The following is a 72,089-nucleotide window of genomic DNA, read 5'->3' as shown; positions in this document are numbered from 1 at the left end:
CAAAAACGAGTATCGCAATGCGATGTGTAGCTCCCGCCGCATCGCGCAGGCATTCTGCTAGTATTATTGTAATTATATTAGTATTAGATATATCCAAACATACACAAATTAATGCATACTAGTGGAAACTCCTTTGTGTGATAGAGCGTGAAACATGTATGTATCATAAAAAAATAAAAGTTGTCTTCCGAAAGGATAATTTTGTATTTTCATAAAAAGTCACAAAAAAAATTAGATGGTATTATTGAGGTGCATCTAATTGTAAGGAAAATGAAAGATTAAGGATTGAAATCAAAATTTTTAAGGATCATGCTAATTACACACGGCCAAAATAATTTTCACACCCATAAGCGCCACGCTATAGCCAAAGCGGGGCGCTTAGGGCGACAAAAGTTGATACGAGGTTTCGACTGACTGACAGACTGACAGGCATAAAGGTGATACGAGGTTTCAGTCGGCCCGTGAACCCTAAGCGCCGCGCTTTGGCCATAGCGCGGCGCTTCGACCCCAAATGCTGCCTTTAAATCACTGGCCAGTCTCGAGATCCATAACTCGGATTGTTTTTTGTCGATCTTCTTTGCTCTATTAGTTACATTTTTTGAAAAAACGATGTTGTGGTTCAGTAACTATCTTTTCGGTCAATATTCTGACGAGTCAGTTGTTCCTGATTCTTACGAGGGGACCGCTATTTCTGACTCATTTGAGAAACCGGTGTCGTCCAACTTGAGGGAGACAGAGGTTGTATCTGGCATTCGTTATCGTGATAACACGGTGTAGCTGGATTTGAATACCCCTGTGGAGGACCCTTACGCACAACAAGGTTATTCGAATTTCAGTTATGATGGCGACTATAGCTTTGTACAGCAGGAGTGTTATCCAAACGACAGTTACGGTTGTCAACAAGGTTATTCGAATTTCGGTTACGGTGGCGAGCAAAGCTTTGTACAGCAGGAGTGTTATCCAAACCAGAGTTACGGTTGTGAACAGAGCTTTGAACATCAAGTCTATTCGAACCTCGGTGACGATGGTGAGCCGGAGGATGTGTCTGTTGACGAGGAAGGTTGTTACCCGGTTACATTTTCGTTTGATACAACGCAGACCTTTTCATCACGTAAAGAGTTGGTGCGTTGGGTACAAGACACGGCAAAAGACAATGGTTACCTCATTGTGACAAAGAGGTCGAATAAAAGAGGAGAGAATTACAAGATTTGGTTTCAATGTACTTTTAGTGGGGAGCATAAGAGTGTAGCTACACAGAGGAAAACGGGTAGCAAGAAAATAGGCTGCCCGTTCGAGATGATCGGGTTTTCGGAATCATCCGGAAGTGTTTGGAGGATCGAGGTGACGAAGGCGAAGCATAACCACACTCCTATTGAAAACTTCGAGGGTCACGCGTATGCGAGAAGGCTTTCTTCGGAGGACAAAAAACTGGTTAAGGAGTTGGCAGAGCAAGATATTCGCAACCAAAGTATCTGGCGAACGCTGACAAAAAACAATCCGGCTAGAAAGCTTATTCCGAAAGATATACACAACGCTGTTCAGAAGATCAACGCCGAAAAAAATGTCGGTAAGTCTCCGATGCAAAAACTTGAAAACATTCTTATCGAAAAAAATTACACTTATTACATGCGCACGAATGAGATATCGAACGAAGTTGAAGACGTCTTCTTTGTTCACGAAAAATCATTCACTATGTGGTGTGCCTTCCCGCATGTGCTAATGATTGACGCCACATACAAAACGAACATGTACAACTTGCCATTTGTTCAGGTCGTAGGCATGACGTCGACAAACAAATCGTTTACGGCTGCTTGTGCGGTAATTTCCGCTGAGAAGTCAGAGAACTACCTATGGGTGTTGCAGAGGATCAAGTCTATGCTGGCAGGATGTATGGAACCGCGCGTGATTTTAACAGACAGGGATTTTGCGCTAATGAACGCGTGTGAACAAGTTTTTCCAAAAGCGCATAAGTATCTTTGTCGGTTCCATATTCAACAAAATATTAATAAGAACAGCAAGAAGAAATTCTCTGACAAGGAGTGGAAAGAATTCGTACGTACATTTTGGACATTGTGCGAGTCTACGACCGAGGAAATATACAGGTATAACTTGGAAAACCTTGAAGCACAGCTGAAAGAAGCTGACCGTGAACGTGAGTATTTCTTACATATTTATGTTCAAATTTTATATAATAACAAAAACTGACTATTTACGTTTTTTAATTTTAGAGGTTTTTGATTATTTGAAGAAATCCTGGTTGGATCCGTACCGTGAAAAGTTTGTATCTTGCTGGATTAACCAAACTATCAACTTTCACCAGACTACGACCAACAGGGTTGAGAGCATGCATGCAACATTAAAAAGTCACTTTCCAAGTCATCGCAACACACTGGATAAACTTGTACTGTATGTTGATCATGTTGTTGATAAACAATACGCCGAGATTAGAAGTAGCTTTGAAACAAGCCTCCGAAAAGTGATGACGCACCACAAGAATCAGCCCATGCTTGCATATATTCTCAGAAAGGTTTCAATATATGCGATTGAGCTTTTGAGTATGGAACTAAAACGTAAGGAAGACGGGTTGAGAGCCTACGGTGCAAGCTGTGGTTGCCAACTTTTTACCAGCTGTGGTTTGCCATGTGCCTGTCGTTTGGAAAAGTTGGAAAATAAAGGTAATTATTATTTTTGACCTTTCTCGTTATGATTTTGCCACCTAATTTGTTTTCATCCACAGGTCAGCAAATCCGGATCACACACATAGACGTGTTTTGGAAGAAGCTTGACTTCAAGCCAGCAAGGAATAACATAGAGGATATCGATGTAGACGCGGAATTTGAAAAATTGAAAAAACAGATCGATCCAACACCCCCTCAAGTGAAAAGGAGCTTCTTTGAAAAGTTTCAGCAAATCCTCAATCCAGGGAACAGTAACAAAAAACCTCCTGCTGTTCTGAAGAAAACTCGTGGTCGACTGTCACACCCCCAAAATCCACACGCGGAGTACCACCGCTAGGAGGCGTGACATGACCAGGATCAAGCCACCAATCATATTGAACAATATAAATAATTAAAGAAATTCATAAACTCAATTCAATACAATTGATGTTCCAACAAAACATAGTTTAAGTAGCGGAAGCAAGTAAGTAACCCACCATAGTTAATAGTTTTAAATGTCATAACAGTTCAACGTAGTAATCACGATCCTTGTCCACAACGACCGCGCCTCCAGTGCAAGCTCCATAAGTACCTAAGGTCCTGCAAGGCATGCAGCAACGAGTCAACAACTAGTTGAGCGAGTTCACAGTTAACAGTTCAGTAATAGTATAGTGTGAGTAGTAGTATGTTCGTTCGTTATGTCATGTATCGTATTAGTTTCCATCGCGGCCTCCCAGGCAGGTATGCGAAGATATTAGGGGATGTTCATCCCGAGTATTCTAGACTAGGTTTATCTGTATCGCGGCCTACCAGGCAGGTGTGCGAAGATTAGTAAATTTCAGTTCGCGGCCTTCCAAAGGCAGGTGTGCGAAGTCAGTCATAATATCGCGGCCAACCCTTGGCAGGTGTGCGAAGATCAGTTCAATAAGTGTTACTAGTCTAGTCGTAGTTCTATTAGCGGAGTATGTACAATAGTTCATCAAATCCCATTCCCACCCGGGAACCCCATGCCTTGGCTGTGTGAACTCACCTTGGTTTGCTCGGTATGCTAGGTTATGCACTCACAAGTAATCAGTCAAGTCCTATTGTATGCACGTGTAATAAATCAGTTTTTCGTTCGTAACAAATCTTGCACACAAATCTAATGTCACATTGTGTTTGGCAATTATTCATCATGCGGCATTTAAGTAGTCAGTCAAATCCATATAGTTTCATACTTGATAGGATAAACAGGCAGTTAACATGCTCTACCAGGTTAACACATTAAACAGGGTTACAGGCATATCTTAACAGATGAAATCATAAGTTAACATACAATGCATGGCCTCATATTAATCTTACGCAAAATAGACAGGGCCTTGCCCTTCTTAAAACTCAGGCAAGTGTGGGGGGCTTCCCCTGTTTACAAGTCGGACAATGTATCTCCTCACAAAGCTCGGATAACAGTTATGATAACAAAACTCGGTCAAGGGTCTTGCTACAAGAAAAAGTCGGATATGCCTACCTATACATAAAAGTCGGACATCGCAAAGCATGCAAAAGAACTCGGACTCCTTAGTGCATTCATTACAAAATTCGGACAAAGTGTGAGGGGTTTTTAAGGCCATGAAACTCGGACTACATGTTTCATATGTGAAAGCTCGGACTAAAGGTGTGGGGAGTTAAAACTCGGACCAAAGAGGTCCCCCCTCTAAAAGTCGGACAAGGGTTGTCCTTTACAAACCTCGGACTCCCTTCATGAGTTAACCAAAATTCGGACTCCACACCATTTTAAAAACTTCGGACAACATCAACAAGCAAAACTCGGACCACTAATCACCCTTTAAAACTCGGACATAGCATAATTAATACAAAACTCGGACCTCACATATGCCAAGGAAACTCGGACCAAGGGTGTGTGGATTAAAAGTCGGATCCTTAATCATCAAGCAAAAGTCTGACAACATAAACAAGTAAAGAACTCGGACATTTAACATCATTACTAAAACTCAGACAACTAAATCAATCATACGAGTATTTCAAGTTCACAATTACGTTTCTTCTACAACAGTTACGTTTCAACGCTCATTCCAAACCCTAGTTCATGATTTACACAATGCAAGATCAAAATCAATCAACTGGTACTTAACAATCAACAATCATCCCAAGAACCATCTATCAAGCATGTAACTAATCATCATCATCACAATATTTCTGAATTAAATTAAAATCACAGAATATTATATGAAAACTAGGGTTTACACATACTACAAGAATCAAGAATAGATGACAATCAAACAATCAATAAACAATGATTAAGCAATTACCTTGATTGATTCTAAATGGATTGAAGGATTAAACTTGATGCAAAAGACTTCTGAAACCAAGAGTGATGAGAAGATGGTTGTAGAGAGGATTAGAGGAGGTGAAAGTACGTGTTTTGATTCTTTGTGAATGATTAGTGAATGATTAGGGAAGGGAATTAGGGTTATGAGTTGTTAAGGTTTCACTATTAACCCTAAACACCCTTAAGTATTATTTATTACAGTTTCAACACCACATTCCATTATTTGTCAAATCTTTCACAAGTAGCACATAACCATGCACAACCACAAAACACTTTATTGTATCAAAACGTATACAGTTTCATAGCAAACCAATTGTGCAAGTAAACAACTAAACAATAACTGAACGTGCAATAAATGCGAAATAGGAAATCTTGGAAATTCGAGTTGTCACATTATCCCCAACTTGAAAGAAATTTCGTCCCGAAATTTAGCATGCGGTTACTGAGGAAGCTAGGTAAGTTGTATCGTTCACTGGTTTTCCTGGGGTGTCACATCATCCCCCCGTTGATCTGGAATTTCATCCCGAAATTCCGTGGTAGTAGCTTCAGCCTCAGCAGTGGTTGTATTGGTTCCGAATAACTGGGGATACTTTTCTGTCATCTGGTCTTCGCGTTCCCAGGTGTACTCTGGGCCACGACGGGAGTTCCAACGAACTCGAACAAGAGGGATTCTCTTGTTTTTGAGGACCTTAACATCCCGGTCCGTGATTTCAACTGGCTCCTCGACGAACTACAACCGCTCGTCGATAGTGAGTTCCTTAAAAGGAACTATGAGGGTCTCATCTGACAGGCACTTCTTCAGATTCAACACGTGAAATACATTGTGAACTGCACCGAGTTCAGCTGGTAGGTTTAGCTTGTAGGCCACTTTGCCTATTTTCTCAATGATCTCGAACGGCCCAACATACCGTGGATTGAGCTTGCCTCGTTTACCAAATCGAACCACACCCTTCCAGGGTGAGACTTTGAGTAATACCCGGTCCCCGACCTGAAATTCTAATGGCTTCCTACGCTTATCTGTGTAGTCTTTCTGACGGTCGCGTGCTGCCGCCATGCGTTGTCGTATTTGTGCTATTCGTTCAGTAGCGTCAACTACCATTTCTGGATCCATGATCTGACTATCCCCCACCTCTGCCCAACAGAGAGGTGACCGGCATTTACGTCCGTACAATGCCTCGAATGGAGCGGCTTGTATGCTGGTGTGATAACTGTTGTTGTATGAGAACTCCACCAGAGGGAGATGCTTTTCCCAGCTATTGCCGAAATCAATGACACATGTCCGAAGCATGTCTTCTAGAGTTTGAATCGTGCGCTCAGACTGCCCATCCGTCTGAGGGTGATAAGCTGTGCTCATGTCTAATCGAGAGCCAAAAGCTTTGTGCATTGCTTGCCACAGTTCTGAAGTGAATCGTGCATCCCGATCCGAAATAATGGAGGTGGGCACTCCGTGCCTCGAAACAACTTCTTTCAAGTAGACGTCTGCTAAGGTAGAGAACTTATTTGTTTCCTTAATAGCCAGGAAATGAGCAGACTTTGTGAGTCGATCTACGATCACCCAGATGGTATCATTCCCACGCTGGGATCTAGGCAGGCCAGTAACAAAGTCCATGGAAATTTCTTCCCATTTCCACTGTGGTATCCTGGGTTGTTGCAGTAGGCCCGCTGGTTTCTGATACTCCACTTTGACCTTCGCACATGTCAAACACTTGCCGACGTAAGTAGCGATGTGGGCTTTCATGCTAGGCCACCAGTATGTAGTTCTGATGTCGTGGTACATTTTATCCGACCCTGGATGTACCGAGTAGCGAGACTTGTGAGCTTCGTCCATTACCAGCTCTCGTAAACCGCCATAAAGTGGGACCCAAATACGCCCCGTTACATAGTAGGCGCCGTCTTCCTTTTGTTCCATTCGTTCCCTTGAGCCGCGTAGGGCTTCAGCCTTAACGTTTTCTGGTTTTAATGCTTCCATCTGAGCAGTTCGGATCTGTGCGGGAAGACTGGACTGAATAGTGAGCTGCAAGGCTCGTACGCGTCTAGGTAGAGTGTCTTTCCGACTGAGAGCGTCAGCCACAACATTTGCCTTGCCTGGATGGTACTTAATAGCGCATTCATAATCGTTAAGCAGTTCGACCCATCGTCGTTGACGCATGTTCAATTCCTTCTGCTTGAAGATATGCTCGAGACTCCTGTGATCGGTGTAAATTGTGCACTTGGTACCGTACAGGTAGTGTCGCCATATCTTAAGCGCGAATACAACAGTTCCCAGCTCTAAATCGTGCGTCGTGTAGTTCCGTTCATGAACCTTGAGTTGACGAGAGGCGTAGGCAATAACTTTATCCTGCTGCATCAATACACAACCAAGCCCCTGTATCGATGCGTCACAATAGACGACGAAATCATCTGTGCCCTCTGGCAATGAGAGAATAGGTGCGCTGCATAGTCTATCCTTCAGATACTGAAAAGCCGTTTCTTGTGTATTACCCCAACGATAGGTAACACCTTTCTGTGTCAACATTGTGAGCGGCTGAGCGATCTTCGAAAAGTCTTTGATGAATCGTCTGTAATACCCCGCCAAACCCAAGAATTGGCGTATCTCTGTTGGTGTACGCGGTGCAGGCCAGTTCCTGATCGAATCTAACTTGGATGGATCGACATGAATCCCATCCCTGTTCACCACATGGCCTAAGAAGTGGACTTCACGAAGCCAGAAGTCGCATTTAGAAAACTTTGCGTACAATTGCTCCTTACGAAGAAGTTCCAAGATAAGACGTAAGTGCTGCTCGTGTTCCTCCTGACTCTTGGAGTAGATCAGAATGTCGTCGATGAAGACAATGACGAACTTGTCAAGATAGGGTTTGCACACCCTGTTCATAAGATCCATGAAGACTGCAGGCGCGTTCGTAAGCCCGAATGGCATAACAAGAAACTCGTAGTGCCCGTAGCGAGTTCTGAATGCTGTCTTGGAGACGTCCTCATCCCGGACTCTCAGCTGATGATACCCTGACCTTAAATCAATCTTGGAATAGTAACTCGACCCTTGCAACTGGTCGAATAAGTCGTCAATACGTGGAAGAGGATAACGGTTCTTCACTGTGACCTTGTTCAGTTTGCGGTAATCGATGCACATCCTGAAAGTGCCATCCTTCTTTTTCACAAAAAGTACTGGAGCTCCCCAAGTCGAAGAGCTTGGACGAATAAAGCCCTTATCCAAGAGCTCTTGTAGTTGCTTAGACAGTTCTTCCAGTTCCGTTGGAGTTAAACGATACGGTGCGCGAGCTATAGGCGCTGCTCCTGGGGCTAGCTCGATCTGAAATTCAACTTGACGATGAGGCGGTAAACCAGGTAAATCTTCAGGAAACACCTGAGGAAAGTCGCGTACAACTGGATGGTCTTCCAACTTCTTTTCTTTCGTTGATGCGTCAGTAATGAGAGCCAAAATTGCGGTGTGACCCTTCCGCAAACATTTCTGAGCCTTCAAGAAAGAGGTGATGCCAACCACAGCACCACTCTTGTCGCCTTGAACTTCGAGAGGTCCTTGGCCAGAACGATTTGCAGGCCGTGGGCTCCTGAATCCTTAGCTCCATGGCCCATCTTGAGACACCTCTGGCAACGTCCCTCGTTGCACTAACCATCGTGGTATCTGTTGCATTTGTTACACATTGGGTGAATTTCCCCGATATCCACCCTGCCCCTGACCACCAGAAGTTGGCTGACTCGGGCTCTGGTGATCACTATTCTTGCGCTGCTGCTGTGCTTAAGACTGAACGGTAGCGGAACCCTTGCTGGAATACCCATCCCATTTCCGCTTGTTGTCACTAGGAGTAGCGGGAGTAGCAGAAGTGGTAGCGGTAGTAATAGCGCTGATACAACTAGGCAGTCTGTTCTGTTCCACTGCCTGATCCGTGAGGCGATGAGCAAGACGCTGAATGTCTTGGATATTGTCGAGGTTAGCCGAGGTAGCATGGCTCTGAATCGCTGAGGCTAGACCCTTGAGGTACAATTCGATACGCTTGCTTGGAGGGTCCACCATGGTTGGACACAAGATGGCCAGTTCGTTCGACCGTTTCGTATAAGCTTCAATTTCTGACCCCGTCATTTTCAAATGGTAAAGCTCCACTTCCAACTTGTGGATGTCATCACGCGTGCAGTATTCCCTTTTAATGCGTTCTTTGAATTCGTTCCAGGGGGTGGCGTTAGCAGCTGCCAACCCTAGTATCTGTACTTGCGCGTTCCACCAGGTTAGCGCGATTCCTTCCAAAGTACCAGTGGCGTACTTGACCCTGCGAGCCTCAGGGCATTCACACATCTCGAATACTGACTCGAGCTTCCCAAACCAATGGAGTAGTCCCACTGCTCCTTCTGTGCCACTGAATGTGCTTGGACGATAGTCCATGAAGTTCTTGAATGTGCAGACAGGTTGCTGTGCGTTCTGACCCGTTGCGCGAGAAGGATAGGTCAAGGTTAAGCGCGAGAGTTGGGTCACGAGAGTAGGATCTAACATCTTAGGATAGGTTTGGAATAGCAGGTTATACCTCCTGCTTGTGCGGCTGCAAGCGCCGCAGCAACTTGTTCGTTAATGAGAGCCGTCAACTGGGCTTGAGTCATGTTAACACGTCCAGACATGATCTTCACAGTAAAGGTAGCGTAAGTGAGAATGGTTCGCGAGTAGTGCGATGACAGAAGAGTGTAAGCACACAAGTGTTCTCAAGCAATAGCAAGTAGTGAGCAATGTAATCTAAGCATACTACGAGCAAAGTTCTATGCAATTCTAGCATGTAGGCAATAAACATAACCCTTATTACCTAGGATGTTGAGTCTTGCATGTGGAGCGAAGCGTCGTTGTGGATCGTTGAGAGCACTGTTCTGGTTATAGTCTGGTTTTAATAAAAGCGTTTTCCCATATTAAAACCGAGTTCTCTATAACCAATGGCTCTGATACCAATCTGTCACACCCCCCAAAATCCACACGCGGAGTACCACCGCTAGGAGGCGTGACATGACCAGGATCAAGCCACCAATCATATTGAACAATATAAATAATTAAAGAAATTCATAAACTCAATTCAATACAATTGATGTTCCAACAAAACATAGTTTAAGTAGCGGAAGCAAGTAAGTAACCCACCATAGTTAATAGTTTTAAATGTCATAACAGTTCAACGTAGTAATCACGATCCTTGTCCACAACGACCGCGCCTCCAGTGCAAGCTCCATAAGTACCTAAGGTCCTGCAAGGCATGCAGCAACGAGTCAACAACTAGTTGAGCGAGTTCACAGTTAACAGTTCAGTAATAGTATAGTGTGAGTAGTAGTATGTTCGTTCGTTATGTCATGTATCGTATTAGTTTCCATCGCGGCCTCCCAGGCAGGTATGCGAAGATATTAGGGGATGTTCATCCCGAGTATTCTAGACTAGGTTTATCTGTATCGCGGCCTACCAGGCAGGTGTGCGAAGATTAGTAAATTTCAGTTCGCGGCCTTCCAAAGGCAGGTGTGCGAAGTCAGTCATAATATCGCGGCCAACCCTTGGCAGGTGTGCGAAGATCAGTTCAATAAGTGTTACTAGTCTAGTCGTAGTTCTATCAGCGGAGTATGTACAATAGTTCATCAAATCCCATTCCCACCCGGGAACCCCATGCCTTGGCTGTGTGAACTCACCTTGGTTTGCTCGGTATGCTAGGTTATGCACTCACAAGTAATCAGTCAAGTCCTATTGTATGCACGTGTAATAAATCAGTTTTTCGTTCGTAACAAATCTTGCACACAAATCTAATGTCACATTGTGTTTGGCAATTATTCATCATGCGGCATTTAAGTAGTCAGTCAAATCCATATAGTTTCATACTTGACAGGATAAACAGGCAGTTAACATGCTCTACCAGGTTAACACATTAAACAGGGTTACAGGCATATCTTAACAGATGAAATCATAAGCTAACATACAATGCATGGCCTCATATTAATCTTACGCAAAATAGACAGGGCCTTGCCCTTCTTAAAACTCAGACAAGTGTGGGGGGCTTCCCCTGTTTACAAGTCGGACAATGTATCTCCTCACAAAGCTCGGATAACAGTTATGATAACAAAACTCGGTCAAGGGTCTTGCTACAAGAAAATGTCGGATATGCCTACCTATACATAAAAGTCGGACATCGCAAAGCATGCAAAAGAACTCAGACTCCTTAGTGCATTCATTACAAAATTCGGACAAAGTGTGAGGGGTTTTTAAGGCCATGAAACTCGGACTACATGTTTCATATGTGAAAGCTCGGACTAAAGGTGTGGGGAGTTAAAACTCGGACCAAAGAGGTCCCCCCTCTAAAAGTCGGACAAGGGTTGAGCTTTACAAACCTCGGACTCCCTTCATGAGTTAACCAAAATTCGGACTCCACACCATTTTAAAAACTTCGGACAACATCAACAAGCAAAACTCGGACCACTAATCACCCTTTAAAACTCGGACATAGCATAATTAATACAAAACTCGGACCTCACATATGCCAAGGAAACTCGGACCAAGGGTGTGTGGATTAAAAGTCGGATCCTTAATCATCAAGCAAAAGTCTGACAACATAAACAAGTAAAGAACTCGGACATTTAACATCATTACTAAAACTCAGACAACTAAATCAATCATACGAGTATTTCAAGTTCACAGTTACGTTTCTTCTACAACAGTTACGTTTCAACGCTCATTCCAAACCCTAGTTCATGATTTACACAATGCAAGATCAAAATCAATCAACTGGTACTTAACAATCAACAATCATCCCAAGAACCATCTATCAAGCATGTAACTAATCATCATCATCATCACAATATTTCTGAATCAAATTAAAATCACAGAATATTATATGAAAACTAGGGTTTACACATACTACAAGAATCAAGAATAGATGACAATCAAACAATCAATAAACAATGATTAAGCAATTACCTTGATTGATTCTAAATGGATTGAAGGATTAAACTTGATGCAAAAGACTTCTGAAACCAAGAGTGATGAGAAGATGGTTGTAGAGAGGATTAGAGGAGGTGAAAGTACGTGTTTTGATTCTTTGTGAATGATTAGTGAATGATTAGGGAAGGGAATTAGGGTTATGAGTTGTTAAGGTTTCACTATTAACCCTAAACACCCTTAAGTATTATTTATTACAGTTTCAACACCACATTCCATTATTTGTCAAATCTTTCACAAGTAGCACATAACCATGCACAACCACAAAACACTTTATTGTATCAAAACGTATACAGTTTCATAGCAAACCAATTGTGCAAGTAAACAACTAAACAATAACTGAACGTGCAATAAATGCGAAATAGGAAATCTTGGAAATTCGAGTTGTCACATCGACCAACATTGAAAACGCAGGAAGAAAGAAAGGTTGAAACCGCTAGACAAAGCTCTTACATTCCGTCAGAAGAAACTTGGGTCGATGCCTTAGACGATCTTCCCCGTCACAGCTCGTACATATCAGCCGAAGATTCTAGAAGAGAAAAGAATACCAAACCGCTCAACCTACACCCTGATTTCCCGAATATCAAGCTCGGTCCTAAGACGAATATAGCGATCCGCAACTACGCATCTCAGATTCCCAAAGTGATCCATCCATACATCGTTAGAATAAAGGACGTGAAACCAGATGGTCATTGTGGATTTAGATCGGTGGCTGTTGGGTTAGGAGTGAAACAAAATTCATATTTGAAGATCCGGGAACAACTTCTAAAGGAGTTACGTATGAACGAATCGCTTTGGAGGCAGGTTTTCGATCCGGAAAACATAGGACATTATGATGCGCTGGTTAAACGGATCGATTTCAAGGGGGTGGGATGAGCAGGTATCGAAAATTACATGTCGATGCCTGAGACGGGGTTTCTTATTGCCCAACGATACGGTGTGATTGTTCACACCTTCGACATTCGTGGGAGCGATACAATTTTCCCTCTGCTGGGCGGCCCAAACGAAGCTGAGGAACCTCACCTGGTAGTTGCGGTTGTGTTCGTCGACAATGGGCATTTCATACATGTAGAGCTTGGAGGTTGTTATCCAATGCCTCCCCAAACCTACTCTGGACAGCGAACAGAACAGAGCGCGCAGCAACCTGGCATACATTATACAGGGATCAGATCAACACGTACGAAATGCTTACGTATCGTGCCCCTGACCTTAATGCAACCCCATATGTTCACGATGTATCTTAAATGTGTTTAATAATAATCACGTTTGTGTTTGTTCAATATACGCGTTACATCACGTTAAAAACCGAATGTCACCGACACGACCCAATCAGATTCAATACGCACTTGTACGACCCGAAATGACAATATACATCATAATACTGCAATTAATGAAAAAATACGTCATGTTCATGTACGGTAGGCGGCTGATACACATAACACTTCTCACAGGAGTACTTGTGATTTCAAACCTAAATGATACGAGATAACGGAATAAGACATCACACGTAACCGATTTGATCCGGAACTTGCCGTATAGTCCATATATATTAAAAAATGATGTATAATGGAAAAAACGGAAAATTTAGACTATTTATCAACGCGTTTGTGAATTAAAAACAATTTTAAAAAATTTAAAAAATGCCCAAAACGCCCCGCTATGCTCATAACGCGGCGTTTTGGACCCAAAGCGCCGCGCTATGGCCATAGCGGGGCGCTTTGGTCCCTCGTTATACACTGAAGCGGGGCATCATCCCCCCCACTTCACCCAAACAACAAAAACACACACAAAGGTGCGATCCTCACACACTCGAGCCGGATTCGAAGATATTTCGAGCTTTCAACCGCTAACAGGTGCGATCTAAACCCCTTAATCTTTGCTTTCACAAAAGTTGATTGGTTCATGTTGATTGTTGTTGATCTTGGCCTGAATCACCTGCTGTTTGGGTTCTGTTCTTCAGAACGAAGAACCAAAGCGCCGCGCCGAGGCCAAAGCGGGGCGCTTTGGTTCATGTTTATTATTTTTTTTTTGTTAATTGTTTATTAATATTTGTTTGATAATTATTATTTGTTTAATATTAATTGTTTATTGATATTTGTTTAATTATTATTATTTGTTTAATTATTATTAGTTTATTAATATTTGTTTCATTATTATTTGTTTAATTATTATTTGTTTATTAATATTTGTTTAATTATTATTTGTTTATTAATATTTGTTTAATTATTATTTGTTTAATATTATTTGTTTAATTATTATTTGTTTAATTATTATTATTTGTTTAATTATTATTTGTTTATTAATATTTGTTTAATTATTATTTGTTTAATTATTATTTGTTTAATATTATTTGTTTAATTATTATTTGTTTATTAATATTTGTTTAATTATTATTTATTTAATATTATTTGTTTATTAATATTTGTTTAATTATTATTTGTTTATTAATATTTGTTTAATTATTATTTGTTTAATTATTTGTTTAATTGATCAACGTGCAGGGATGGATTTATCCGATGAGGAGATTGAGCATATGGAGGATGAGGGAGTGGTGGGGGACGAGGAGGAGCCGGCATGTCCGTATCTTCAGTTTCCGATGGGGTCACGGGCGAGGGGGAGATGCGCTAGGTTGCGCACCATACCGATTGGGGAGCACGTAGGCATAGACTGGGAGCTGCTATCTACCCTGGGAGAGGTCGAGCGGGCGCGTCAGATAGTTGGGCTAGATACTCCTTGGTCGCGCCTATTTGAGTTAGCGATGTAGGACTCGTACCCTGAGCTTACGGTCGAGTTTTGCTCTACGTTTACATACGCGCCGCATCCGGCGGATTACGTGGAGGACCCTTATTTTCCAGTCCACGAGGTTACATTCCGTCTGGCCGGTCAGCAGTTTGAGATGAGTGTGCGGGTTTCTTCACACTGGCTCATTTATCACCGCCATTGCACGATCGCTAGGGATCGTGCCCGAGCAGGATCCGCTGCTGTCCGATCCGGTCCCGTCATCCAGGTTGGGCCGCGCGTCAGTAGCCGCTATGCAGATCACCCGTACCTTTGATGTCGGTCTGAGGTTCAGGGGTGCTGACGGGCTGATTTGGCAGCCAGAGGTGTTGCCGGAGGTCATCCCGGTTGTTATTGAGGTGAAGCCTGGAGTGTTAGCCCCTCCTGATGTTCAACGGGCCGCTCGGCGGGCTCAGCTACAGGCTCTGGGCATCGATGAGCCTGAGGCTCAGCCTGTGGCTCAGCCTGAGGCTGAGCCTCAGGCTCAGGAGGATCCGGCGCAGGAGGAGCGGGTCGAGGAGGTCCCGGTACCACCAGTTCAGCCAGCTCCTGAGCCGCCACAGTACCCGCAGCACGTTTACGCTGACCTGCCTCCGGTAGCGCGTGAGGTGGCTCGGGACTTCGACCGACGCCTCAGACATCAGGGCGCACGCATTGACTGGATCGTCCAGACGCTCGTTGATCTACGAGAGCTCGCTGGGTTGCCTCCACTTCCCCTCCCACCGTCCCCACCGCACGAGGATTAATACATTACTTTGTTTGTTTAGTGTTTTGTTATGTATTATGTACTTAGTTGTACCTTTTTGTTGTGTATTGTATGTACAAACTGATATATATATATATATATATATATATATATATATATATATATATATATTAACATACATAACAAAAAATATAACGTGCGTTATTATCATAGAACGTGCGTGATTATAGTCCCATGCGTGATTATGTGGTCCCATGAGTGATTATGTGGTCCCATGCGTGATTATGTGGTCCCATGCATGATTAAACCCCTGATCCAACGGTTACCATTGTCTCCTACGTGATGTATGATAAGGCCTTTTGTATGTTAACCTTACTATATATATATATTGCAGTTAATCTTCTATTTACATCACGTTGGTTCTGGATTGTTTACGTTTAATTCTTATGGCTTTCTGTACATTTTATTTAACGTGTTCGTTTTAATTTAACAAAATAAACAACATTAAGAACTTATATTATACACCTTCTATAAAAATAATGACGTAATGACGTAATTATAAAACAACGTTAATTTAATAAAATAAACAACGTTTTAATTCAAAAAGGCAACATTCAATCATTCAAAAACAAATTCCCATTCACAACGGCAACTCTCACATAAAAATTTTTTCCTCCAAAAATCCCTACCATACTAATTCAACCAAAAATCCCTACCAAACTAACCCACATCAACCCAAATCAACCCCAACCAAGGCTGTTGTCTTTTTGCACATCCAAAGCGCCTCGCTATGGCCAAAGCGGGGCGCTTTGGCTTTGGTCAACAGACAAGGACTGAGTCCTTGTCTGTTGACCAAAGCCAAAGCGCCCCGCTTTGGCCATAGCGAGGCGCTTTGGATGTGCAAAAAGACAACAGCCGTGTGCGAATAGACCTGACCATTTTTAAACTTTTGGTTTGAAATGATTACTTTCGGCAAAACACAAGGACAAAAACCGCAATTTACTCCAAAACCACCCTCTCCCCTCTCATTAACCCTTAGCTACTGGCAATTCTCTTGTTTCTATATTTTCTCTTTCCTCCGCATCACCTCACCAAAGCCAAAGCGCCCCGCTTTGGCCATAGCGAGGCGCTTTGGATGTGCAAAAAGACAACAGCCGTGTGCGAATAGACCTGGCCATTTTTAAACTTTTGGTTTGAAATGATTACTTTCGGCAAAACACAAGGACAAAAACCGCAATTTACTCCAAAACCACCCTCTCCCCTCTCATTAACCCTTAGCTACTGGCAATTCTCTTGTTTCTATATTTTCTCTTTCCTCCGCATCACCTTCACTACCAAGGATGGAGGGCTTTTAGAAATCTGAAATCAATACGTAGATGAGTTGGAGGAATCTGAAATCATAAATCTCTGGCTTTGAGAATTTATGGTTTGGTGTAAGAAAGAAGCTTTGGCAGGAAATAAATAGGCGTACATGTGACAGAATAAATCATAGTTTAGATAATTTCAATCAAGACATGCATAAATAATTTTTTGATGACGAGACAACAAGAATAAGAATGATTTGATTAAAGTATAGTATAGTAAAGGTCATCTAAAAAATAAAATGGTGATATTATATTATACATAAACACATACGAGATGACATGACTCATCCTCATGGAAGCAGCAAGCAGCATACTACCTGCAATCCTTGAGCAGATAAGAACAAGCCGGACTTGAGAAACTTGAACCTTTGGCAGCTTCGGCTCCTTTGCCAGGTGTGCCACATTCACTGAAATCTAGTACCCGTCTCTCTGTCTGCATAACATTTTGGATCAACTTTCTTAAGTATTTATAAGTTTGGGGAAATCAAAACAAATCAACCCGTTTCACAATTTTGTAAACCAGGTTTGGCGGTTCGGCTGTGATCCCTTGTATTATTTATTTATTTTTCATGAATAAATAAATTTATGTATATACTCAAACCATCTTTATCCATTTAAAAAGTTTAATACAAACTAATGAATTTGAAAAGAAAAAAAAGGGTCCAGACCGCCAAACCAAACCATTTTTGCTGAACCAACCAACTCGGTTGGCCGGTTTCATTTGCAGTTTTCAAAACCACAGTTGGCGGTTCAGCCCAGAATCTTCATAAAAAGAAGCCGAACTGGACTGGAACCTACCAAGAGAATTTCAAAACCACATAAAGCAAGCTTACCAAGAGATTTGATTCTTGGCGACTCTTTTCTGCGTATCTCTTGTTTAATATGGAATCAGGGGTTTCATCTCCCAAGACCTCCTGAGCAGTGGCATAAGCAGTAGCAGTATGCTCACTTAACTGTTTCATCAACCCCAGAGCATCACAACTCCTTTCCCTTGGACTCACAAAGTAACCAATATCCTGCAACATATCATCAAATCACATGACATGACATGCCTACCATCATCTGAAATCAATGTATGAGAGCAGCAACCTTACCTCAATGGTTATATCTGTATCAACCCTTGGGCCAGGCAGAAAAGAAAACCAAGGGGATTTCCATGCAGAGGGAGATTCAAAACTTCTTTTGAAGGGTGTATCACCAAACCTAAGGACATACATATATTATGTATATTAGCAAAACGCTTTGCATCAAAACTCAAGTAAGAATAATAATCCAAGACATAATAGAATCTTCTTACATCCCAAAGGTTTCGACTATTGCAGAATTTTCAACCGAAGATTGCATCGCAGCGGATTCGCTTGGATTATCACAAGATGATGATGATGGCATGGCATGGACTTGAACCTGAGAGTTTTTCTTACGTCCAGAATTGGGTGTATCTGATGATGATATGGTGGTAAACTTATCAGGAGAAAAGAATGACAGGTTATCCAAGTTCCGTTCTGTAAGAATTCCAGATGTCTGCACACCATGAAAATAACCATAAAAAGATTGTAAAAGAAATACAATTTACTGAATTTGAGTTTGCAGTTTTGCACTCACTTTCAGTATTGCACCTTCCTTGTCTGTCACTTGAGAAGAAGCAGGAGCGATATTTTCTTTATCTTGAAGAAATGGCCCAGAATCTTCTTGTTTGTCACTTGATGATGGTGACTGTTGTTTAATGTTAAAATTATTTTCATCAAACATAACCTCTAACCGGGAGAAGTTTGTGGCCAAGTTGGAGAAAGATTCTAGCTTCTTTTCACATCTTTTCTCGGACAAGGGTGAACACAACTCACGATTTCTCTTTTTTAATATAGATGGAGTGCATGTGAAAGTTTTGGCAGCAGATTTCAGTACAGCCTCCGGGCTGTTGGCTCGTGAAGGTGAGTCCCATAATCTGTATGGGCTAAAAGATGACATCATCATCAGCTTTCTAATACCAAGAGGACTATATTCATCATGCTCTCTGTCACATTCACCACTGCCATATTGTACTAGATCACAGCTAAAGAATGGGATGTCCAAGCCTGGGAAACGAGGAGGATCATAAGATAAAACTCCTTTTGTTTCATCAACCGATGATGGATCGTTTACTTGTGCTGCTGCTGCTGCTAAACTACTAGAAGCATCTGTAGCATTAGTAATAGTAGTTGTTGGCACCACCACCTCATTAACATTTTGGGGGAGTTCTTCTGTTTCAATATTAAACTGATGAGAGGATTCACTCGGATAACATGATGTTAGCAGCAAGTCTGAATAATATGATTGTGAGTTTAAAGTAGCATCGTTGGGAACTTGAGCGTCTGTTGATGGTTCAAAAACTGGTTCTGAAGATCTATCAAACTGGTTGCTGCTATCATCAGGAGGTGGGTTGGCACTAAGATTGACAGCACATGTTGGATCAACATCTATACAGTTGATGAATTCCGATTCCTCACTCATGTCCAAAGAAGTAAGATTTTGCCAATCTTTATCCCAGTCATTATTATTATTATGTGAGAAAGAAGAATTTTCAGGTGGTTGGGTTTCGTTTTGATACACTACCATTGCATTATTATGTGAGAAGGAAGAATTTTCAGGTGGTTGGGTTTCGTTTTGATACACAACTATTGCATTGTTATGTGAGAATGAAGAATTTTCAGGTGGTTGGGCTTCATTTTGATACACGACTGCCCCAAAAACCGAACCTTGACTGCATTCAGAGATATCCTCTTTGGGATTGGGAACACTGTCATCATCTCCACTACAAACCCATGATGGAGTAGAAGCAGTTGATTGATTCATGACACCGACAGCTTGAGGCTGTGCAGCAGCAGCAGCAACCAAGCCAGATGAAATGTACGTATCTAGTTTCTTCTTCACTGAACTGTTCCAATGATTCTTAATAGCATTGTCCGACCTGAACAGAAATAATCATTATAATGTAAATGCATTTGTGTTGAACATTTATTATATAATAAAACTAAGCATACCGGCCAGGCAAGAATTTTGTTAACTCTGCCCACTTATTCCCATAAATTTGATGAGCATGAATCAATGCTATTTCCTCTTCCTGAGTCCAGGCTTCCTTGTTTATGTTGGGATTCAAATGATTATGCCACCTGAATAGACAGACAGACAGACGGGATAAGCATGCTTTCAATTGGACAAAAAGTTGAGCTTTTGAAAATGAATAAATCTTACCTCTCCCGACACTGCTTACCAATGCGCCCAGGTAGGTGTTGGGCAATGGTGGACCATTTTTTGGCTCCGTATTGCTCTACTAGACGAATTATCACTTCATCTTCCTGAGGGTTATGGAGAGTCCAGATGATGAGTCATATTTAATACAGGGCAGATAATGCCAGCAGAAACTAGGGTTAATTACCGAAACTATACATAGTGATGAGTGATGTTTTAGCCAATTTGAAATATATTCATTTTCTTTTGCAGTTAACAAAAGCAATAGAAATTGCTGAGTGTGAAACAACACATTAATTCAAACTTGTTAATGGTCAATATTGTCTGTCTGTCTGCATATAAACAAAAAACTTATGACTAACCTCTTTTGACCATGGACCTTTAACAAGCTCGGGGTTCAAAACTTTCTGCCACCGGTGCAAGCACTGAACATCAGTTCGATCCTTGAAACACTCAGCTGAACATGTCATAATGTCAGGAATAAGGAATTTAAAAAAAAAGGAAAGGGAATTCTCTAATAATAGTATTCATCCATCCTTAACAGTAACCTTTAAGAAAAAAAAAACATCATAAATGAAGAAATATTACCTATTTTTTTCCAGTTCTTGCCATTGAACTGCTGAACAGCTTTACATAATATTTCATCCTACAAGTGAAGAAACATTGCAGCAGCTTAAAAAAAGTGCCCTTGTAACATATATAATAATGGTATATGGGAAGACGATACAAATACAGCACACAAGGTATGTAATAGCACACACCTCTTCTGCAGACCACTGCCCCTTTGTCGATCGCCTTGTAGGCCCACTTGTCCTCCTATAAACAGTAGCATACTTGTTCAATCCAGTATACATACACACATACATATGACTAGTAAATCATAACTGACATACCCATTTAGAGATCGCATTTTCTCAATTCCTTTAGAAGAACAAGCCATCATCTCCATAGCTGATCCAGGGGCATTACTTCTTACAAAAGTTGGTAATAAAACTACCTGCACACCGAATTCTAGTAGGAAACCCTAATTAGCTTTAGAGGAACATGAATTGCACAAATTGAATCAAAACCAAAAGTTTTCAGTTGATTAATTATATCCTACAACTGCACATGAACCCAAATCCGATCAATTAGCGTTCTGAAGAAGAAGAAGAAAAAAACCCTAATAATCAACGAATGAAAAAGGCCAAAAATTTCAAACCACCAAGGCTAAGAAAAGGGCGTAAGATGAGCATATCGATCGTTTTGAGATTGAATCGGGTAGTTTGATCCTCTAAACCCTAAAAGACGCAAACTTATTTGAAATTGAAAACTGTAAAGGAAGTATAAACTTACAAGCGCCGTCGAAGATCCTCCTCTAAACCATCAAATTAGAAGCAGCAAACAAGCGACGCTCTGATAGATCTGCGATCAGACAATAGATAATAGATAGATAGCAGCAGGGAAGAGAGAGAGAGAAGAGGAGGAGGAGAAGGAGGAGAGAGAGCAAACGGTCTAATGGAAATTCAAAAAAAACTAGAGGGGGCAATCAACACTTTAAACCCATCAATTGAAAATTATTTATTTATTGTTATAAATATAGGCAAAAGATCAAATACAAATAATCTTAACATACTAAACATACAAATTGAAGGAAAACCCAAAAAGACAAGGTGGCATTTTTGTAATTACCACCAACTATCAAAGTTACAACCAAAAATACCTAAAAAAACACAAATTTTTTTTTTAACATTTTTTATTAAAAAATCGCTACATTTCGTTAGAAAAAAAAAAAAAAAATTTTGGCTGCTACTAAAAGTAGCGATTTTTTAATAAAAAATGTTAAAAAGATAAAATAAAATAATTTGTGTGTTTTTTTTTTATTTTTTTAGATTTTTTTAGGTTTTTTAGGGGGTTTAGTTTTTAGCATTTTAGCTTGGGGGGGGGGGGGTTAGGTTTTTTTTAGGTTTTTGGGGGTGGGGGGGGGGTTAGGTTTTTTTTAGGTTTTTAGGGGGTGGGGTTAGGTTTTTTTAGGTTTTTGGGGGGTGGGGGGTAGGTTTTTTTTAGGTTTTTGGGGGGGTGGGGGGTTTAGGTTTTTTTTGAGGGTGGGGGGAGTGGTTAGGTTTTTTAGGTATATTTGTAGAGTAACTTTGATAGTTATTGATAATTACAAAAATGTCACCTTGTCTTTTTGAGTTTTCCTTCAATTTGTATGTTTAGTATGTTAAGATTATTTGTACAAGAACTTTACCCTAAGAAAACAATATATCTTTAGAAACCTCATTTATTGTACGGGTTGAATAAATATAATTTTATATATTAAATAATAAAAGGCTGTATCTATAAGAACCATATTGTACGGGTTGAATAAATGTAGTTTTATATACCAAATAAAAAAATTATATCTTTAAAACCACGTGTATTACACGGGTTGAATAAATAAATTTTATATACTAAATAAGAAAACAATATATCTTTAAAAACCTCATTTATTGCACGAGTTGAATAAATATAATTTTATATATTAAATAATAAAAGGTTGTATCTATAAGAACCATATTGTACGGGTTGAATAAATGTAGTTTTATATACCAAATAAAAAAATTATATCTTTAAAACCACGTGTATTACACGGGTTGAATAAATGTAATATTGTTTACCAAGTAATAAAAAAATTTTACATCTTTATAAATATGCGCATTACACGGTTTGAATAAGTGTAACTTTCTGTACTAAATAATAAAAATATATATATACTTAAAAAACCCTGTGTATTGTACGAATTCAATAAATCTAATTTTATATAACAAATAATAAAAAGTTATATCTTAAGAAACCTCATGTATTACATGGGTCGAGTAAATGTAATTTTGTATAGTGCAAATAAAAATATTTAATATTTAATATATTAATACAAAGTTTGGTTTTTATTGAAATTGGTATGTGTTTACAATTATTTTTTAAATAACATATATATATCGATTTTTTTTAAAAAATATCGTATCCCTCGAAATCACGGGCCTTATGTGAAAGTTCTCCCCGCACACAGTGGAGGCTGCCCCGTGGATTGTTGGTAGCGGATGATGATTGCGGCTAGTGTCTTGTGTCTGTTTTTTATTTGTAGTGGCCTCCTTGTTTGTTTGGAGTGTGTCCTTTGCGTTGTCTTGTTGTCTCGTTTGTTTTCGAGTTGTAACTCCCCTGTTTCATGTTGCTTGGGAGAACTGTGAAGTGCTTTTGCTTCACACTTGGTTTTATTTTTAATATAAAATTCACCGGGGTAACCCTTTACCCAAAAAAAAAAAGTTCTCCCCGCACACTATAGCCGGCTATAGGTGTGTGGCTTGTTGTAAAATAAAAGAGTACAAATAATAAAAATTATTGAATGTTGAAAAACCAAAGCGTTTGGTTAGCCTCTTAGTTCATAAAATATTGTTTTTTTTAATTTTCGCGGCAAAGTGAATAATAGAGGAGATTTATGCGGGTCCAATGAAATAAACGAATATCTATATCTTAAAAAACCTCATGTATTACATGGGTCGAGTAAATGTAATTTTGTATAGTGAAAATAAAAATATTTAATATATTAATACAAAGTTTGGTTTTTATTGAAATTGGTATGTGTTTACAATTTATTTTAAATAACATATATATATCGAATTTTTAAAAAAATATCGTATCCCTCGAAATCACGGGCCTTATGTGAAAGTTCTCCCCGCACACCATAGCCGGCTATAGGTGTGTGGCTTGTTGTAAAATAAAAGAGTACAAATAATAAAAATTATTGAATGTTGAAAATCCAAAGCGTTTGGTTAGCCTCTTAGTTCATAAAATATTGATTTTTTTTTTAACTTTCGCGGTAAAGTGAATAATAGTGGAGATTTATGCGGGTCCAATGAAATAAATGAATATCATTTAAAGATAGTTTTTGGTATACCAGAAAATCCATATGATATTAAACTAATAATATTTAGTAGAAGAGTTATCTATAATATAAGATATTAAACTAAATAATATTAAACTAAAATAATAATTATCTATAAGATATTAAACTAAAATACTAATTATCTATAAGGAGATGGCCTAATATGATGACAAGTGTCCTAAAAGTGGTTTCTTTTATTATATAATATAGATATAGATTATATATTATATACTAGGTTATCACCCGGGATTGCTTCCCGGGCTCGAGAAACTTATTTATATTAATTATTAATGATCGATATATTAACAAAATAATACAAATATATTGACATATTATATAAATCACTTTCAAAATGTTGCTTGGTTTTAAAAGGCATGAGGCGCTACCGTGCGTTTTGATTCCAAAAGTCAATGCGTATTAACTATAAAAAACATCAACACCATGAGTATTATATTACAAAATGCAAGATATCTTCAATTTATTGGTTAGTCCAATCCATTTGCCAAAACCTACAAAAATTACTCACATCAGTGTTAACAATTCAACAATAGAAGGAAAACGACACACCAAACTCTTCAGAAAAACACAAAACCAACAACTGAAGAAAAAATGATACACTAAATGCTTTAGGAGAACACAAAGTTTTCATTCACGCATATATACAAACAGCTAGCGTGCACGTTATAATCCAATCCATCAAAGGCCAAAATAGGATAAATAAAGTCTCCATAACAGTAGGCATACATAAACAAAAAAATTACATTCAAGCATATATACAAACCCTTAGATGGTTGTTATTAATACCATTTGACATAGTTACTTTAGCATTTTTCAATCCAAACAAACGTATTTGATATGATAAAGTAGCTTACTTATGTTGTCTTCAGCAATGCAAAATCCTCAACACCGAGACATATCGAGCGAGCTTTTTCCGAGCTAAATCCGAGCGAGTTTCGAGCGAGCTCCGAGCCGCGAGCTTTTTGGACAGCCCTAGAAATGTGTGATCCAAAACCAAACTAAAACAAAAAAAAAATTAAAACTGGATCAACAGACACAAACTAAAACTTTTAACTAACGATTGAAACATATTTTTTTTGCATGATTAGCACCATGTTATTATAACAAAAGAAAAATACTGTTAGGTGTTAATGTCACTTTCCTAAGTTTTATACCTTTATGGTATTTGTCAACAAACTCATTTGATAAAAAAAATCATTAATAAAGATGTTAAATGCTTGAAACGGGTGTCTACCCTTTCATTGATGTGACCTCTGTAGGTCATGCAACAAGCACCAGTCGAGGCCCCCTCTAAGCTGGTTTTTTTAAGGTCCCAAAGCTTTAGTCGTAAATACCCTTTGTAGCCTCGTATATACCCCTATGCACAATCACATCCAGTCCCTGAACAATACAACAATTTAATAAACATACATAAAATTAAATAACATATAGCTTACATAACGGATATTCAAGAAAGTTGTACCTCGAACTGAATAGGTTCAAAAAGAAGATTAGTGATGCGTGTGTAGTGTTATAGGTTTATATATATATTTTAAGCCCGTTTACACTTTTTTAGCCAAGTTTTAAATTTATAAAATGTGACAACTCGGACCTTAGACTTGCTTTGATGTAACGTTACGTGCTTATGAGAACTGAATTATATGATTTTAAATGAATGTTTGTTTATGTGCATTATGTGTGTATGTATGTTATGTGTTGCACGAGCCCAAACTACACACTAAAACCCGATTGCACATTATAACCGGTCACACAAGCCCTTTGGGCCACCCCTTGTTCACGGATCCATTAGGCAGCCGAGTGGGCTCGGCCCACTCCCCACTCGCAAACACAAAACCACATGTGAGGGTTTGATTTTGATTGTTTTGCAAAAACACCACACACACAAACCCTAGGCGATTTCCTCTCCTTCTCTCGTGTGCTTGGAACCGACGGCAAGAACATCCCCATTCGGATCGTTCTCTTCTCCTTCCCTAATCCGGTTAGTGTGATTGTGATTTGTATTGTTAGATAGCATGTTGTTTATACGTGATTTCATGTTCATTCGGATAGTTGTTGATGATGTGTGATGATAATACTCTTGTTAATCGGTTTTATAGTCACGAAATCGGAATTGTATGATGTTGATTAATCCATGGTTAGGTGCTGTGATTTGGGTCGTGGTTTGTTGATAAGGTTTTTTTTGATAAATGTTTATAAGTTCTTGAATGCATGATCTAATAATCGGCTATCATATATTGTTTCGGGTATTAGAATTGATAGGCTACGGGGTAGTTATATTTCAAGGATTAATCTAATTGAATGTTATAAGATATGGTTCATATGCACAATTACTGATTTATTTGCTGGTTCGATGTTCTTGGATTGTTATGAATATGCATGAAATCTGAATTAACTGTTGATTGATCGGAATTGCGAAACTGTCCAAGGTGTTAGCTGAAATCACGGAGTTTAATTGACTAGAATTATGGAAACCAGTTACACACACACGGTTGCGACTCGGTATCACCATTGCGACTCGAAAAGCAACAGCACGAACCGCAACCATGGTTGCGAGTCATATCGCGACTCGTAACCAGACCATGATGAGCCGAGATCACCATTGCGACTCGCAACTAGCTGTTGCGACTCGTAATCCCCGGTTGCGACTCGAGATCGCCGGTTGCGACTCGAGACTGGTTAATGCACGTACATTGTTTGGGCCTTCACTGTCACGGGCCCAATCAGTTGGGCCCAATGATTTGATTTGTGGACTGTTTGTTATTGGACTTGTATGCGTTTACTATTTGGGCCGATTAAGAATCTGGACTGATTAGATTGGGCCGTTATATGAATTGGCTGAATGTTAATTGGGTTGGGTGACTTTCGGGCTTAGACATTGGATCGCACATGAATATTAATGCTATGCTCTTACCTGTTTACATGTATACGTGATGGTAACGTGTTAACATATGTGATGCACACGCGTATTACCTTAGTCAAAACCTGACTTGTATAATAACCATGATAGGACGTGGTTGACCATTTACTTGCTACCTGTACTCTTTGTGTATCTGCCGAGCAAACCAAGGTGAGTTCACACAGCCAAGGCATGGGATTCCCGGGTTGGGAATTGGGTTGGATATGTTGATATTGAAAGAGTTACTCGTACTTACGCATTCACTAGACTATAGACCATCGTCCTCAGGATAGTCAGGACACGTTACGTAAAGCCTACGTAACCCAGTATTTGCCATTTGTCTCCCGGGTCGGGAGGACACGTTACGTAAAGCCTACGTAACCCAATACCTTCTACTGTCTTCCGGGTCGGAAGGACACGCTGCGTAAAGCCTACGTAGCCCCCACGCGTACCACTGTCCTCGGGGAAGGGCACGTCACGTAAAGCCTACGTGACCCAGTACGTATTCCTGTTCTCGGTAAAGAAGAACACATGGTTGGAAGTTAGTCTAGTAAGTACCACTAATGAGAAGCCCTCATTAGTAAGGATAAACGTGGGAAGCCCCCACCGGTAATATAAACACAAGGTTTGGGAAGCCCCCACCTTTAGTACACACTAGTATGGGAAGCCCCCACTAGTTATACTTGTGCACTATGTTATGAACTTACTTTCTGTGAATTCGCTCAACTAGTTTGTTGATTATTTGCTGCATGCCTTGCAGGACCTTAGGTATACTTGGAGCTTGCACCAGAGGAGAAGCGGGTCGTTGTGGACAAGAACATGTGAATGCTTATTAAACACTTTTACATTCACACATCGATACTTACGTTTTGGGTTTTACAGTTCATGCTTCCGCTACTTAAACAATGTTTGGTTTTGAAACATCAATCATGTTATGATGAATTACATTAATTACTTTTATTATTAAATGCTATGTTTGATATGATTGATGGCTTGACCCTGGTCAGTCACGCCTCCAAGCGGTGGTACTCCGCGTGTGGGTTTTTGGGGGTGTGACATAAAACATGATATTTACTAACACTAAACACACATATGGGCAAGTGCACCCATCTTGGACGTAGTATAGTGTTGGTAAGATATCGAGGTCGTCCAAGGACACAAGAACTTTTAGTACCGGTTTATCCTCAACGTCTAATCAAATTAAAAAGTTAGAAAAATGTTTTAAACTAGAAAAATAAAACTAACTAATAATGCTGAAAAATAAAATAAAAATAAAAACAGATAGACAAGATGAATCACTTGGATCCGACTCGTGTGTAGTGTAACCTTTGATTATTTCCGCACTTTTGCACTTTTTAAGAGATTATCTTAGTTATTGTAGTAGGCCCCTCTTTTGAAGGTGACGTTACCCTCAACCCAGTAGTTTGAGTCAGCAAGGATACAATCCTAAAGGGTCGGATTATTGAAAGATAATTAATTAAGTTATTCATGCATAATGTGGTAGGCCCTTCTTTTGAAGGTGACGTTACCCTCGGCTAAGTAGTCTGAGTCAGCAGGGATATAGTCCTAAGTAGCCGGGTTAAAGTTTTAATAGTAGCTTACTTATGAGGGGATCAAAGAGTTTGGACCCCCGCCATCCAATACCGGTGGGTATTGAAGGAGATCCTACTAAATTTGACCCAGGTCCTTTGCAGGATCTATACACTGAACAATGGCAAGACTCTTACCAAACCGTTCCCTTAACCCCCGACCAGGTAGCCAACATATCTCCATATAGACCGTGGAGATATGAATGGTGAAAATCTTTTATTTTATATAGACAGTAAAATAATGCCAAGACACCACGGACAAACGATAAGGAAGAATCACCTTCAACATAAGAAACTAGTTATTAAAGTCATAAATACATAACCAAATAAAAAGTGCGAAAAGATTAAAAATAAAAAGTATTACACTAAACACTTGACTTCATCAAGTGATGTAAGAGACTTAGGCAAACATGGCCTTTGATTGTCAAGAACTCTTACGATCAATCTTGGATCCCGAGACGACTCACACACTCTATGATGGATGATGGTGGTGGATGATGGTGTTGTGATGGTGGTGGGTGGTGGGTGAAGTGTGAGAGAGGTGGTGTGTCAAGGGATGGTTTGCAAATGAGGCAAGCACCCCTATTTATAGCCTAAACAACAGCTCGGGCACGGCCCCGTGTCCATTGGGCACGACCCCGTGTCCATCCTCCTTCTCTTTCTTCATTAATTGCAGTTTGTCTACATTAGTTGACCACGCCCCCGTGTCCGCTTAGCACGACCCCATGTGCAGAAGCGTATCTGTACTATCAAGATTTCCCTAGATTCTGCGAATCTTAGAGTTGACCACAGCCCCGTGTCCGCTAAGCACGACCCCGTGGTGGGCGATAGAAGCTTCTACAACTTTGTCTTTTCTGCTGACACTTGGGCACGCCCCCGTGCTCATTGAGCACGGGGCGTGTTCAGTATTCTGTTTTCTTGTTTTTCCTTGGGAAGATGCTGTCGGGGGGTCGGGCATGCTACGTTTGTTCCTTTTCTTGTATTTATGTTAGATTTGGCTGCCTTTTTGCTTCTTTTGTTCATTTGAGCTCATTTAATCCTGAAAATACAAAAGGAAGACAAAAACACACTTTTTCCAACATTAGTACTAAAAAAAGGGTTAGTTTTATGCCACAATTGATGTAATTTATATGTTGCATTTTGTGCACATCAAATACCCCCATACTTGAATCTTTGCTTGTACTCAAGCAAAACTCTTTATAATGTGGTTTTACACTCCCAAATGGAATGGGTAGAAGAGAAGGTTTTTGGGCTTGTCATAGAGTGTCGGGATTTCCAAGATTCTTTATTAAGTTTTTATTTTTATTTATTTACAATCCTATTCGTCATGATTTATTAAAAACATTACATAAGATAAATTACTTATTAGGGCATAACATACCTTTTTAAAATTCCATTTATATACAAGTTCACATACTTCACGGGGATTCACTCAACACTCGGCCGAAGATATATTTTTAGTAAGTCACTCAAGAGCGGCATGGAACTTACTCCTACCATAAGCTTGCCAAGCAATCAATCCTCCTCCTTTTTAACTATGCACCTTTGTAAATATCAAGAGGACTTTTGGGGTGAAGGGTTAGGCTTGGGCTAAAGGTGGGTGGTTGGGTTAGTGGTTAGTAAAAAGGGCGAAAGGGTAAAAAGCATCGGTTTTTCGGAAGACTTTTTATTTTTCATAACTTTTTATTTTGATGAAGCATTTCTTTTAAACAAAGTTAATTTTTTTTTGATAAACTTGTTTGTTTATTTCTTTTGGCTTTATCATCATTTTTTTAACGAAGTCATAAGAAAAACCGAGCCTTATTACTAAAATAAAGGGTTTAAAATGAAAAAGGGTTTTGGTGGGTAAAAGGGTGTTTGTTTTGGGTTAAGAAATGAAAAGGTTTAGGCTCAAAGGGGTTAACGAGGGGGATTTTGGGTAGGTGGTAAAAAAAAAAAGAAAAATAATGGTGTAGAAATAAAAAAAAGTTAGTCCTAATGCCTCCATCATTTACTTACTCGGGTTTAAGTTGGTAAGGACCGGGAATGTATCGTCGTGGCAAGTTCTAGAGTCGTAAGAACCAAGCGGCTATTCACACAAGAAACGAAGAATGAGCATTTAGTTTAAAGATATGTATTTGTATGCTCAATAAAGTCTCAAAACTCACTTTTTGTGGGAATGAGTTTTTATGTGATCAAGTATATATAATCAAATTTTAACTAAACTTGTCATGCCGTTTCATAATTTTCTTATATTGGTTCTTTTTTTTATCACGACGCTATCGGTCGTAAATTTATAAAAATATAACCTTTTTTAGAACTTGAAATTCCCAAATTAAACCTAGATAAGTAAAAAAAAGTGAATTTTTTTTTGAAAAAATTTGGGGTGATTTAGCGGTTCCAATAGAGTTTTGTGTAAGGCTTGTAATTAGGACTTGCAAGATTGAAGGTTTTAGCATCCCCCCCACACTTAAATTACACTCTGTCCTCAATGTGTCCCAAAAATAAGTTTTTAGCTTGATTGAATGTGTAAAAAGGTGTGGAAAAGCAAAATTTTATGTTACTGGGCGTCTAGACACGGCCCCGTGCTCGATGAGCACGACCCCGTGTTCAGAGTGCCAGTAACGAAAACTTACAGAAGGTGGACACGGGGGCGTGTTGGCTGGGCACGACCCCGTGTCTGGCAAAAATATGCAGAATTAAACAAACAGCAGGTCTGGGGAAGTGGGCACGAGGGCGTGTTGGCTGGACACGACCCCGTGTAGACAATCTACAAAGGTGAAAAAAAAACAGGTTTCTGGCTTCGGTTCTCCTGTCCCGACTTTAGTAGCACTAATGTTTAGTGCTCTAAGCCTCGTATGTACCTGTTTTATCAATAAACACTACACCAAACCATAGCAAACATCCTAAATTACCATAGTTCAACATCCACATCACATAGTTAAAAAAAAAAGAAAAACAAATGCAGAAAATAAAAAGAGTTAAAGGAAAGTAAATTGTTCAACACTCGGCACGCAGGCCGGAAATTGTTCAAAAGAAAAGAGGGTTAACCTGTGGGACCTTCTACCAGCTGCTTCATCCTCTACTCCACCCGCCTAGTCCATGTGCTCATCCTCATCATCACGTCCTCCTCCGTGCCCCGCCATGTACTCCCGGATGTTCCCGATGTCATCCTGAATGTCGGAGATGTTTCTCTCAATTGCTCCGACCCGGGTGTACGTGTTGCTCGCCAAGTTATAGGTGTTCCAGGTGCACATGAGGTTTTCCTGCAACAAATCATGTAAACTTTGGAAGTTAGGAAAACCGCCTCCTTGTGAGGAGGGTTGGCCCGGATCACCATGGGGCTGTTATTGGTATTGAGGAGGTGGTTGGAACTGTGGAGCATGAAGGATAAGTGCCTCTTACGGGTTCCATGCATGCCCTTAGACTCGTTGGAAGCTAACCGACCCGTCTTCGGCTTCATAGATCAAGTTCATGGAGCGACAGATGTGTATGTCCACTCTTCCCGACCATGGGCTCCTTTTGAAAGACTGAGGCATGTTCACGAAGCGCTTGAAGAGATGGTATATCCACCCCCCGAAGAAGATAGGGGTTGGTGGAGTAGCAAGCCGGTTCCAATGCATGTTTCGGAGCAGGAGGTACGGAACATCGAGGTGTCTGCGGGTATGAATGCAATGAAGAACTGTCAGATCTCTCAGCCCAACAACGCCACTGCTATCATGCCTCTGATTAAGAGAGTAGGTGAGGACTCGATGAATATATCGGTAAAGAGGGTCCCTCAACCTAGTGCTCTTAGTGCTGCTCGGGTTGTAGTGCCCATCTCCTATTTGAGCCCAAGCGGCTTGGCGTTCGTCTTCTCCTAGTTCACGTAACCCTCCAGTGTTTTCTTCATTACCCGCATCTTCTTCCGCATACAACCCTACCATCGACCCAAACTGTGCCATCGAAATTGAGTACTTGGTTCCCCCACATCGGAATTCTACCCCATCATTATCAAATGGGTCGCACCTTGAATTGAACACGAGTGTGCTATAGAATTCCAGAGTATATTCGGGGACCGAGCGAAGGCGAGTAGTAAGGGTGACTCTCAGCGGCCCGGTGACTAGGTTGTTGAAGCGGTCCCATTGGTTCACTAATCCCAAAAGATCTGTGCACACTTGTCTTGGGTATTCCTCCGGTCTGGTTCGAAGCACATCGTATCTTGCTCTAGCGTCGAGCTCACTTGCATTGAACCTTGTAAATTCTTCGACATCTGAAAGAATATACCAAAAGTTAGCACGAAACAGAGAAATTTTCGGAGAAAACCGCAAACAGCTAGCTGGACACGGCCCCGTGTTCAGCGGACACGACCCCGTGTCCAGACGTCTGTTACTTAAAAACTTCATTTTTCGACCCGGTCCCAAAAACTTGAAAATTTTTGGTCCAGTAGGTGCGGTTTCCCCCAAAAATGAAACCCCAAGTGCCGTTTTTCCCAAAACAAACCGTTTACCCCTTCAATTTTATATTTTTCGGATAAAAAATAAGGGTTTGGGGTTTTTGTGAGAAATCGGGCGAATCTTTGAACAATACAAGTGGATTTACTTCCTATAACACTAATCTAAACTAATGCTAACAGATTTATGCAAAAATTTGAGGTTCGATCCGGATGAAGTTCAAGAACCCTAGATTTTCCCCAAATTTTTGATGTTTTAACTACATGCAAGTGCTTAATCTAACTACTAATGATGATAGAATCATACCTTGATGTTGTTAGAAGTAGAGGAGATGTCGAAATTCTGCGGAAAATCGCCTGAACCAGAGAGTTTTCGGGGAAACGGGGCGTGTGGAAATGAAGAAACTATTTGGAAAAGGGGTTTTATCCCGACAGTCGCGCGGACACGCCCCGTGTCCAGCGGACACGGCCTCGTGCCGAGCAAAATTAAAAAAAATTTTAAGTGCTCGTGTGAGTGCCCTGTTTTCCCAAAACTCGGTTAGAAGACTTACCGATTAAGATGTCATCCCGTTTGTTCGTAACTTACCAGGTATGATGTTGATGCTTTTACTCTTCGACCGTTTGAAGCGAGATTTCTTCCTCCTCACCCTCAATGAATCCTTGATAGAGTTTCAGCCATTGGCCATTGACTTTGAATGGGATTCCATTCCGAGATTTAATTTCTACCGCACCGTGTGGAAAAATATGGGTGATAGAAAAAGGTCCTGACCACGTAGACTTTAATTTTCCAGGAAATAATCGAAGTCGTGAATTAAACAAAAGAACTTGATCTCCTACTCGAAATTCATTAGGTTTAATGTGTTTATCATGCAAATTTTTCATTCTTTCCTTATAAATTTCAGAGTTAGAGTATGCATAATTCCTTAATTCGTCTAATTCTTTTAATTGACAAAATCGATTTTTACCAGCAAATTCTAAATCTAAGTTTACATTTTTAATTACCCAGTAGGCCTTGTGAGCTATTTCTACTGGCAAATGACAACTTTTTCCATAAACGAGCTTATATGGGGTTTTACCTATTGTTGTTTTATAAGCAGTTCGAAAAGCCCATAAAGCATCATCTAATTTATCAGCCCATTCCTTTTTATTTAACCCTACGGTTTTTTCAAGTATTCGTTTTAAACCTCTATTAGTCACTTCGGCTTGTCCATTTATTTGAGGGTGATATGCTGTTGAGACCCTGTGATAGACCCCATATCTTGTTAAAAATTTTTCAAGTTGATGGTTACAAAAATGGGTACCTCTATCACTTATTAACGCTTTTGGTGTGCCAAAACGAGAGAATAATTTTTTCAGAAATCTTACCACGATTCTTCCATCGTTTGTTGGAAGTGCCTCGGCCTCGGTCCATTTAGACAAGTAATCTACCGCCACAAGTATATATTTGTTTCCTTTTGACGGTGGGAAAGGTCCTATAAAGTCGAGTCCCCACACATAAAAAATTTCACAAACAAGAATGCCATTTTGTGGCATTTCGTTTTTGGAAGAAATATTACCTGATCTTTGGCAAGCGTCACATGTCTTAACAAGACTTTGGGCGTCTTTGTAAATGGTAGGCCAATAAAATCCTGATTCAAATACCTTTCGTGTGGTACTAGCGGCACCATGATGTCCTCCGTATGGACCTTCATGACAATGGCGGAGAATTCTTCTTGCTTCGCTACCATGTACGCACCGTCGGATGAGTTGGTCGGCACACATTTTGAAAAGATAAGGATCTTCCCAAAAGTAGTGCTTTACATCAGCAAAGAATTTCTTTCTTTGGTGATGTGGCCATCCTTTGGCGACTATACCACTAGCTAGGTAATTAGCATAGTCGGCATACCATGGCTCTTGTCTGTATTCCACCATTTCTAGGGACTCTGTTGGAAATTTTTCGTTGATTAGCTCGTCCCTGGTTGCCTCCAAAGCTGGGTCTTCTAAGCGTGAAAGATGAGCTGCTGCGGTGTTTTCGGCTCCTCTTTTGTCTTTGATTTCAATATAAAATTCTTGGAGGAGTAGAATCCACCGAATCAAACGTGGTTTAGCATCCTGTTTTTTTTTTGGGTAAAGGGTTACCCCGGTGAATTTTATATATAAAGAATAAAGAATCACACGAGCGTGCCAGAGAAGCACACTAGGGCTAGACTTGGCATACCAAGACTAGCAAAACCAAAAACCAACAAACATCCACGACCAAGCAAAACAAACAACCAACCAAAAAACAACCAGAAGCCGAAACAATGGCAACAAAACGGACTAACAAAGACTACAAACAACTCTAGCCTGGATCGATGCTCATAGTCTTCACTTGGAACTTCCACCGCTCTAACAATAACGGGTTCTTGGAACCTCTCCCTGCCTTGAACGTCATCAACTTCATGCGAACCGTATGGAGGACTATATTTGCAATCAAAGTAGCATTCCGGTGATTTGGAGAAAATAACCTGTTGTTTCTTTCTTGCCAGATAAAATAAGTCGAAGCAGCAACAACCATTTTACCAACTAAAATTTCTGACGACTTACCCGAAGGGTTTTGTGAAAACCATGTCATAATAGAGTCCCATTTGGCATCAACTGTTTCCATGTAAGCCAACCTTTTTACCATATTCCACACTTGCAAACCATAAGGACACTGAAAAAATAAATGATCACGAGAATCTTTACCATTCCAGCAAAGCGGACAACACATGAGATTTAGATTGGTTGCACTTCCGACGTCCCAAATCCCCATACGATCCTGAGTTTTCAGCTTATTCTTAATAACTAGCCACATGTGAAACGAGTGTCTAGGGATACATTGACTAAACCACACCAACTCAGCCCAACCTACCTCTTCCCCATGCGAGCGGATGTTCTCCCAAACCTCACTCGCACTAAACTCCCTATGCTTATCTTGTATATCCTTCCAAATCAGCCTATCTGGAGCGTTTTGGTTAAGAATCGGCGGCATAAGATTCCTCAAAACCGGATATATCTGAAGCCACGTAGCCGGCCACAACCACTCATTTTGTTGATTTACAAGATCTGCAACATTAGAGCGCATATTAAAACCCGCCCCATGTATTCGTCTTGGAGTAATGAAATCTCCCAAAGGGCTATGATCACACCAGTTGTCATGCCATGCATTCGTGTTCCGGCCATTACCAATAGCATGCCAAACAAACTGACGAATGGATGATCGAAGCATTAGAATTTTTCTCCACCCCAACTCATACTGCCCTGAAAAGGAATATCCCAAAAGTTCTTTCCCTTAATCCTGTAAGAATGAACCCATTTGACCCAAAGAGACTCTCTTTTAAGCAAAATACTCCAAACATGGTTCGCAAGCAGCGCTTTGTTCATATCTTGGATCCTTCGAATACCCAAGCCCCCTTCCGACTTAGGAAGACATACGTTTTTCCAGGCCACTTTAGGATGAGCTACTTTACCCAACCCCCCACTCCATAAAAAATTCCGCATCCTTTTTTCAATATCACCAATAATGCGAGCCGGAAGCATAAACACAGAGGCCCAATAAATGTGCATAGCCGATATGAGTGACTTAAACAGCTGAAGCCTTCCCGCAAAAGAAAGAGATTTATTCATCCAATGATCAATCTTTTTATCTACCCGGTCCACTAGAATCTTGCAATCCTTATACATGAGTTTAGTAGAAATTAGCGGAACCCCCAAATACCTAACAGGAAGATCTCCCTCTTGAAACGGCAAAAGAGAGCGAATTTCCTGCTTAACCACAGAAGAGACGTTACAAAAAAACATCGTGCTTTTAGCTAGATTCGGGGTTAAACCCGATATTCTAGTGAACAACTCCAAAGTGTCTCGCATCACTTTAACAGAGACCATGTCAGGATTAACAAAAAGGAATAGATCATCAGCAAAAGACACGTTGATAATCTTCTGCTGCTTGCACTTATCATGATATCTGAAAGCAGGATGTTTTTTTTTGGGTAAAGGGTTACCCCGGTGATTTTATATATTCACAAACAAAAAACAAGTAGTGAGGAGACATCCACACTAGTTCAAACATGAGACATGCCCCATGTAAGTAAGCCAAACGTCCAACTAAAACAGATCAAAACAAACTAGACACTTATCTAGAAAACCACACAATCAACTAGCCAAAATGATAGTTAGCCTCCATCATCGTTCATCTTGTCTTCAGCAATCTCCCACTCTTCCAACAGCTTCCTTACATTAGCACACTGCTTGAACTTCACACCCATTAGTTTATAACGAATAGTCTTGAGAATTGTATCTCGAATAACTTCCGGGGGTCTCGTTTGATTTCTGAATAGTCTCTGATTACGCTCTTGCCAAATAACATAAGCCGTCGCCCCAACCAAAAGCCTACTAACATAATCAGCCGCCCTCTTCGACTTACCACGATCCTTAAGCCAACTGACAATTGAGGACCATTTTTGATCAACATTAGCCATTCCCGCCTTATCTCGGACCGTACACCAGATTTGAGCTGAGAACCGACACTCAAAGAAGAGGTGTTCGTGAGAATCCACATTCTCGAAACACAAGAGGCAACACATCATGTTCATATTTTTACGTCTTGAGATATCCCACTTTAAGATGATATCTTGCGTGAGGAGCTTTCGACGCATAATGAGCCACATTAAGAACGCATGTCTAGGAATGCATTGATTAAACCACACAATATTAACCCAGTCGATCTCTTGCTCCCTAGACCGAAGGGACTGCCATACTCTAGACGAAGAAAAATCATGTAGAACGTCACCTTCTTTCCAGCATAATCTGTCAGCTTTATTCGGTTGCAAGTGGATATTATCTAGCTGATTCAAATCATTAAACCGAGATCTCCACGCCTGCGGCCAAGCCCACAGATTACCAGAATAAACATCCGCAACCTTGGCATGTAACAAAAAACCTGCATTGGATATCATTCTAGGCGATAAGAAGTTTATGAGAGGCCCTAGATTACTCCATGTGTCAAACCAAGCTGAGGTTGTTTTACCATTCCCTAACTTCGACCATATATAACTACTTAAGAGCGGCCTGATTTGTAAAATTTTTCTCCATGACCAGCTGCAATTCGCCCCTTCATTACACCTCCAAAAATTACCTTGCTTTAACCTATACGAGTAAATCCATGCGACCCATAACGAATTCCTCTTGATCAAAACACTCCAAGCATGAGACGCCATAAGAGGCTTATTAACATCTCTAAGCCTCCTAATACCCAGCCCGCCTTCATACTTTGGAACGCAGATAGCATTCCAAGAAACTTTAGCTTTACCTCTATGAAAAGTCGCATCTTGAGACCAAAGAAAATTCCGCATTTTCGCTTCCAGATCTTTAATAATACTAGCGGGTAAGATGAAAACTGAAGACCAGTAAACATGCATCGAAGCCAAAACCGAATTAATAAGTTGCAGCCTACCTAGAAAAGAAAGCAGCTTGTTCCTCCAATTAGTGATTCTCTTCTCCATTCTCTCCACCAAAACACTACAATCTTTAGCAAGAAGTCTTGATGAAATAAGAGGAACACCCAAGTACCTAACCGGCAAAACTCCCTCCTCAAATGGTAAGATATGCAAAATAGCATCCTTGACACCATTCGAAACATTACAGAAGAATGCTGTGCTTTTTTGAATACTAGGGACCAATCCCGACATATTTGTGAAGCGAGAAAGAGCTTGCATAATAAATCGAGCTGAATAAACATCTCCACGAGCAAACAGAAACAAATCATCTGCAAAACAGAGGTTGATAATACGCTGCTTCTCACATTTATTGTGAAACTTGAACGACCTATCCAACCTAGAAGCGTGCTGAAGAATACACGTTAGAATTTCCATGACAAGCGTGAATAGATAAGGAGAAAGCGGATCTCCTTGACGTAACCCCCGACGACCTTTGAAATACCCATGAATTTCCCCATTGACACAAAGAGAATAGGTTGGAGTTGACACACAAATCATAATCCAATCCACCATCCTCGAGTTGAACCCAAACCCGATGAGCACATCCTTTAGAAAGTTCCAATGAACCGTATCGTAAGCTTTCTGAATATCCACTTTAAACGCACACCGTGGAGGCCCAAAACTCCTATGATAATTGTGCATCAGCTCCTGAGTGAGTAGAATGTTATCAGATATCTTCCTTCCCGGAACAAAAGCCGATTGGTTAATACCAACAATTTGGCTCAAACAACCTTTAATACGATCCGCCACAATCTTGCTGATACATTTATAAATAACATTACAGCATGCTATTGGACGATAATCCATGACCGTAGACGGCGTGGGCTTCTTAGGGATAAGAACGATGGGAGTATTATTCAGTTCCCGAATAAGTTTAACTGTATTAAAGAAATCTATGATAGCATTCGAAACATCAATCCCAATCACATCCCACGCACCTTTAAAGAATGCCGCCGTATACCCATCTGGGCCAGGAGCTTTTTCATTACCAATAGAAAACATAGCCCGTTTAACCTCTTCACACGTCATCGGACGAATCATATGAATAGAATCATTAGTATTCAGCTTATTCGAGAAAAGATCATATGAGGGACGAAGCTCTAAGGCATCTTCACTACCAAGGAACTTCTCATAATGAGTAACAAGCGCCTTAGATACACTTTCCCCTTCAAACATCTCCCCTTCCGAATTCATAATAACCTCAATGCGAGTCACATGATTTCTGCTTTTCAACGAAGCATGAAAGAAAGCCGTATTGGAATCACCTGCCCGAAGCCAATCAACTTTAGATTTTTGTTTTAAAAAACGCTCTTCATCTAGGCAAGCCTCTTGAAAGGCAGCCGTAATCCTTGATTCTTGATCACGAAGATTAAGATCGGAGGGACTTCTATCTACCTTCCGTTGAATGTCATCCAACTCCCCACGCAAAGTCTCTACTTTCTTATGCAAATTACCTTGTTGGAATAATAAAGCACGAAGAGGTCTTTTCAAAAGACGAAGTTTTTTTACCAACTGGAATTGTTGAACGCCTTCAACATTACTTTCCCATACCTTCTTGACCGCCTCAATAAAACCCGGTTTATAAACTAAAAAATTAGCAAACTTGAACGAATTATGCTTCTTGTTCTCTATAGCTGGAATCTTTAGCAAACAAGGACAGTGATCGGATAATCGATTCGGGTGGAAAAACGCTACCGAATTGGGAAAGACATCAACAAAAGGGGTATTGCCCATAATTCTATCAATTTTCTTTAATAATCCAACACCCTTCTTAGGCTTTTGGTTCCACCTAAAATGCATTCCCGAACTATTTATATCAAACGCTTCTATATCCGATACACACTCTTGGAATTCTTTCATACCAGGAGAAATATTCGAAGCGCACATAGATTATCATCTAGATTCAAAGCTGAATTAAAGTCGCCTAAAATAACCCATGGATTGTTACCAACAAACACTTTATGTTTAGATAAATGTTTCCATAACTCCCTTCGAGTGATATAATAATTATCCGCATACACTACTGAACAAAATAAAAGTTTTTTATCTTGCTTAAAAATGATTTGGAAGTGCATAACCTGAGAAGATTGATCTAGCAAGATGACATCAAAAATACCCGGATCCCAGCTAGCAATGATTCTCGTACCCTTGTGACAACTACTCCCATTCGAAGTCCATTCCCACCGACGGAAAACAGAAGAACAAACCTTATTCAGATTGTGAATATCCACATGGGATTCAAGAATAGCACAAAAAGACAACTTATTCTCCTTTACAATTTGCCGAACCTCCTGTTGTTTCAGAGGGCGGTTCAACCCCCTAGTATTCCATGCAGCAAGACTAATCATTAGAAACAACTGGAGAAGGAGTGCTTGCCCCTTGTTTATCATTCGGTTTCTTAGAGTTTTGTAACATAAATTCGTTCGTTTCATTATATACCTCCACAACCTCCTCACTATCTGAGTCAACGAACCCATCACCTTCAATGTCATTCAAAGCAGCAAAAGGGTTTTGAGATTCAACAGCACTTGATGAAGCATCTTTTTTCACCTCCCCGTTCGGTTTTGCAATCACCGGTCTATATTCAAATTTCTGTTTTTGTTTATTAACTTGGAATCCCTGTTTGCGAGCCACTTTCCTAGTCGGAACCCCTTGATACCCATCTTCATCAACAACCGGATACTTCTTCGCATAACGATTCTCATGCACTTGACCCTTATCATTCTGATCCACCCTCTTAACATTAGCAGGCTTCTTAACATTAGCAGGCTTCTTTGGGGTTTGAGGACAAGTTTCAATCGAGTGGCCAAAAACACAGCATTTAGAACATCTACACGGGAACCATTCATATTCAACATACATAGTTTCTTTGAAATAACCACAAAGATTCCCATTGACGCTCAGAGAAAAGGAAACGGTGGAAACACATGTCATAATCCAATCAACCATTCTATTTGGAAAACCAAAACTGGTTAAAATAGACTTCAGAAAAGACCAGCTAACCGTATCATAGGCTTTCTGGATATCAATCTTGAAAGCACACCTTGGTTTTCCCTTATTTTTGGTTTTCCCTTATGAAGATGGTAATTATGCATTAACTCCTGAGTGAGCAGAATATTATCAGATATCCTCCTACCCGGAACAAACGCTGATTGATTTATATTCACCAAACTACCCAAACTACCTTTTATTCGATCTGCCAAAATTTTGCTAATGCATTTAAAAATGACATTGCAACAAGAGATGGGTCTATATTCCAAAACCGAAGAGGAAGTAGGAACTTTAGGAACGAGAGCAATTATAGTGTGGTTTACCTGCTGAAGCAATTTACCATTATCAAAAAACTGCATAATAGCATCCGAGACCTCCTCACCCACTATATCCCAAGCTTTCTTGAAGAAAACCGACGTGAAACCATCTGGCCCGGGAGCTTTATTATCTCCAATACTGAACATTGCAGCCTTTATTTCTTCACAAGTCACAGGCCGAATCATATGATTAGCTTCAACTGGGTTAACGGTCTTTGAAAACAAATCCTCCATAGACATATCATCAACCTCATTCTCGATTCCCAAAAACTTCATATAGTGATCAACTAAAGCACATTCCACATCTGAACCTTCAAAATGATTACCATTAGCATCATTAATTGAGTGAATTTTGCTCCTTGCATTCCTACTCTTAACAAAATTGTGGAAATGTGTCGTGTTGCCATCTCCCGCACTAAGCCAATCAAGTTTAGCCTTCTGTTTCACGAAAGACTCCTCATCATAAGCAGCACTATGAAGCTCCTTTATAATGTTTGATTCTTTGACCCGAAGCTCAGCATCAAACGGGTTCTGGTCAATCAGCTTATGAACTTCATCCAGACTAGATCTAAGTTCATTAACTTTAGCATGCAAATTACCTTGTTTGTGTAGAAGATTCTGTAAGGGATGTTTCAGGTTTCGTAGCTTTTTTACCACTGAGAGCATCGGAATACCTACAATGTTTTTGCTCCATTCAGCCATTACACACTCCTTAAAACCATCCTTAGTAGCAATGAAATTAGCAAACTTGAAAGGTTTTGGCTTTGGCCGAACCTCTCTAGCCGTTTTCAAAATACATGGTGTGTGGTCCGACAATCGGTAAGGGTGATAAACCACATGAGCATTCGGGAAATCATCTAGGAAATTTACATTACCCATCACCCGATCAATCTTCTTTAGGACGCCTATTCCATCTCTAGGTTTTTGGTTCCACGTAAAATGAAGACCATGGCCTGGAATATCTAGCAACTCATTATGTTGAACACATTCAAAAAAGTCCCTCATACCTGTCGTAGGAGTGGAGGATCCATGCAAACAATCATCCATATAAAGGGCCGAGTTGAAATCCCCCATCACAATCCACGGTTGATTCCTGACTACCAACCTATGCTTGCATAGGTCTTGCCATAAAACCCGTCGTTCTTGGTAAGTATTCTTAGCATAGACAAAAGACACAAACAATACTTTGGAATCGATGTTAGACTTAAGCTGGACATGCATAACCTGGTCTGTTTGAGCTAGCACCATAAGCTGAATACGATCATCATTCCATCCCACAATGATTCTGGTCCCTTTGTTACATACCCCTCCATTGGACGTCCATTCCCACTTTTTAAACACTCTACCACACACTTTCGAAAGCTTTAAAACCTCCACGTGAGACTCTAAGATAGCACAAACATTTAAATGATTTTCTTTAACTATTTGCTGAACCTCCCTTTGTTTCAGGGGCCGGTTCAAGCCCCTTATATTCCAGGCAGCTATGCTATCCATAAAAACCCATGTCAACGGGAGTGCTTGCCCCCTCAGAACGATCATTCTTTGTCTTCATACTCATAAAAGACGAAACTTCCGTTTGGATAGGATCAACAAAACCCTCCTCCTCAGCATTACTCTGATTTGGTTGTTTTGAACTCTTAACAACTCGGCTACTCCCTGTTCCATCAATCTTCTCATAAATTGGCTCCTCAGAATGCAACTCATTTAATGTACCTGATTTCAAAGTATCATCTGCTAGACTTTCAAACTTATTTTGAGTGTCCACAGGATAGGACACTCTTATGGCTTCCGGCTGATCTTTCGTTCCTGAGGCACTAGCACCCGTAGAATTAGACTTAGGCTTGTACATGAACTCCGGCTTTTGTTTTTTCTGTGGAAAACCATACTTTGCTGTTTTCCTTTTATCCATAATGTACCCCTCCTCATCAATAATAACCTGTTTTGCTTTATCCTTCGGAGTTCTCGGGCATGACAAATTATTATGGCCAAATAAACGACAAGTATCACATCGATGTGGTTTCCACTCGTACTCTATTTTAATATTTTCCTTTACAAAACCCTCTTCATCCATCTTTGGAATAGCAACTACTACTTGATTCTTCAATTCCTTTTCTGCATTTATCTCCACCAAAGCACGAGCATAACTGGTCCGACCCCAATTATCAATACACATATCAGCTGTATAAGCGTCTAACCTCTTGGGAACACCAACTTTTGAAGCCAGAAGACTAAGACCATCATCCGTGTAAACAGCAAGAGGAACATTATGAAGCTTGATCCAAACAGGAACAGACTTAATACCATCCTTCTTTAAACTGATTGTCGGACCCCATACATTCAGGAATAACGGCATCTTACGTATCAACCATGGACCCCCCTCAAGAACTTTATTCATACCCTCCTTAGAGTCAAATTTGAAAAAGAAAAATCCATCTGAGTTCATCATAGCCTTTACAAAACCATACTTCGCCCAAACATTCTTTACATAATATTCGACTACCGGAAACGGTAATCTATCACCAAGAAACTTTTGATGGCTCTGGGCGAAATTGGAGATCAAGAGAAACCCTAGCTTTCTTGTTCGTTCGTTCTTGCTGATCTTCTTCTTGATTGATTTGGGTTAGCTATTGTGGTGTTGTCGTTCCTTCTGAGTAAGGATACTAGACTTCACCGTGGTTACTAATCTTTTGACGTCAGGATTAGGGTTAGTTCTTTGTTTCGTTTTCCTGCTAGGGTTTGTTGCCAATTTCGCTGGGTTTTCCTTTTTCGTTTGTATTCACTGCTCGTTGCATGCTTCTAGATTTTGTGTGGTATGGATTATAGTCAGTTCAAGCCGTCGGATATGGATGCCAGACATGTTAAGCCGCCAGATATTCTGTCGTCCTCGTCAAACCCTAATAAGGGTTTTGCTACTAGGTTATTGAACATTGACGGCAAAACATTCTGTCCGCGTAGGGGTGTTTTGTCTGATCATCAACAGGGACCGAAGATAGTTAACGTCATAGATGAACTTACCAAGATCACAGTTCCAGTTGATATTAAAGCCGATGGTCATGATGTCGCTAAACCTGATGCTGTGCATGTTGTAGGAGAGAGTTCAAACCCTAATAGCTCTCCTTAGGTTACATATGCGGATAGGGTTAAGCTCAATACGAGAGGGAAACGTGAGGTTAATTTCAGACTCCTGGAATCTACGGAGACGGTGGAGGAGGCTGAGGTGGTTATTCCGAAAGAAGCTGTTCGGCAGGTTTAGCATCCTGTTTCTTGAAGAGATATCGAATGGCTGCATGATCTGTATAGACTATCATTTTAGAAAGAACAAGATAAGAACAAAATTTATCAAAAGCAAATACCAAAGCTAGTAACTCTTTTTCAGTTGTTGTGTAATTTTCTTGTGCATCATTAAGTGTTTTACTAGCATAATAAATTCGGTGAAAATGCTTTTCTTTTCTTTGTCCCAAGACTGCTCCAACTGCAAAGTCACTTGCATCACACATGATTTCGAAAGGTAATTTCCAATCAGGCGCTATCATGATAGGTGCATTGACTAGCATTTCCTTGAGGGTTAGAAATGCTTGATTGCAATCCTTGTCAAAGATGAAAGGGGCATCTTTTTCAAGTAATTTTGTTAGAGGTCTTGAAATTTTAGAAAAGTCTTTTGATAAACCGTCTATAAAATCCGGGTTTTTTGGTAACATGACACATGATCCGACTCTTGTTGATGTTAGTAGGGTCTAAGTTTCATTTATATTGCTTTGTCCAAGTTTTGTGGTGTTGTGTAGTTCGAATTTCATACATATACAAGTGTCTTAGTTTATTTCAAACACCAGTGATTGAGCCTACTGTATGTTTCTGTATATTACAACGTGCTACTGTATGCCACTGTATATGACTGTAGATACTGTATGCATGAACAATCTATGCCATGACATTCTGTACAGAATTTTCACACGAAACACAGCTGTTTGGACATCAAGGGGGTGTAAACCCTAATTGAACGTAAACGCTTACATCGAATTTATGTGCAATGTACCTTAGGTTGTGTGTAACGGACTTAACCATTAATTTACACTAGAAGCAATAACATACCGAGCAAACCAAGGTGAGTTCACACTTTTACCAAGGCATGGGATTCCCGGGGTTTGGGAATGGGATTGAAGGAATGAGATTGAATAGATACCTGTACTTACACTGTTACTATACTATCTACCAACGTCCTCCGATGCGCAGGACACATATGTAAAACCTACGTATACTTGTACTCATCACTGTCCTCAGGCTGCGAAGGACACTCACGTAAAACCTACGTGAACTTATACTCATTACGGCCTCGGTTGTGTCAGGCACTTACGTAAAACCTACGTAAACTCCCGCGTACCCCTGTCCTCGGATGTGAAGGACACTTACGTAAAACCTACGTAAACTTTGTACGTACTACTGTTCTCGGTAAGAAGAACACTTTATGGTTACAAATAGTCTAGTGTATATGTCACGACCCCCGACCCCATCCTGGCCGGAATCGGAAGCCGCGAGCAGTCAAGTGGTACCGGTGATTATTTTTGAAAAACATTACAGCGGAATTTCATCAGAACCGTGAGTTAGGAAAAATATCAGAGTTTAGAAACACCGGATTTTATTTAAATAGATGGAATAAATTCCATGTTTTACAAAGGTAGCTTTTAATACGGGATAAACCCAAAAACAATATTTCTTAAGTTGATTTAATTAATAAAATAAGCCACTTCTTGAAGTCCTTCAGTGCTGGATCCAATCCTTACTCCAATCTACTGTAATTACCTGAAACGCGTTTTAAAAAGGTTTTGTCAGCGGGAAATACTGAATGAATCATTCTTGTTTATGTTAAATCATGTTTAGTTATAATTTACAGTATTAAGAGAGATTACAATGTTTCTGATATGAAACCAACTACCCACAGTATTTGTCACTCGACTCATTTCGGTGACTGTGGTCATATCACCATTGGCTGCCCCAATGAATGACGAATATCACTTAATTTTATGTTCGCCCACCTAAAGTGATAACAACAGTAGTAATGTGCACAATACCCCACATACCGGCTGTAATTTGGTGATTACATAAACTTAATCACTGTACTTATAACTCTGAAAATAATTTGGAGTATTGTAAAACAGTTGATAAAAAGAGAATGACTCACTTTATAAGCATGCAAGATTGAGTTAACAAGCTTCTTGATTCTACTTCTTCCGATAATTAAGCATGCACTTTATTATTCTGGATCTTCTGATGATTTAATAGTTTGTTTGATTGTGAGTGTGTAGTTGGGAGTATTCTGGTAGTTAAACATATAGTTTAACAGAATGGAATACGTATTTGTGTAAAACCCAAATCAAACCTTAACGGTAGTCACGAGATTTGAACCTTAACGAATTTCACAAAGTGTAACACTTTGGATTCCGTTTACCGAAATCACAAAGTATAGTACTTAGGCATCCGTTTAACGAACTCTCAAAGTATAGTACTTTGGCATCCGTTTAACGAACTCTCAAAGTGTAGCACTTTGGCATCCGTTAGTTGGTTCCTGAATCGATCGGACAGAACATCGCATCGGTGATTATTGGTTAGAACACCAACGTATAGAAAGAAGAAAAGAAGAAATGAACAAAGGAAATGAATTCCTAAGCTTCCTATTTATAGGTAGATTTATTCCTTAGCTAGGAAGTTTAGTTAACCATTAAGTTTCCTTAACTATTAAGTTTCCTTAACTATTAAGTTTCCTTAACTATTAAATTTCCTTAACTATTAAGTTTCCTTAACTATTAAGTTTGCTTATCCATTTAACTAAATAACTTACTTAGCTTAATTAATCTTGCTTAGCTTAATTAATCTTAATTAATCTTGATTAACTTATTTAATCTTGATTAACTAATTAATTAATCACACTTAACTTAATTAACAGATTAATTAATCTACTCAGCTAACTTTTTTTTTTTGGGTAAAGGGTTACCCCGGTGATTCTATATATTCACAATAAAAAAAGCACAAGTAGTGTAGAGAGCCTACACTAGTTCAATCATGAGACACACCCCATGAAAGTCAAACCAAAAACAAACCAAAACAAAACAACCAAGACAAGGAAACAACCACTAGACTACAATCTAGAAACAAAAAACCAAACACAGCTAATCAGCCTCCATCGTCGTCTTTGTCGTCCGCATAGATCTCCCATTCTTCAAGAATCTTTCGCACCCTCACGGTATCCTTCAACTTAGCTCCCATCAACTTGTATCGCACTGTTTTGAGAATAACATCACTAACCGTCTCAGGAGGTCTAAGTTGATTTTTAAACAACCGAGCATTCCTCTCTTGCCAAATATTATAAGCAGTAGCCGCGACGAGGAGCTTAGCCACATAAATATCCGCCCGCTTCTGAAGACTACGAGCATTAAGCCAGTGAACAACTTCTGACCATATCGGACTGACCGAGTTCATACCCCCCTTATCCCGGATTAGCGTCCACACCTGTGCAGAATACTTGCACTCAAAGAACAAGTGTGGATGGGAATCAAAGTTCTCAAAACACAATAAGCAACACATAATATTCATGTTTTTCCTTCTAGACAAATCCCATTGCAGAATTTTATCCTGTGTAAGTAGCTTACGTTTCATAATCAGCCACATCATGAATGCGTGCCTCGGAATACACTGAGCGAACCACACGATTTTGCACCAATCAACATCCGGTTCCCTATGGCGCAACGAATGCCAAGCCCCAGACGTCGAAAACCCATTAAGATCATTCCCATCCTTCCATAAAAGCCTATCATTTTTCATCGGATCCAGACTAACTTGATCAATCTGAATCAAGACCGGGAACAAATCCCTCCACGCTATAGGCCAACTCCAACCACCATTCGAATGCACATCGGCCACCGAATCCTCCAACCTAAAATCAGCATCTGTAATAACCCTAGGCGAAAGAAAATCGGCCAAAGGCCCCAACTCGGACCAAGTATCATACCACGCTGAGGTAGAGGCACCGTTACCAACCTCCGACCAAAAATGATTTCTAACCAGCGGCCCTAACTGAGATATCTTCCTCCACGACCAACAACTACTAGCGGGCGTTTTACATACCCAAAAACTCTTGCCCTTTAACCGATACGAGTGCACCCAATCAACCCACAAGGAGTCCCGTTTAGAAACAATGCTCCAAATATGAGACGACATCAACGCTTTATTCATATCCCCCACACGTCTAATACCCAAGCCCCCCTCATATTTTGGCGTACAAACCAATTTCCAAGAGACTTTCGATTTACCTTTATTAAACGCAGAATCTTGAGACCAAAGAAAGTTTCTCATCTTAGCTTCAAGCTCGTTGATTATCCGAACCGGCAAAATAAACACTGAGGCCCAGTAGATATGCATAGAAGATAGAACAGAATTAATAAGCTGAAGTCTTCCTGCAAAGGATAACAGCTTATTTCTCCAATGCATGATACGCTTTTCCAACCTCTCCACAAGAACTCGACATTCGTTGTACCCAAGCCTAGCCGAAATCAAAGGGACCCCCAAGTACCTGACAGGCAGCTTTCCTTCCTTAAAAGGCATGATATTCAGAATAGCTTGCTTAGTATGATTTTTCACATTGCAGAAGAAAACCGTACTTTTCTGATTGCTAGGGACCAAACCCGACATCTTAGTGAATTTCGAGAGGGAGGACATAATGCAATTAGCCGAACTAACTTCCCCTCTAGCGAATAAAAACAAGTCATCTGCAAAGCAAAGATTAATAATTCGCTGTCTTTCACACCTATTGTGGAACCTGAAAGAGGAATCAATTTGTACCGAATGTTGCAGAATACTCGTTAATACCTCCATAACCAACGTAAATAAATACGAGGACATTGGATCACCCTGCCTCAACCCCCGTTTCCCTTTGAAAAACCCATGCACTGAGCCATTGACACAAACCGAAAACGATGTAGTAGATACACATACCATAATCCACTCCACCATTTTGATGTTAAAGCCAAAACCAATCAGCACTTTTCTCAAAAACCCCCAATCCACAGTATCGTAAGCTTTCTGATACTCAGCTAACTTAACTGCTAAGTTTATTTAACTATTAAGTATTCTAGCAGTTTCCTGATTACGAGTTCTAATTTCTAGACACAATGGAACTCGTATTAGTGTATTAACTCAATTTAACTTTAACGATAATCACGAGATAGAAATCCTCACAACGAATGACAAAGTGCGATACTTAAACATCCAGCGGATTCACAACGAATGACAGAGTATAGCCCGAGTTCGGGCGATACTCAAACATCCTGTCGGAATCACGACGAATGACAAAGTATAACCCGAGTTTGAGCAGCACTTAAACATCCATCGGATAGTCTCAATCGATCGGATAAAGTATCGTACCAGTGATTAGAGTTATTACCCTAATAACGGGCAGAGTTTAGGGATTTAGAGGGTAAAATCCCGAGCTATTATTTACAAAAATAAAAGCTGACGGAAAGAAAAGAATTGAACAGTGATCGAGTTAATACCCGGCATCGTAGCAGCACCCCGCTATACTAATTAGTGATTTGGAGACTATTTCGGCTATAACTCGACGTATACAACGAGAATTTACGTCGTTCTAACTTCTGATTTCAAGTCCCAAGGTCTGCTATTTATACACCAAAATTGACATGCTTACGGACCGTAAGACTATTCCCTTACGGTCCGTAAGGGACACCTAAGGGTCATAGGGTTGCCACGCGTGGGACTAGGCCTGCTGAGTTGACAGAAATGTCGAATGAAATTTTAACAACGAGTTTTAATGATAATCGTTAACTAGGGTTTACCCCCCTTGAGCTTTAGGGGCCCTGATCCTGATTTCGATTGTTCTGGAAATTTTAGGGTTTAAGCAGAATTACTTGGGTGTCTCAATTAGGGTTTCCTAATTGGATAATTATCATACTAAATATTAATTTTAGTGAGAGTTGTTACATCCTCCCCACCTTAATAAAAATCTCGTCCTCGAGATTTGGACTATGATATTTTCTTGGGTTATGTTTCTTCTTTTAATTAAGAGAAACAATGTATCGTGGAATGGAATCAAAAGATATTTTGAGGGGTATGAATTTTAAAAATAAAAATGGTTTATAGAAACAATTGGATTCAATATCCGAAATGAACTTTCTTTGATCAATTGGGGGAGATTCTGGATTGATAAATATCTATTTGTGAATGGAAGTATGGAAAGTGATTTGTTAATGATTATCCGAAAATCAATATCGTTTACTTAATTGGTACTGGACAATAGAATTTAATGTATTGTAATCTGAGTACATAATTGTACCAAGAATATGACAAATCAAACGAATGACGTATGAATAGGGTTTAGCACAGGCTACAAATCTATTCGGACGCTACAAAGTGTTTGTAATGATTGAAAGAATTCAATAATTATGATGACCGAATAAATTCACCGTTTTCGAAATTGAGAGTTTCAAGGAAGCGAATCTGGATATTTCAAAAGATGAGACATTCCGATGAAATGATATAGTTTCCAAGGTGATTATGTTTAAGCCAAAAGATATATGATCAATAGATTTTTAAAATAAATGTGAAGAACTTTTTGGAGGTAAACGTGGGCTAAGGCAAGGAGATCCGTTATCCCCCTATTTGTTTACGTTGGTCATGGAGGTTTTATCGTTGTTGCTTCATCGAGCTGCTGTCAGTCCGTTTAAGTTTCATGCTCACTGTGCCAAAGAAAAAATAATTAACGTCTCGTTTGCGGATGATTTATTTATTTTTGTGCATGGCGATGTGGTTTCGGTCAAGAAGATCAAAGATGCTCTGGAGAGTTTCACCAAGATGTCTGGTCTCGTCCCTAGTCCTGCTAAGAGTACAGTATTCTTTTGCAATGTTTCTCATTCGGTTAAGCAAGCTATTCTCAATATTATGCCGTTTCAAGAAGGTTCCCTTCCGGTTCGGTATTTGGGGGTTCCTCTTATATCTTCGAGACTTGTGTATAATGATTGCAAGGTTCTTATTGAGCGAATGGAGAAAAAGATTGTTAATTGGGTTTCTAAGTCATTGTCGTTTGCCGGGCGACTTCAGCTCATTAATTCAGTCCTTTCTTCCATGCATATCTATTGGGCTTCGGTTTTTATTATGCCAGCTCGTGTTATTAGTGATCTTGAAAAAAAGATTCGAAGATTTCTTTGGAACGCAGGTTCGGAAGGGAGAATTCGAGCTAAAGTAGCGTGGAAACATGTGTGTTTGCCTAAACAGGAAGGAGGTTTGGGTATTAAAAACATTGCCGATGTTAACAAATCCTTAATGGCTAAACACATATGGAGTATTCTTACCAAAAGGGAGTCTATCTGGGTGAAATGGATTCATGACCACAAGCTTAGAGGAAGAAATTTCTGGGAGGTGCCATGTAGAGGAAGTATGAGTTGGGGGTGGCGTAAATTGTTATCCATCCGAAACATCATTCGGCCTCATGTTTGGTCGGCTATCAAGAGCGGTTCCCAAACGAATATTTGGAGTGACATGTGGTGTTCGAGTAGTCCTCTCATTTCGTTCATCTCGCCTAGAAACATAGCGAATGCTGGTTTCTCGCTTAGATCAACAGTTGCGGATTTGATTGATCAGGATGGTAACTGGAGATGGCCTCAAGCTTGGCTGGATCTTTTTCCAGTCTTAATCACAATAGCGGTTCCGACAATTGATCCTAATGGTGTGGATACTCTAGTATGGAAAGATGGGGAAGGTAAGATTCATGACTTTCAATCGGCTAGTGTTTGGAATACAATCCGGAATCGGGAAGGGCAGGTGATGTGGGCGGATATGGTTTGGTATACGCAATGTATTCCTAGGCATTCTTTTCACCTTTGGTTGGCGTTTAGAAACAAGCTCAAAACGCAAGATAGACTGGCTATTTGGGAAGCGGGTAGTCATACCAATTGGAATCTAATGTGTTGTCCGCTGTGTAACCATGATAGAGATACTCGGGATCATCTGTTCTTCCAATGTTCTTTCGCAGCGAAGACATGGAATGAAGTTAAGAAGCTGGTTTTTTTGAGCAATGTTAATGATTCTTGGTCGTCGGTCGTTGCTTGGGTGGAGCTACATGCAAAATCTAAGAGCGCAGATCATATTGTGTGCAAACTTTTGATTGCGGCTTCGGCTTATTATATTTGGCAAGAGCGGAATAACAGGCTTTTCAAGAACAACAAAAGAACGGCTGAACAAGTGGCTGAGGTTATTAAGTCGTCGGTTCGGTTGAAACTTATGGGATTCAAATTTCGGCTTGCTTCGGCTAAGAAAAGGATTTTCAAGAGATGGAAGATTGAAGATAATGGAGCGGACCCGGGCTAGAGTCTTATTTCTGTGTTTTTTGTGTTTTCGGTTGGGTCTAGCAGTTTGAGTTGTGAGTGTTAGTCTGGTTTTGTTTTGTTGATTGTGATTGTGTTTTCCTAGGCTTGGCATGTCAAGTCTAGTTGGTGTGTTACACTGACACACCTTTGTACTGATTGGTTATTTTATAAAATTTACCGGGGTAACCCTTTACCCAAAAAAACTTTTTGGAATTAATAAAATTCTTTGTCAGAAGAAAATTTACCTTGATTGATACCTAAGGAAGACTTAAGATTGACCGGTTCAAAATGAAATGAAAACATGAAAATGTTTTGTCAAATATTGAATTATGATATGAGAAAATCAATGTGCTGAGATGGGTGATTTGTAAGAATACATGAAAAGACAATAAAGTTAGTGTATATTTTTTTTCTTAATACATAATTGTATTCAGATGACTTTAATCAAAATGTTTGATTAAAGATAAGTGATATTTTGATTTATTAAATACCTTTTCCTTTTATGTTATCATAAAGTAGAATAATAAATAAATATAAATAGGTTTAAAATATCAAAACCCGTGGTAATTTTGACAAAATAATGATATATGTTTTATAAATAGGTTTACCCAATATTCTAGAACTCACGGTTATCATTTTTAAAATCAAGTATGTTTAACTATAAGATTTTATAATAGGGTATTTTAAATCATAAAAGTAAAATAATTAATGTTTATTTTAATATCAAGCATACTTAAATATTGGCTTGCGTAAATGACATTTAATATTTTAATATATATATATATATACATAAAAAAATAATTCTATAAATATTTAATAGTTGTGAAATATTAATCAAGATGAACATTTATTTATAATATGTCTTGTTCATGAATACTTAGACAATTATTTAGATAATTTTATTCGTCCCTTTAATTGTTTTATGAAAATATGTTTTCTCTTTACAGTACGAAGTATATATATATTTCTATATATATAATATAAAAATATTTTTATATATAATTGAAATTTACTAAATAAGTATGATGACTTAATTTATATACATTAAATAGTTATTATCATGGTTGGATTTTGGTTAGTGCTGCCTTGTTTAAGCATAGGTGATCAGTCCATGCCTAACTAAGGCTACGCTATCCAATACCTGTCTTGATAATATCCTTAATACCTAAAAATAATATTAACACCTACTATTATTAATATTTTATTACAAATATTTACCAAAAATAAATAATAATAACTAGTCATAAATTTAAACGAGATTAGCGCAATTTTTAAATTTTGTGAAAAATGTCACCACAAGGTGATCGTAATCAAAGAAATGATTTGATGAATTCGAAGACTAAATAAGCATGTTATGGTTCAAGAGAATTGAAGTGCTTGTTGGGACTATTTTGAATATGATGGCTTCAATCCATCATATGGGACTTTGAATTGAATACGTAATGCGAGCAAGTTCAAACAATTGAACTTGGTGTAAACAAAACGAGTTCATGTATCAATAAGAAATTTTTGGATATGGTTACAACAAAAACCATGTATGTTAAAGGAAATTGAGTTTTTCAAGAAACTTATTGACTCGATATCAAAGAGTCAACGTTTTGCAATAAACGTGGTTTATAAATGCAAAGATCAAGTATAGTGACACGATATTTGAACTTTTGATAAAAATAACAAATTGGAACGAAGCCCTCCAGTGGTCTTCATAAATCAAACGAACCACATGCGCAACAAACAGTGCATGTGTAAAGTGTGGATTTACCAAGAAATGAAATAGATCAATATTTGCTACTAGGAAAGAAATCCTCATGGTATGATGACTATTAGAGGAAGTAGAAACACGAAAGTCAACTCTTTATAGGCAGAAGTCAGAATTGCAACGAAAGAAATATAAGAATTTCTTATCTGGAATTTCGTGTGATGATCGTTATTAAGTGACATTACCAAGGAATGTCGAATGAAATGAAATGAAATAGGGAATTTGCAAAGGTGTATGACTTCTTTTGTAGTGCCAACATTTATGACTATGGTTAGACTGTGCACCTATGGTTGTGAAATATTGTTCCAACGTACCTTAGTGATATTCAGATTGTTTGTAGGATCTTGTGGTAAAGTGCTTCTTTTTGATTAGTAGTTCTTCTACTGACAGAATTAGTATTGGTGTCATCGTGCCCAATTTATATTAACCACAGGTCTTGCCTTGGAAGTCGTGTGTGATATATTTCAACGTCTGTGGACGTATATTTTAAGTTTCATGTGTTTTCTTGTGTATTAGCACAACTTTATATGCTTCTTACTTGCGTTAATAGTATATGTTAACGCATTGGAAAATTTATACTTTTGATGATGTTCCAACTTAATGGGTTTCCATTTATTATTGTCGCATGAGTTACGAGACAGATGATCGAACGAAATAATGTTTGATATCGGAATTAAAGATATATGCAAGAGATTTCTGATAAAGAAATCTAGAATTATTATTGACACATATGCTTGTGTTTTGTTCTTAATTATCAATCGTTATGGTTTTTGGAATTTCTTATACATATCTATATAATCATATATTTCACATGCTGTAATATACATACCCTTTATAAGGTCAATGTATTTATCAGATTCATATTTCCAAGAACCAGTCAGATATCTGGTCATGATACTATTTAGGGAAATCTTGTCACTGATTTGACATATCATTTACCCCGTCTTATCCGGTTCGCGCCGGAGCGGTAATCTCAGTATGTCCAGACAAGCTGGAGAGTCTGCTACTCTATACCCAGTTTTGCCGGAGAAAATTTTCTATTTCCCATAAATAGTATCTTTTCAAGATTTTAAAAGTGCCTCTTTTATTAGGGCTTTTATCCAGAATCAAGGAAATTTATATTTCCATAACATATCTTTACTCTAAACCAAGTAATATCAATAAGCAAGAATTAATAGCAATTAAGTGCTATTACCTGCTAACTGTCATTCTTATAGCATACCACTATCCATTACATTATACTTATATAAGTAATTTTATCTTGAAGCTTATATTAAGGCAAAATTCTTAAGTTCAAGTCTAAATATCATTCAGAGTGCTATCAGATAATATTAAGTTTCTAATTCTCCGTTTAAACTTAGGTATTATTATAACACCTAATTGCGTAAACAAGTGGCTTAGCTTATACTAAGGCATCTTTTCTTATGTTCAAGTCTAAATACTATCAGATGGGCTACCAGTTAATAGCAATCTCCTAACTCTTTTATTTAAGCTTAAGTATTGTTATCACAACACTTACAGGCTTAAAGCAATGGCTTAGCTCTTATACCACCTTCTGTCACGACCCCCGACGCCATCCTGGCCGGAATCGGAAGCCGCGAGCAGTCAAGTGGTACCGGTGATTATTTTTGAAAAACATTGCAGCAGAAATTTCATCAGGACCGTGAGTTAGGAAAAATATCAGAGTTTAGAAACACCGGATTTTATTTAAATAGATGGAATAAATTCCATGTTTTACAAAGGTAGCTTTTAATACGGGATAAACCCAAAAACAATATTTCTTAAGTTGATTTAATTAATAAAATAAGCCACCTCTTAAAGTCCTTCAGTGCTGGATCCAATCCTTACTCCAATGTACTGTAATTACCTGAAACGCGTTTTAAAAAGGTTTTGTCAGCGGGAAATACTGAGTGAATCATTCTTGTTTATGTAAAATCATGTTTAGTTATAATTTACAGTATTAAGAGAGATTACAATGTTTCTGATATCAAACCAACTACCCACAGTATTTGTCACTCGACTCATTTCGGTGACTGTGGTCATATCACCATTGGCTGCCCCAATGAATGACGAATATCACTTAATTTTAGGTTCGCCCACCTAAAGTGATAACAACAGTAGTAATATGCACAATACCCCACATACCGACTGTAATTTGGTGATTACATAAACTTAATCACTGTACTTATAACTCTGAAAATAATTTGGAGTATTGTAAAACAGTTGATAAAAAGAGAATGACTCACTTTATAAGCATGCAAGATTGAGTTAACAAGCTTCTTGATTCTACTTCTTCCGATAATTAAGCATGCACTTTATTATTCTGGATCTTCTGATGATTTAATAGTTTGTTTGATTGTGAGTGTGTAGTTGGGAGTATTCTGGTAGTTAAACATATAGTTTAACAGAATGGAATACGTATTTGTGTAAAACCCAAATCAAACCTTAACGGTAGTCACGAGATTCGAACCTTAACGAATTTCACAAAGTGTAACACTTTGGATTCCGTTTACCGAAATCACAAAGTATAGTACTTAGGCATCCGTTTAACGAACTCTCAAAGTATAGTACTTTGGCATCCGTTTAACGAACTCTCAAAGTATAGCACTTTGGCATCCGTTAGTTGGTTCCTGAATCGATCGGACAGAACATCGCATCGGTGATTATTGGTTAGAACACCAACGTATAGAAAGAAGAAAAGAAGAAATGAACAAAGGAAATGAATTCCTAAGCTTCCTATTTATAGGTAGATTTATTCCTTAGCTAGGAAGTTTCCTTAACCATTAAGTTTCCTTAACTATTAAGTTTCATTAACTATTAAGTTTCTTTAACTATTAAGTTTCCTTAACTATTAAGTTTCCTTAACTATTAAGTTTGCTTATCCATTTAACTAAATAACTTACTTAGCTTAATTAATCTTGCTTAGCTTAATTAATCTTGCTTAGCTTAATTAATCTTGATTAACTTATTTAATCTTGATTAACTAATTAATTAATCACACTTAACTTAATTAACAGATTAATTAATCTACTCAGCTAACTTAACTGCTAAGTTTATTTAACTATTATGTATTCTAGCAGTTTCTTGATTACGAGTTCTAATTTCTAGACACAATGGAACTCGACATTCGTTTCATTTATGGCTGGCATTTAGAAACAAACTAAAGACGCAGGATAGATTGGCAGTGTGGGAAGCGGGTAGTCACACCAACTGGAACTTAATGTGTTGTCCGTTGTGTAATTTTGATCGCGACAGTCGGGACCGTTTATTTTTCAGATGTGCTTTTGCGGCTCAAACATGGAACGAGGTCAAGAAATTGGTTAACTTGGGCAATGTTGACGATACGTGGTACTCGGTCTTATCTTGGGCGGAGCAACATGCTAAATCCAAGAATGTGGATCATATTGTGTGCAAGTTATTAATTGCTGCTTCTTCGTATTATATATGGCAAGAGAGAAACAACAGGCTCTTCAAGAATAGCAAGAGAACGGTAGATCAAGTGGCTGAGGTGATTAAGAATACGGTTCATTTGCGGCTCATGGGTTTCAGATTTCGGGTGGCTTCAACGAAGGAAAGAATTTTCAAGACGTGGAAGATCGAAGATATAGAAACGGATCCGGGCTAGAGGCTTAATTCGGAGTTTTATTTTTTAGTTGTCATGGTTGTTGAGTTAGAGACGTTTTTTGGTTGTCTTTTAGTTTGGCTGTATTCCTTGTTTTCCTAGGGTTGGTATGTCAAGTCTAGTAGGTGTGTTGCTTTGACACACCCTTGTTCGGTTTTGTTTCATTTATAAAATTCATCGGGGTAACCCTTTACCCAAAAAAAAAGACACAATGGAACTCGTATTAGTGTATTAACTCAATTCAACTTTAACGATAATCACGAGATAGAAATCCTCACAACGAATGACAAAGTGCGATACTTAAACATCCATCGGATTCGCAACGAATGACAGAGTATAGCCCGAGTTCGGGCGATACTCAAACATCCTGTCGGAATCACGATGAATGACAAAGTATAACCCGAGTTTGAGCAGCACTTAAACATCCATCGGATAGTCTCAATCGATCGGATAAAGTATCGTACCAGTGATTAGAGTTATTACCCTAATAACGGGCAGAGTTTAGGGATTTAGAGGGTAAAATCCCGAGCTATTATTTACAAAAATAAAAGCTGACGGAAAGAAAAGAATTGAACAGTGATCGAGTTAATACCCGGCATCGTAGCAGCACCCCGCTATACTAATTAGTGATTTGGAGACTATTTCGGCTATAACTCGACGTATACAACGAGAATTTACGTCGTTCTAACTTCTGATTTCAAGTCCCAAGGCCTGCTATTTATACACCAAAATTGACATGCTTACGGACCGTAAGACTATTCCCTTACGGTCCGTAAGGGACACCTAAGGGTCATAGGGTTGCCACGTGTGGGACTAGGCCTGCTGAGTTGGCAGAAATATCGAATGAAATTTTAACCACGAGTTTTAATGATAATCGTTAACTAGGGTTTACCCCCTTCAGCTTTAGGGGCCCTGATCCTGATTTCGATTGTTCTGGAAATTTTAGGGTTTATGCAGAATTACTTGGGTGTCTCAATTAGGGTTTCCTAATTGGATAATTATCATACTAAATATTAATTTTAGTGAGAGTTGTTACAGTATATGCAAACATGGGAAGCCCCCACCAATAGAACATACTATTGACCCAGTAGAGCCACACGTTACAAACGAACTTACTATTACGCACTTACTTACTGTGAACTCGCTCAACTAGTTGTTGACTCTCTGTTACATGCCTTGCAGGTCGTTAGGTATGCATGGAGCTTGCACTGGGAGACGCGGTCGTTGTGGACAAGGATCGTGATTGCTTTGATTAAACACTATGACTTTACATACTTTATTTATGTTGGGCTTTTACTCATTTGCTTCCGCTAAACGTTGAATTTATACTTATGTTCTGAACACCTTTCATATGGAATGGTTTGGTTTAATTACATTTACTTTTACTACTTACATTGTTCTATATGATTGGTGGCTTGATCCTGGTCAGTCACGCTCCCAAGCGGTGATACTCCGCAGTTGGATTTTGGGGGTGTGACATACAGATCTGAAGACACTTCGACAGAGCTTCGCCGTCGGAAAACACTAAAATAATTTCGTATGAAATGACACGAAATCACCAGTATATATAGCCTACCTAATTTCGCATGAAACATGCTTCACAATATTACATACATGCGAAATTACAAGTTCAAACGATATTAAGTAATTCCGTGCGGAATTACTTGTTGACTCTTCAAGCGGAATTAATCTTTTCATACGGAATTAGCTTTTTGATCATATTCCTCGCACTTCGTGCCCTGAGCAATGCAAGACTCGAACGAAGATGAAGTCGACAGACAACTGCACCAACAGACTCCCCCTTGAATGTTGACGGAATCTTTAGTGAAAGTCTTCATCATGTCAACTCTTCGGACTTGATTCTTTTCTCTTTCTCAGCACGTTCCAGGATCTATCTCTGGCTCTATCTCATCTTGATCAGATCTCTTGATTCCTTAAGTTCATCAGCATCCTCAGCTTGCGTGAACTTTAGTTCTAGGATTGTAACCTGGCTCTTTGCATCCACAGGCTCCCCTTTTGCAAGCAGACTCCCCCTCAGAGTTATGCCCGAAATCAGGATCGTGTTGGTGCATCCGTCTGTCGACTACGTCTTGTATCGAGTCTTGTAGTGTATAAGTTAGAACAGGGCACGAAAATCAGGAAACATGTGTTAGACCTGATTTCGCTTATGTGTCATAGATCAGATTTCGCTCATGCGTCAAAGTGATGATTTCGCTTATATGGTAACTATCTGATTTCGCTTATGTGTCATGTATGTAAAAGCGAAATCAGTAAGCCTATAAATAGTGTTGTATGAGCGAAATCACAGTCATAGTTGTAGGTGTGTTCTTCCGGTGAGCCACGAAGTGCTGCCGAAGTGTTGTCAGAGCTTGTAATCGTTATCAAGATCAATACAACAACAGTTTAAAGTGAATTCTGCTGAAATCGCACCAAAGCATTAGTTTCCGCCTCTTGTTTTGGATAGGAATTCTTCTGATCGACTCAAACAGGGCCGAAAACGATCCTACAAGTGGTATCAGAGCTCAGGAGGAAGAGTTCTTGCCATTTCAGCTGCATTTCTTCTGATTTTCTACACTTTCTACAAAAATTTTAAAATCTTTCACGGTAAAACCAGCTCAAATTCACACAAAGCACTTGTAATCATGTATTAGTAAATCCTTAAAAGTTTCAGAGCTAAAATCAAATTAAAAACTTGAATTTTGAGGGTTTCGCTCCAAATTGTTCGTGCATATGATGACATCATGCTGATTTCGCTCATATTGACACATGATTTCGCTCATACAGTCATTTTAGATCTGATTTCGCTCCAGTGGTCAAGCCGTTTTCGCTCTTGGTGACAAAAAATCTAATTTCGCTCATCAGTACAATCAGATTTCGCTTTTGTGGACAATTCAAGAGCGATTTCGCTCATAAGGCACAGTGTGATTTCGCTCTTGTGACCATCAAGCCTGATTTCGCTTTAAAGTCACTTTGGGATTTCGCTCCAAGGATCTGATTTTGCCTAAACTTGGAAATTTGTGAACTTTGGACAATTGAACAATGGACAACGAGTTCTATAACGCCTTTGCTAGTCCGATTACAATCACTCAGAATGCTTTACTTGAAAACGAAACCGGGACATCTCAGAAACCGCCTAAATTCATGGATATTGATGATTATAATGCGTGGTCAGAACGGTTTGGAAACTGGGTTGAGGCGTATCATTTGGATGCTTGGGAACACACTGAAGAACCATATGTTAGGCCCACAAAGAATAATGCTCAGTTAACAATTAGAGAAATGAGTACTGAGGACAAAAAGAAATATAGGGATGAGAAACTGATGGTGAGTCTGCTCCAGCAAGCGATAAAAGAAGATATTTTGATACTGCTTCAACATGATGGAACTGGTTATTCAATTTGGACAGAATTGGAAGCAAAATTTGTTGGTAGTGATGATATGCTCAAAAACAAAATGTCTCTCATGAAGAAAGAGTTTGATATGTTTCGGGGATTAAAATCTGAAAACACCAAGCAAATTATAGAAAGATATTGTAACTTGGTGAGAAATATGTCGAAACTTGGTATTAAAAAGGATACTGATGAATTGATTGAAAAACTTGCAGATGCGCTACCTCATGAAACTTGGGGAACGTTTCTGATGATGCTGAGATCCAACAGAAAGGATTATAAAAATTTGACACTGGGAGACTTCATCAAACACCTGGAAGCTCAAGAGATGGAGCAAAGAAAGATCGCCAGGATGAAGAACTATGATGGAGAACAGGACATCAGCTTGTACTACAAGAGTGGTGTTACTGGAACAACAAATCATTCTCCAAAAATTGAAACTGCTTTCAGTGTAAAAGATTCTTCTGAAAAGAAATCATCCCAGGGATCAAGCAGCACAAGATTTTCATCATTCGATCCAAACATTTCTGCAACAAAGAACGGAAGAAAACTTCAATGCAATATTGTATTAAATCTTGAAAGTGATCAAGATTATTCTGAAGAAGTAGCAAAAAATCAAATGTCTTTATTGGGAATGGTGTTGGAATCCTATAGTAGTTTTGTGGCTGGAAAGATCGGTAATCCAATGCTCACGGAAGAGGATTACGATCAAATAGATGCTGAGGAAATGGAATTGATGGACATGAAATGGTGCATGGCTAGTGTGTTGAGACAAGCTGAGAAGTTTAAACAAATTACGGGAAGAGATGATTTCCGTGATGCAAATGTTTCAACTTTAGGCTTTGATAAATCTAAAGTTACATGTTTTCGTTGCAGGGAAAAGGGGCATTTCAAGAGGGAGTGCAAAAATCGTGAAGCTAGTGGAGCCCAGAATCCTTTTGGAAACAACGATTATCACAAAAAGGCGATTTATCATCAAGTCACACCACCAGCACCGCATCAGGCACAAACTGCCCACGGGAGAGATGTGATTGAAGGATCAAAAAGAGCATGTCTAGTTAATCAGGGCAAATATGTGACAACTCGAATTTCCAAGATTCCTATTTCGCATTTATTGCATGTTCATTTATTGTTTAGTTGTTTATTTGCACAATTGATTGCTATGGAACTGTAACGTTTTAACACAATAAATCGTATTGTGTGTTTGTGCATGGTTATGTGTTAATTGTGAAAGACTTGTCAAATATGTGAACTTGGTGGTGAAACTGTGAAATTGATGTGAGATGGTGTGCTTGTGTAAGATATAGTAATTCAGGGTGTATAGAGTTATTAGTGAAATCCTAGTGATACTTAACCCTAATCCTTCACTAAACCACACACAAAAATCCAAGCACGTACTTTCACTTTCTTGGTTCTCTCTGGCAATCATCACCATCATCATTGGCAAGATATTCATCACTCTTAATTCCTCTCTTTCTCTAGAATCATTCAAGGTAATTGCTTTTTGATTATTGGAATACTTGTAAACCCTAATTGATTGCTTGATCATTATCAATTCTTGATTATGTGTTCATGAAAACACTAGTTTCTCATATAATATTCTGTGATTTTGATTTGATTCTGGATAATTGTGATTATGATGAATGATTAGTCGTATGCCAATAAGATTGTTCACATAATGATTGTTGTAATCATCAATTGATTGCTTGTGAATTCTGCAATATGTAGGATTGAGTAGGGTTTTTGATCGTATGAATGAAAATTGTAACTGATGCCTTGATTCTGTGCAAAAATTGGAATTTCACGCATTATTGTTAGTCAGAGTTTTGAATGTGACTGGATGTCTGAGTTTTGTAATGTTGCCACTTTGTCCGACCTTTAAACAACCTAAAGGGTCCGAGTTCTTTATCACTAGTATTGTCCGATGTTTATGCATATAACATGTTTGTCCGAGTTTTGTGTGGGTGATATTTAGTCCGATGTTTAACCCTAGATAAGGGGTCCGAGTTTCATAACATGATGTCCGAGTTTTAAAGGCTCAAAGCCTTGTCTGAGTTTTAATATGTTGCTAGTAGGTCCGATTTTCTTAAGCTATTGTTTGTGGTCCGAGTTTAGGGGTGAGGACATGTTGTCCGAGTTTGACAAGAAGACATGGGGAGTCCGAGTTTTAATCCCAACCCCATGTCCGACCTTTGTAACCCCCACGTTGTCCGAGTTTTAATCCCCTACCCTTGGGTCCGACTTTTAATCCCCAAACCCCTCTAGTCCGACTTTTAAACAGGGGAAGCCCCCCCCCCACACACACACTTGTCTGAGTTTTATGAAGGGCAAGGCCCTGTCTGATTTTGTGTGTGTTTAATATGAAGCCCTGAATGTGTGTTATTAAATGTTGAAGTGGTTAAGATGTGTATGCTACTGTGTTAAGCCACAAACTCTGTTAAACCTGTTAAGCTTGTTAACGATGTCAATATGTTAAGTATGTTAACGGTGGCAGTTAGGTTAACATCCACGTTAGATTAAACTGTGTAATCAAAGACACGACGCATGAATTATGTGAATACGATTAACTGTTTACGTGATGTATGATTCTATATATAATCGTATGATACTGAATACAACTGTATGATCTTGCACGTATGAATCATTCTATGTGATATCATCCTGTACACAATAATCACACAAAACACAGTTGATTGATTACCAATGACTCGCAAACCCTAATCTGATGCAAACACTTACATCGTATCATGTGCAATATGTCCTAGGTCGTGTGTAACGGATTTAGACAGTTACTAAACCCTAGAAGCAATAACATACCGAGCAAACCAAGGTGAGTTCACACAGCCAAGGCATGGGGTTCCCTGGGTGGGAATGGGATTGATTTATTTATTTGTACTTCTCTAGATAATGGAACGTAGTGATATGATCCTCGGGTGAGGAAGGTGATTGGTTAAGATACTGCTAGACTAGTGATGCTTATAGAACTGATCTTCGCACACATGCCGGGATTGGCTGCGATAATATGACTGATCTTCGCACACATGCCAGGGTTGGCTGCGATAATATGACTAATCTTCGCACACATGCCTAGGAAGGCTGCGAACTATACACTAAAACTTCGCACAGGTGCCGGGTGGCCGCGATACAAACATACCTAGTCTAGAATACTTGAGAATTTTCCCTAATCTTCGCATACATGCCTAGAGGGCTGCGATACGAACTAATACGATACATGACTTAAGGAATGAACACAGGGGTTTATTCTTTTCCCCACTTGTTTTGTTCGTGTGTTTGATATAAAATTTCACCGGGGTAACCCTTTACCCAAAAAAAAAACGAACACAGGGCTTACTATACTATTTCAATTACTGAACTATTAACTTTGAACTCGCTCAACTAGTTGTTGACTCTCTGCTGCATGCCTTGCAGGACCTTAGGTACTTATGGAGCTTGCACAGGAAGGAGCATGTCGTTGTGGAGCATGGATCGTGGATGTTATATTAAACTTTATAACACTTGAACTTATTACTTACATTGGGTTTTCATACTTATGCTTCCGCTATACTTTGAAACTATAATTACGTTTTGAACACCTATCATATTGAATGATTGGTTTGCATTTATTTTACTTGATATTAATTACATGTTCAATATGATTGGTGGCTTGATCCTGGTCAGTCACGCTCCCAAGGCGGTGATACTCCGCGTGTGGATTTTGGGGGTGTGACAGATTGGTATCAGAGCCATTGGTTATAGAGAACTTGGTTTTAATATGGGAAAACATTTTTATTAAAACCAGACTATAACCAGAACAGTGCTCTCAACGATCCACAACGACGCTTCGCTCCACGTGCAAGACTCAACCTCCTAGGTAATAAGGTTATTGTTTATTGCCTACATGCTAGAATTACATAGAACTTTGCTCGTGGTATGTCTAGATCACATTGCTCACTATATGTTATTGCTTGAGAACACTTATGTGCTTACACTCTTCTGTCATCGCACTACTCGCGAACCATTCTCACTTACGTTACATTTGCTATGAAGATCATGATCGGATATATCAACATGACACAAGCCCAGTTGACGGCTCTCATTAACGAACGAATTGCTGCGGCACTTGCAGCCATACAAGCATGAGGTCAACACGCTCAGTCACCTGTTTACACCTCCAAAAATCTCAAGGATTGCCAACCTAGTACCTTCAGTGGAACTGAGGGAGTTGAAGGCCTCCTCCACTGGTTCGAGAGGCTCGAAACTGACTTCGAGGTGCATGATTTCCCTGAGTCACGTAGAGTAAAGTTTGCTACTGGAACACTCGAAGGTGCTGCATTAACCTGGTGGGAAGCACAGGTTCAAATGTTAGGACTGGCAGCTGCTAATGCCACTCCCTGGAATGAGTTCAAGGACCTAATTAAGGAAGAGTTTTGCAGTCAAGAAGACATCCACAAACTAGAGGTAGAGTTCCTCAACCTACAGATGGTGGGGTCTGAAATTGAAGCTTATACGAGGAGATCAAACGAATTAGCCACATTTTGTTCCACTATGGTAGACCCTCCCACCAAACGCATCGAACTGTATCTCAAGGGTCTGGTGCCCGAAATCCAGAGTTATATGACCGCAGCTAATCTTCGCACTATCCAGCAAGTCACTAGGCTTGCTCATCGTCTCACAGACCAGGCTGTAGGACAGAACAAACTACCGAAACGTGTTAAAACTGATACTGCATGTGCTTCTAGTGATAACAAACGCAAGTGGGATGAAAGCCTGAGCAAGGAATTAATTTTGGTCCAGCCTCTGGCGCAGCAGCAAGAGATAGATGACTACCAGAGCCCCAGACAGCAGTTTTCTAGTAGTCATGGGCAGAAAAGATATCGAGGAATTCACCCATGGTGCAACAATTATAACAGACACCACGGTGGCCAGTGCAACAAGGGTCGTTGCCAGCGGTGTCTCAAGATTGGTCATGAAGCTAAGGATTGTCGAGATTCACGTCCTGTAACTCAAGAACAACAACGACCGCCTCAATCTTCACAGAACCAGCAACTGCAACTACCAGCTCCACAGAACACACAGCAGCATCCACAGCAAGGAAACCGGGGATGTTTCCAGTGTGGGGCTGAAGGTCATTTTAAACGCGATTGCCCTCAATTCAACCAGGACCAGACTCAGAACCACGACCATGGAAACAGGGACGACAACGGGGATAGCGTTGGGGGAAGCAATGGAAACAATGACGCCGGGGCAGCGTGTACATGATTGGTCAGGGTGACGCAAGGAACGATCTTATCGTAATAATGGGTAAGTTTCTTCTTGTCGACTTCTATGTTACTATATTGTCTGATTCGGGTGTGAATACCAATTATATGTCTTTGAAAGTTAGTCGAATGTTAAAACGTACACCAACTCCCTTGAACACCCAACGTGTCGTAGTGTTAGTTAATAGTAAAGGTCTAGAGGCCGTACATAGTTCAGGGTTGTAATCTTATCCTCACTGGTCAGACGCTTCCTATCGACCTCGTTCATATAGTTCTGGACAGCACCTATAGCTCACGCATCGTATCGTTTAGCTCCAACTGAAATGGAAGAACTGTCAAAGCAGCTACAAGAGCTCTTGGAAAAGGGCTTTATTCGTCCTAGCTCTTCGCCCTGGGGGAGCTCCAGTGTTATTTGTGAAAAAAGAAGGACGGTACCTTCAGGATGTGCATAGACTACCGGGAACTCAACAGAGTGACAGTGAAGAATCGTTATCCTCTTCCACGAATTGACAACTTATTCGACCAGTTACAAGGGTCGTGCTACTACTCCAAGATAGACTTGAGGTCAGGTTACCATCAGCTGAGAGTCCGGGACGAGGACGTCTCCAAAACCGCATTCAGAACTCGCTACGGCCACTACGAGTCTCTTGTCATGCCGTTCAGGTTAACGAACGCGCCTGCCGTATTTATGGATCTAATGAACAGGGTGTGTAAACCCTACCTAGACAAGTTTGTGATCATTTTCATCGACGACATCCTGATCTACTCTAAGAGTCAGGAGGAACACGAGCAGCACTTACGTCTTATCTTGGAACTTCTTCGAAAGGAGCAATTGTACGCCAACTTTTCAAAATGCGACTTCTGGCTTCATGAAGTCCACTTCTTAGGCCATGTGGTGAACAGGGATGGGATTCATGTCGATCCATCCAAGGTAGATTCAATCAGGAACTGGCCTGCACCGCGTACACCAACAGAAATACGCCAATTCTTGGGTTTGGCGGGATACTACAGACGGTTCATCAAAGACTTTTCAAAGATCGCACAGCCGCTTACTATGCTGACACAGAAAGGTGTCACCTACGGTTGGGGAGATTCCCAGGAAACCGCTTTTCAGCACTTAAAGGATAGGCTTTGCAGCGCACCTATTCTCTCATTGCCAGAGGGCACAGACGATTTTGTGGTCTATTATGACGCATCGATATAGGGGCTTGGTTGTGTATTGATGCAGCGGGATAAAGTTATTGCCTACGCTTCGCGACAACTCAAAGTTCATGAACGGAACTACAACTACACGACGCACGATTTAGAGCTGGGAGCTGTTGTTTTCGCGCTCAAGATATGGTGACACTACCTGTACGGTACCAAGTGCACAATTTACACCGATCACAGGAGTCTCGAGCATATCTTCAAGCAGAAGGAATTGAACATGCGTCAACGACGATGGGTCGAGCTGCTTAATGATTATGAATGCGCCATCAGGTACCATCCAGGCAAAGCCAATGTTGTGGCTGACGCTCTCAGTCGAAAAGACACTCTACCTAGGCGTGTACGAGCTCTGCAGCTCACTATTCAGTCTGATCTTCCTGCACAGATACGAAATGCTCAGGTTGAAGCATTGAAACCAGAAAACGTAAGGGCTGAAGCCTTACGCGGATCAAGGCAACGATTGGAACAAAAGGAAGACGGCGCCTACTATGTAACAGGGCGTATTTGGGTACCACTATATGGCGGTTTACGAGAACTTGTAATGGATGAAGCTCATAAGTCTCGCTACTCGGTACATCCAGGGTCGGATAAAATGTACCACGACATCAGAACAACCTATTGGTGGCCTAGTATGAAGGCCCACATTGCAACTTACGTCGGCAAATGTTTGACTTGTGCAAGAGTCAAGACAGAGTACCAGAAACCCTCAGGCCTACTGCAACAACCCAGGATACCACAGTGGAAATGGGAAGAAATTTCCATGGATTTTGTTACTGGCCTGCCTAGATCCCAGCGTGGGAATGATACCATTTGGGTGATCGTAGATCGACTCACAAAGTCTGCTCATTTCTTGGCTATCAAAGAAACGGATAAGTTCTCTACGTTAGCAGACATCTACCTGAAAGAAGTTGTTTCGAGGAACGGGGTGCCCACCTCTATTATTTCGGATCGGGATGCACGATTCACTTCAGAACTATGGCAAGCAATGCACAAAGCTTTTTGGCTCTCGGTATGACAAAAACAAGTTAATTCGATGGCTCTGGGCGAAATAGGCGACCGTAAGAAACCCTAGCGTTCTTGCTCTTTCGTTCAATCTAATCTTCTTCTTGATCGATCTGGGTTAGCAATTGTGGTGTTGTCGTTCCTTCTGAGTAAGGATACTAGACTCTACCTTGGTTTCTAATCTTTTGACGTCAGGATTAGGGTTACTTTCGTTTTCTTTTATTGCTAGGGTTAGTTGTCGATTTTGTTCTGGTTTTTCCTCGTTCGTTCCTCTGATTCGTTGCATGGTTCTTGAACTTTTATGGTATGGATTATAGTCAATTCAAGCTGTCTGATATGGATGCGAAACACTTCAAGCCGCCAGATATAGTGACTTCTTCGTTAAACCCTAATAAGGGTTTTGCTACTCGGCTATTGAATATTGATGGCAAGACCTTCTGTCCTCGTAGGGGTGTTCTGTCAGACCAGCAACAGGGACCGAAGGTAATTAATGTAATAGATGAGCTGACTAAGATCACTGTTCCGGTCGATCTTGCTGCTGATGGTCAGGATGGGAGTAAACTGACTGATGTGTATGTTGAGGTTTTCTGGGACGTTGGAAAGGAGAATAAACCAGTCTCGTATGCTGATAAAGTGCAGTCTACTCGTAAGAAAAGGGAGGTAAATTTCAGATTGTTGGAGCCTGTGGAAACTAGGGAAGATGCTGACATTGTTATACCGAAAGAGGTTGTCCAGCAGGTTCAAGATAAATTCGATAATGTGCTGTATGGTTATTTTCTAGGGAATAGATTACCTTTTCCTGTGGTTGAGTATTATGCAAAGAATGTCTGGGCAAAGTTTGGTTTTTCAAAGCTTATGATGAACACGTCAGGTTTCTTTTTCTTCAAGTTTGACTCGAAGGATGGATTGACAAAGGTGTTAGAAGGAGGACCATGGTTAATACGAAAAGTTCCGTTATTTCTGAATATTTGGTCACCAAAGGTTACCCTTAAGAAAGATAATATCAAAACTGTCCCGATATGGGTAAAACTGCACAATGTGCCGATCTCAGTGTATACAGATGATGGTTTGAGCTTGTTGGCTTCGAAGCTAGGGATGCCCAAAAGGCTGGATTCCTATACGGCGGACATGTGTGTTGAAAACTGGGGTCGGAGTAGTTATGCCCGTGCTATGATAGAGCTCAATGCTGACAATGAATTAAAGGATTTTATTACTTTAGCTATTCCTAAAATGGATGAGGATGGTTTCATAATGGAACGGGTTAAGGTTGAATATGAGTGGAGGCCTCAACGTTGTAGTGCATGCTGCTTATTTGGACATGATGATAATACATGTAGCAAGAAATCGAATGGTAAGTCCAAGATGGTTTCAGTGGATGAGGAGGGTTTTGTTACAGATAGACGGAAGATGGCCAGATATTCGTTTCCACAGAAAAAGCAGAAACCAAAGGTTGTGTACAAACCCAAGGCTAATAAATATCATGCTAGTTCGTCCGGAACGAAAGGGGATAGTTCGGGGTCCATGAATTCTAATGTTAAGGTGTCAAACTCATTTGAGGTGCTTGCTAATGAAAAGCACGAGGAGAAGCGGGACCCGAGTAGAGCTAAATCGATCATTGATGAAAACGGGGGTACCCGTATCCAACAACCAGATGAAGTCAAAGAGTTGAATCCGACGGAGATGGCCGATTTTATGAGTGGTAATCGGACTAGTGAAAATTCTGAGGGGGCAAGCACTCCCGGTAACAAAAGTTTTAATGGGTAGCCTAGCTGCATGGAATATAAGGGGTCTGAACCAACCCCTGAAACAAAGTGAGGTTCGTTTGTTTATTTATTGCTGAGAATCATTTGAGTATTTGTGCAATTCTAGAGTCTCATGTGGATGTCAATAAGCTAGATAAGATTTGCAAGAAGGTGTTCCGGAACTGGAAATGGACATCGAATGGAGGTATGTGTAATAGAGGTACGAGGGTGATATTGGGATGGAATGCTGATGATATTGATCTTATGGTTATCTCCCAATCGGATCAGGTTATACATGCTCAGGTTCTATTAAAATCAGTTAGAAAGAAGATATTTTGTTCTTTTGTGTATGCGGAGAACAAGTATCAGGATAGGAGAAGCCTGTGGGCTGATTTGTGCAACTTTAAAGGCATCACTCATGATACTCCTTGGGTTGTATTGGGTGATTTCAATGCTGCATTGAATATGGAGGATTTTCTCATGGGTCCGTCCTCCCACACTATAGCTATGAGAGAGTTTTATGATTGTGTTCAAACTGCGGAGTTGATTGATGTTAAGAGTCATGGGCTGCATTATACTTGGAACCAAAAACCAAAAGATGGAGTAGGAATGCTAAAGAAGATCGACCGTATTATGGGTAATGTCAAAATGTTAGATGTTTTTTCGGATGCATATGCTATTTTTCAGCCTTTTCGTGTCTCTGATCATGCTCCTGCTGTCCTGAAATTATTTTCTATGTCTACGGACCGGCCTAAACCGTTTAAGTTTCCAAACTTTATTGTGACAAAGCCTGAATTTCGCCAAGTTGTTATGTCCGAATGGAATAAAATAGTGGAGGGTGCTACTATGTTTTCAGTGGTTATGAAAATGAAGGGCTTAAAAACTCACTTTAGGAGGATCTTACGTGATCAAGGTAATCTCCATAAAAGAGTTACCGACCTAAGAAATGAACTGGACCAGATTCAAAAACGGGTGGATGCTAACCCCTTTGATGCTGCTCTTCGGTCTTCCGAAGCGATATGTTTGCGAGATTTCAAGTCAGCGGCTTATGATGAGGAGTGTTTCTTGAAACAGAAATCTAAAGTGCAGTGGTTATGCGCGGGTGATTCAAACACA

At 39.8% G+C, this 72,089-nt stretch overlaps 3 protein-coding genes across 4 annotated transcripts; all 3 read right to left on the bottom strand.

Annotated features, from left to right (window-relative positions):
* Positions 1-16,967: 16,967 nt before the first annotated feature.
* LOC110873799 (transcription factor MYB3R-4) lies at positions 16,968-21,527 on the bottom strand. 2 transcript variants are annotated; one of them, XM_022122813.2, is made up of 12 exons: positions 21,350-21,527; positions 20,908-21,025; positions 20,776-20,830; positions 20,603-20,660; positions 20,377-20,471; positions 20,018-20,121; positions 19,807-19,935; positions 18,392-19,733; positions 18,087-18,310; positions 17,884-17,992; positions 17,623-17,805; positions 16,968-17,222 (listed from the first exon to the last, which is right to left on the bottom strand). In XM_022122813.2, the coding sequence occupies exons 2-12, from the start codon at positions 20,961-20,963 to the stop codon at positions 17,103-17,105; spliced, it is 2,475 nt and encodes an 824-aa protein (XP_021978505.1). In that variant the 5' UTR covers positions 20,964-21,025; positions 21,350-21,527; the 3' UTR covers positions 16,968-17,102. The 2 variants fall into 2 exon arrangements, with proteins under 2 accessions (XP_021978505.1, XP_035832461.1); XM_035976568.1 differs by having other exon boundaries at positions 20,908-21,011.
* Positions 21,528-35,149: 13,622 nt separating this feature from the next.
* LOC110870637 lies at positions 35,150-36,058 on the bottom strand. The gene has a single exon (XM_022119817.1). The coding sequence runs from the start codon at positions 36,056-36,058 to the stop codon at positions 35,150-35,152; it is 909 nt and encodes a 302-aa protein (XP_021975509.1).
* Positions 36,059-40,586: 4,528 nt separating this feature from the next.
* On the bottom strand, positions 40,587-44,078 carry LOC110870636. Its single transcript, XM_022119816.1, has 4 exons — positions 43,133-44,078; positions 41,328-43,017; positions 40,764-41,274; positions 40,587-40,643 (listed from the first exon to the last, which is right to left on the bottom strand). The coding sequence occupies exons 1-4, from the start codon at positions 44,076-44,078 to the stop codon at positions 40,587-40,589; spliced, it is 3,204 nt and encodes a 1,067-aa protein (XP_021975508.1).
* Positions 44,079-72,089: the final 28,011 nt, after the last annotated feature.

Source organism: Helianthus annuus, chromosome 8 (assembly GCF_002127325.2).
Source record: "Helianthus annuus cultivar XRQ/B chromosome 8, HanXRQr2.0-SUNRISE, whole genome shotgun sequence".
In the NCBI taxonomy this organism is placed as follows: domain Eukaryota; kingdom Viridiplantae; phylum Streptophyta; class Magnoliopsida; order Asterales; family Asteraceae; genus Helianthus; species Helianthus annuus.
The sequence above is the reverse complement of the archived record's forward strand: the minus strand, read 5'-3'. Positions and strand labels throughout refer to the sequence as shown.

Excerpts from the sequence above, each read along its gene's own strand:
- LOC110873799 (XM_022122813.2), bottom strand. The coding sequence starts at position 20,963 with ATGGAGATGATGGCTTGTTCTTCTAAAGGAATTGAGAAAATGCGATCT. Across the intron at positions 18,311-18,391 it reads AGGAAGGTGCAATACTGAAA|ACATCTGGAATTCTTACAGA; the intron begins GTGAGTGCAAAA and ends CATGGTGTGCAG. Across the intron at positions 17,806-17,883 it reads ATACAGATATAACCATTGAG|GATATTGGTTACTTTGTGAG; the intron begins GTAAGGTTGCTG and ends GATATGTTGCAG.
- LOC110870637 (XM_022119817.1), bottom strand. The coding sequence starts at position 36,058 with ATGCTTCGATCATCCATTCGTCAGTTTGTTTGGCATGCTATTGGTAAT.
- LOC110870636 (XM_022119816.1), bottom strand. The coding sequence starts at position 44,078 with ATGATGAACTCAGATGGATTTTTCTTTTTCAAATTTGACTCTAAGGAG. Across the intron at positions 43,018-43,132 it reads AAGCACTCCCGTTGACATGG|AGTCTCACGTGGAGGTTTTA; the intron begins GTTTTTATGGAT and ends GTGCTATCTTAG. Across the intron at positions 41,275-41,327 it reads TCCAGAAAGCCTATGATACG|AATGGTTGATTGGATTATGA; the intron begins GTTAGCTGGTCT and ends TTTTCCAAATAG.